Genomic DNA, 72,089 nt, shown 5'->3' with positions numbered 1-72,089 from the left:
GTCGTTCGCGCCATCGCAACCATTTTGTCGTCTCTTCACTTCGTCTTTCTGTTCTGCTCAGAAACGGCAGTGCGGAGAGAATTGTGTAGGGACTATTAGCTGATTTCTTATTGGGTAGGGGAATGTATTAATTTGTAGATCTCGGAGAAACTGCTCCTGATCTCCAGGTAGTAACTTGTGTAGGGGTACATATGTTCTGCAGGTTAGCTTGTAATGCTGGGTGACGTCTGGGCACGAGACTAGAGGGTACATGCGCTCGGGGTCGGATTCCTCCGCGTGAGCTCGGTGGGCCAGATGTCGAGCCTCGTGGTTCGCGACATCGCTGCCAGGAATGCCGTGATGAACTGCCGCTCAGATTACTATTACTAATCTCGTTGGCAGGTTCTGATTCATAATTTTGAGTGTATTGACATGAATTCTGCCGCTAGTGAAGCTGCGACACGCCTGCTGAGAGGCAGGCAGCGGACAAAAAGAAAAGAATAGCGCCCGAACCACAGGCCGCATGTGCAACGAGGTTGGCAGAAGCATAGGCGAGGAAAACGGTCAGAGACAAACATATATGGATATCCCCCCACAGAAAGTGCGTGAGATACCCCACCAATGCTAACGTCTTATAGGAGCGTTTGGATGAAATTCCGGGGCTGGCAGGAGGAACGAGAAGCGAGGCTAGTTAGTCAGGGGTATAGGGTGTTGGGGTGGTGGGAGTATCTGGACGGTGCTTCTAGAACTGCTGATATTCCGAAGTAGATATGCGGGCTAACTTTCGGCAATCTTCGGCGTGTGCTCCAGCTTGAGATAGGGTAGTGGACTCTGTTGTTATAGAGCGATAGGGAAGGATACTGTCCATTGCGCAGAAAGGCTCACATCCTAACGAAGAAATAACGGAGGAAATCCCATAGTGGATCGGCGTTGCGGTAATATAAGTACACCTCACAAGGGTTAGAACAGGGTCGCGATTGGTCTGGTCGGATGTGATGTGCATGGACAGCATGTCGCGGAGGGTGCGGCTAAATAACTCAGTCATCATTTTAGTCTGCGAGGGGTATGCAGTAGTGTTACCAACCGGTGGGGCGCAGTCGCGTGTGTGGTTTTAGAATTCCGTACTGCTTTCGCCACGGACGCTCTTTAGACAAAATATAATTTACAATGTATAAAATAAAATGCTCGAATTCTGCAATATCTAGCAATGTCTTAATTAACCAATACATCTATAAAGTATGACAACTTTCACTGCCTGAAGAAACCGAAAGCGCCTTCTCTTTCCCCCACCCCAGAATGTCGATTTCGTCTGAGTTGACTAGTCTGAGGCGGCGACACGGCAGCGATTGACATTCACTCAGCTCAACGGCCTTCGCCTCTCATTTTGGGTGCGGGGGTTGTTGAGTGTGGTGGACGAATTCCTTTGCTTTGGCGACAACTTTCACTTTTTCTAGCCAACCCACAATAGAAATGTTCAGAACCATCCGCATTTGCTGAGTGCCAAGGAAAGACTGAGGCAGACGAGCTAGGATCAGATGACGCGATGGCTATGTCGGGAGCCGACGCTTGTGCGGCGCTTTGGTCTACGCCAAGTCCTTTCCATTCCCTAAAGACGACAGGTAAGCTATATTCTCTTCTGCAAGCATTTGACGTTTATTATTCGAACATTTTCGCGTAGTCGCTTGGATCATAAACCAACTGGAGCAGCTTGGGGCCTCTCCTTTATGGAAGCTTAGTTTAACCTGCAGTGCGTTATTTGAGTGTATGTCAACTTTACATGGCCTTAACACTTCAAAAACAATTCCCCCGTCCCCCATCTACCTACGTCGAAGTGTTCTATATAAAAAATCAGGTTTGTTAATAAACGAGATGACGCTCGCGTGAATTCATCGCTGTGCTTCAATACACGCGATAACGCTGCATTGATTCACTATCGTCACGAATTAAAGCAAGCCCTACTATCACTGCATGATGCTTTTTTTTATTTTGACATGTTTGGTTCTTACGGCATAGCAAGAAAGGAGGCGCCTGAGAATTACCGAGAGGGCTGCTCAGCAGACAATGGAGCCATTTGTGAAACCAGAGATGTACAAGCTCTTGGGAAACATGGTGCTCCTTCAGAACGCGGCGTGTGCTGGCTGGTTAATCAGTCTTCAAATAGCTTTCAATAAAGGAACTAAGGTTTGTGCTTTGTTTCGAGTCACCGGCACGATGCATAAATAACATGCAGAAGTCAGTGCTCCATGTAGAAACAGCGGAGCAACTAGACTGAGCGGTTGCGCTGGTCTACGAGCGAGCAGCCGGCGAAGACAAGATAAGGCGATAGACGGAGAGCCGTCACGGAAATGAAGGACATATGCGGTAGGGGGAAACAAGAGCGGAATGGAACAAGATAGGAGCTCGACGACACTACCACGTTTATTGTGTTTGCGATACCCTTATAGGGCGCCGTCCTTAGGCGCCCATTCCTGCATTGAGTGCTGGGGTGCCTCGGGGTCGTACAATGGCGTAACCGGGCGAAGGAGTACAGCGAAAAATGAAAGAGGGAATGCGGAACATAGCAGTGGATGGAGGACGGCAAGAGCGAGGAGGAAAGCGGAGGATGAAGGCGCAGCGGAAGCACGAACAGGACAGCGGAAGAAGCCACCTTGAAGCCCCAGTAGATGACGCTCACGTCCGCGCATCCGCAGTAGCAACGGCACCGGCCGTGCGGGAGAGGAAAAAGCAACAGAACCAGAAAGCTCGCCTTTGCGCATACCGTTCCCCGCAAGTGTTGTGTTTGCCAGTAACGAGTACTGCTGCATAAGTTGCAGTTGCCGGGAAGCGACAACTGTGTGACCCGTCTACATATAACGCCGCGCGTCGCGGCTCAGCCAGTCGGTGCGGTCATCGGTGCGGTGGCTGAATATATCGCGTAATGCAAATACATATAGAGCTGCGCTCAAATTTCGCTTTAAGGGGTTTCGCAATCGTCGGTGAAATTTTTTTGGCTCTCCAAGCAGGGGAATAATTGGCGCAGACTGTAGACTTGACGCAGTTGTGACGCAATTTGACACAGGCATTCGGAGGTGTACAGTATTTCTGCCTCCTTGTGATAGGGTGAGTTGCGTGACGTTGATTCAGTAGTGCTTCCATAATGTCAGAAAGGGACGACCTCTGGCGCTCAGACGTTTTCAAGGGGCTTCATGGTGAAGCATGCGCAGACAGAACCGGGTGACATCACACGCAGACACCTTATGTAGAGGCGATGTTTCCGCATCGCACGTCTATCTCTAAATCACCCAGCAGTTGCCACTTGAACTACTTGGAAGCGGCCAATGACGAACAACTCCGACGCGGACAAATTCGTGTGCGGAACAAGGCAATGGTAACAGTGGAACAGCTCAGGGACGCGGAGGATTCTTGCGGCATTCGCAAGCGAGGCATCATTAGAGATATCGGTGGAGTAATCGGTACGTGTTGCACCAATAAGGGATGCATCAGTACAAGTATATTTCCAGTGCTGCGGGCTGTGCGCATTCCGAGTCATCGCGAAACGATGCACATATCTCTGAGAGTAGGTTTAAAGGGACCCACAGAGACGGTTACGAGAGGTGGTTACGGTGGCATAGGAACCCATCGCGAGCAGCGAAGTGGTGTGTTTGGCCGCTCAGTGGGCGGCTAGGAGAAGGTGTTGATGGCTATGACAGAAACGGCAGCATAGAAACAATTCATGAACCTATCTTCTGCTCCAAATGTATGTCCATGGCAGTTAGAGAGCAATCGCATAGTTCTACTCTCAGAGAGTTAGCCTGACCTAACACAAATGATTGCGACAGGGCATTCGCTTCCGACAATTTACGTCCAGATTGGCAGAACACGCAAATATTATCTGACCCAAGGAATCGAGATAGGGCATGCAGTTCAGAATGTTTACGGCGATAGCGGCCCAACACTCGTATATTGAACTCTTGGGCGTGGAGCGCCCGTCGAACGAGGCGACTTGAAGGATATTTCAATGATGATTGCTAGCAGAGAGCATCGTATTCAATTATGAAATCGAATGGGCGGCCGTATAAGTAAGGACGGAATTTAGTTATGGTCGAAATGAAATCCAGGCATTATTTTTCTGTGATGGAATAATTGACTTGCGCTTTTGTGAGTGCGTGGCTCGCGAAGGCAACGACGTATTCATCGAAGCCCGTCTTTCATTGAGCTGGAACACCATCAATGCCGACAGCGGTCACATCCCGGTGCATTAATGTTTTTTTTATTGATATGATATAAGGAGATGTTGGCGCGCAATTTAAGGCGCCGGCTACTCCTTATCTCTTGGGTGGTTCCGTCACACATAATTCAGGGTTCACGGTTACATATCACATAATCTTTTCCCACAAGCACCAGGACTTATAAAGCAACGTTTCCACAGGAAGACTATGGCAAATGTCTCCACACCTATGTAGTCGAAAGTCTCAAAAGTACAAACGATACTGTCGCCTAATAACACATTTTCTAGTCAGCGGGTCAGCGGGTACACACAATATACATGGCAAATGTCTCCACACTTATGTAGTCGAAAGTCTCAAAAGTACAAACGATACTGTCGCCTAATAACACATTGTCTAGTCAGCAGGTGGTATATACATCGTGTAAATATATTAGCACATACAGTCACAACAGAGCAGTCAACATAACATAATTCCCAAACAGATGGATATATAGAGTGACATTGAAATGAACAGAACAATGAAAGCACTAATAACGTCCAACGATACCGCTGTCTTCAAAAAAAGTCTTTAGTGCTTTTAAAGCGCTCTTCTGCAAGGCCGTTGTTGGCCAAGGGCCCAAAAGTTTCCCTAAACTGAAAGGTCTGCGGTCTAATTTACTTAGCGCTGATTTAAGTCGGCATCTTGGTGTGTCGTGATGTGGGCAATCTAGAAGGAGGTGATATATATCTTTATCTACAAATCCACACTCGCATTCGGGGGTTTCCGCTCGGCCAATTCTGTGTAAGAAATGCTTTGTGTAGGCAGTGCCTAGCCTTAATCGATGAATAAGCGTTTCCATAGTTCTATCTAATGACAATGAAAATTTGAATTCAATACATGGATCAATATGATATAAGTCAGAGCTCTTAGAATCCTGGCCAAACCAAGTGTTTCTAGACATGTTGAAAGACGTTGTCCTTATGATGCAGCGTAATTCATTCTTTGATATTGGGAGCGGAGCATCATCTTTCAAGTGCGCTTGTCGTGCTGCTTCATGGGCTGCTGTGTTACTAGGAATGTTGCAATGCCCTGGTATCCACTGGAATGCTATTGCATGTTTCGCTTCGCTTGCCTTTGTGACGTTTTTAAGTGTTTCATGTATTATACTGTCACTGAATGTTTTCCCCTTTGTGCTGCAGAGTGATGCTAGAGCCGCCTGTGTATCGCTGAAAATTACCCATTTTTGTGCTTCTGTTACTGACAATATAAATTTTACCGCACATAGGATTGCGAACAGTTCAGCCGTTGTGGACGAAGTCGCACGAGATAACTTCAATGATTCTTGTTTGTTGAGGTGCGGTATAATGAATGATGAAGTTAAAGAGGTTGCTGTACTGGAGCCGTCTGTATAGACGTGTGTGTACCCTGAATACCGCATATAAATCTGGTATAGTGCTAGTTGTTGAGCAGCTTGAATGAACATGTCTCTTTTGCTGAATATCCCTTCTACTGACAATTCGATTTTTGGAACTGTAAGCAGCCATGGAGGATATTCGATGTCTGAGTTCCAAAATTCATTTCCTAGCAATATGTGAAGATTTTTTTGAATTTCTATATAAACATAACTTCTATCTCTTTTCTTTATGTCTAGAGCCAATGGGTGGTTTTTATGCTGGGTTTGAAGACGGAAATAATGCCGGCATGTTTCTGCAGTTCGCATAACTGGAAATGGTGATTGGCGAGCCTCAGCTATTACAAGAGAACTCGAAGTCGCTCGTGGAACTCCTAGACATAGGCGTAGTCCTCTAGCTAAAAGTCTTTGAAGTCTCTCTTCTGACGTGTGGGAAAGTCCGTGTAAAATGGGCGCGGAATATGAAATTTTTTGTCGTATTAATGCATTGTAAACAGTCAGCATTGACGATACTGATCCGCCCCATGTTGTGCCTGCAAGTCTGCGAAGTACAGGCACTATGGCATTGACATCGTTTTCGAGTTTTTTTAAGTGGGGTGCCCAGGATATCTGCCTATCAAGTATTATGCCAAGGAATCGATGCTGTGTGACAATCATGAGATGGTGTCCTTCCAGATTAAGAGTGAAATTTCTTAACTGCCTCCGAGTGAAGGGCAATACAGCAGTCCTTGCGTGTGATAGTACCATTCCTCTTTCTCTCAAAAATTGGTTGATGCCAATTTTTGAGATGCCCTCTTGCAATGCCATCTGGCGTAGTTGAGCATTAGACCCAGATGTCCAAATACACACACCATCTGCATACAGTGAAAACTTTAACTGTGATGGCAGTCTTCGCGTTAAATCAGCCATGACGCAGTTAAAAAGGAAGGGGCTGAGTACGCTTCCCTGTGGTACTCCCTGTTTGACAATATGTTCATCAGTCTTTCCTTCACCCGTCTGAACAAAATTTTTGCGACCTGATAAAAATGCAGAAATCCATCGCAAGGACCTGCCAGACAGACCAAGTTCCAACATGCTTAGCAAAACATGAACGTGACTAACGGTATCAAATGCCCTCTTGATGTCTAAGAATACTGCTATAGTCATGTTTCCACGTGCACGCTCATGCTCCACACAGGTTACTATATCTATTATTGCATCCATTGTGCATCTATGTTTTCTAAAACCTACTAAGTAGTTGGACAACGCCTTCGTTTCATTACACCACCACTGAAGTCGCGCGTCAATCATTTTTTTCCATTACTTTGCATAAACAACTTGTCAAACTAACGGCGCGGAAGGATTCAAGGCACAAGGGCGTCTTACCAGGTTTTAAAATTGGTATGATTCGAGCGACTTTCCAAGAGTCAGGTACAGTTTCCTCTATCCATAAGTTATTATAGATGTCTAAGAGCGCATTTGTACCTGTCGGTCCGAGGTTTCTTAGCATATTGTACGTAATGTCGTCCGGCCCAGCAGCGGATTTTTGGCGACATGATGCAATTGCACATTGGAGCTCGTTTAATGTGAAAGTGTGATCTAATTGAGGATGTTGGGCCCAGTAGCAAGCAGTAATTTTTAGCTTAGCCAACTCTATTGAAATATCAAATTCTGCACATTGTGATGAAAAAGCAGATCTGGAAATAAGCTCACAAAATTCATCTGCAACTATTATTTCACACGTGTCCCGGGCTACAGCGAGAGAGAGAGAGAGAGAATAAACATTTTTATTAGGTAAATGCAGCTAGGGAGAGGCGTCCTCATTCCAGAATGCCTTGAGCTCGGGCCGCGTCCTGGGCCCTCGCAATCAGCCGTTGCTGATCCTCGAGGTAGGAGCTGGCCAAGGCTCTCTCCCAAAGCTCGTTAGTGAGGTAAGGATTCGGATGATTTAATGGTGCCGCTCTGCAACCCCCTACTATGTGCCTGAGGGACCCGGGCTCTGCGCAGAAGCGGCATTGCGGAGAGAATTTTGTAGGGTCTATGAGGTGATTTCTGGTTGGGTGGGGGAATGTATTAACCTGTAGAGCTCGGAGGAATCGCTCCTGCTCTCTAGGTAGTGACTTGTGTGGGGGTGCATATGTTCTGCGGGTTAGCTTGTAGTGTTGTGTGATGTCTTGGTAAGAGACTAGAGGGTGCATGCGCTCGGGTTCAGATTCCTCGGCGTCGGCTCGGTGGGTCAGTTCTCGAGCCACGTGGTTGGCGACCTCGTTGCCAGGAATGCCATGATGAGCTGGCGCCCAGATGATCGTGACTGATCTCGTTGGCGGCTGTTGATTGATGATCCGGAGTGTAGTGGCATGAATTCTGCCGCTAGCAAAGTTGCGGCACGCCTGTTGGGAGTCGGTCACTATGACTTCAACCTCTGTTTGGGAGAGAGCGAAGGCTATGGCCGCTTCCTCGGCTTGGAGGGGATTGTTTCGTGTGAGCGAAATGCTGCTCCGATGTTCTGTGTTGACGACTACGGTGGCTGTTGTGGCTGCGCGTCTGGAGTAAGAAGCCGCGTCAGTGTAGGCTGTAGAGGGTAGAGTTCCGTATCGCTTGTGTATGGCCAGGGCGCGGGCCTCCCTTCGCTCTGCGTGGTGCACTGGGTGCATATTGCGAGGTAGAGGACGTACGGTGATGTTTCTCCGGATGGCATGGGGTAAGCTCACAGTCTGAGGCGGCGGATGGCTCAGAGGGGCAGAGAGCCCCAGACGTAAGAGAATGGACCTCCCTGCTTCCGTAATCGCCAGCCTTGTTCGCTGACTGGATAAATGTGCCTCGATCAGCTCCTCGGCTGTATTGTGCACACCTAGTCGTAGTAGGCGTTCTGTGGACGTACTGATTGGCAGACCCATCGCCTGCTTATATGCCTTTCTGATCATTGTGTTGATTTTCTTGAGTTCCGTCTCGTTGAGTAGTGCGTACGGAATAGCTTAAGTTATTCGAGACACGACGAAGGCTTGGACAAGCCGAAGCGTGTCCGCCTCCCCCATGCCTCTTGTCTTGGTTGTTATTCGCCGGATCATGTGCGTAACTTGGGCTGTTGTATTCTTAAGCTTTTGAATTAATATTGTATTGGTGCGATCCGACTGGAAAACCATTCCCAATATCTTTACGCTCCGAGACGGAACGATGGTGTGTCCCTCCAGCTGTATGTTGATAGTGGGCGAGTCACATCTGTGCTTCTTTCGCGGTGAGACCAGGAGTAGCTCCGACTTTTGGGGGGCGCAGCTGAGCCCGCATGACTTAGCATAGTCGCTCACCACGTCTGCAGCTTCCTGCAAGCGGTTCTCCATTTCCCCGATGGACCCTGTGGACGACCAGATGGTAATGTCGTCAGCATATAGGCCATGCCGGATCCCTGGGATGTTATCGAGGAGCGGCGGTAGGCCTATTAGGGCGATATTGAAAAGGAGAGGGGATAACACTGCGCCCTGTGGTGTGCCGCGCCCGCCCAGTAGGAAGGGGTTTGTGGCTTTGTCCCCGACCTTTAGGATGGCTTTTCTATCTGAGAGGAAATCTGTGATATAGGAGTACGTCCTGGCCCCACAGCCCAGCGCGTTTAGCCTCTGTAAGATTGCTGTGTGCTTGACGTTATCGAACGCCCCTTTAAGATTTAAGGCGAGGATAGCCGTGGGGGAGTTGCGTGTCGCTGGTACAATCACCTCCTCTTTCAGCTGAAGTAGGATGTCTTGAGTTGAGAGGTGTGGACGGAATCCTATCATCGTTGTTGGAAGTTTCCCCGAGTCCTCCAGGAATGGTTGTAACCGATTGAGAACGATGTGCTCTAGGAGCTTTCCTACACACGAAGTGAGGGAGATCGGTCGTAGGTTCTCAATGGCTGGTGGCTTGCCTGGCTTCGGTATCAGACCAACCTCGGCTATTTTCCAGTCCTCGGGAAGGTTTCCTTTCCTCCATACTTCATTAAGATGAGCGGTAAGGTCTAGTAGCGAGGGGCTGTCAAGATTTACGAGTGCCTTATTGGTAATTTGGTCCATTCCCGGGGCTGTGTGGCGTCTCAAGCCCATTATCGCCGCTGTTACCTCATGTAGATGAATGTCCTCATCTAGGAGCTCGTTAGGGGTGCCGGTGTAGGGTGGCAGAGGCTCCGATGGCTGTGTGGGGAAGTACTGGGCTTTGAGAGCCAAAAGGAGGTCCGCCTCATTTCCAGGAAATTGGTGAATTACTCGGGCCATATTGTGGTGGAATTCAGTTTTGCTGCTGGCCGGGTTGATTAAATACCTCAATAACTTCCACGTCTTGGAAGTACTCAGTCTTCCTCTCAAGCTGTCGCAGAGGGATAGCCAATTCTCTCGGCATAGCATGGTAGCGTATTCCGCAGCCTCTTGTGTGAGTAGTGCTATTCGCCTCTTGAGCTTGCGATTTAATCTTTGCCTTTTCCAACGCTTCAGCAGGCTACGCCGGGCTTCCCACATGTGGAGCAAGCGGGCGTCGATGCTTGGAGTGGTGGTGGATGTTTCAAGCATTTTGGTGTGCGCCTTCACATCCTTCTGAAGCTGAGTGATCCAGTCCTTAATTGACTGAAGCTGTTGGCTCTGTTCGTTCGCAGCTCTTTCTTCTCTTATCTCCCGCAGCTTGGTCCAATCCGTGAGGCGAGCCGTGCCTATCCTGGCTTTGTATTCGAGCCCATGGAGAGTGGTGGCTAGCAGCGCGTGGTCGCTGCCTAGGTACTCCTCCAGATTGGTCCAGCAAGCTTGGGGGATATTTCTGGTGAGGGTTAAGTCGGCATTCGTGTCTCTTTGAACACTTGTGCCGAGCCTCGTGCTATTCTTTGGATCGGTGACGAGTGTGAGATCCATGTCCTCAATAACTTTGTGAAGCATGTTTCCCCTGGGGTTGGTGTACGTATAACCCCAGAGGGGGTGGGCTGAATTGAAGTCGCCCACAATTAGAAGCGGATGGTTGCGTGCTGCGTGCGTGGCTTGCTCTAAAACCAGTTTGAGGACCGATGGCGCGCTTTTCGGCCGACAGTAGACGTTTAGAACAAACATGGGACTCTTCTTCTTTGTTGCCTGTGGGATAATTTCGAGCAGAATGGCAAGCGGGTCGGATTGCTGGAGATGGTGTTGAACGGCCACTAGCTTCTTACTGACCAGGGTGTGAAGGCTGCTGCCTGTATCGGTGCCATAAGTGACGTATCCGGGTAGGCGGACGTGTGTGTTCGTTTCTTGCAGTGCGATCATTTCGGGTGGTCTTGTTGATGTAGCGATGTATTGTATGAGTGATCCATACTTGTTCTTGTAGCCCCGGCAATTCCACTGCCACACCGTGGTTTCGCCTGAGGAGCCCCCGCGCTTACTACATATATGTTGAGGCAGAGCCATCTTGGTTGTCAAGGGGTGGTGATGCGTGCGCAAGATGGTGTTCTGGGGAGCCCAGAGAATCTGGCAATTCTGGTAGGGTCTGATGAGCTGTTTTCTTGGGGCGCCGGCTCTGACGAGCTTCCAGTGCTAGTATGCGTTCCTCTAGCCTCATGATGCGTTCCGCCAACTGAGTGTTAGAGTGTTGTTGTTGAGTTGCGTATTGTTGTTGTTGTGCCGCTGACTGTTGTATAGCTGTGAGTTGTTGCTGCATGGTAGCTTGTAGGGATGTCTGAAGGCTCTGAATAGCTTTTGCTACTACCTCTTCTACCTTCTGGAGAGTGGCATATTGGACGGGTATGACTCCCTGCGGTGCAGTGGGCTGCGCGGTTGCTCGTTGCGGTGTCGGGTTTGAAGTGACTTTGTGAGCTGGCTGTTCTTCCCGTTTCCGCTTCTCCGGGGGTTGGGTTGAAGTGATTTGTGTAGGGGTAGTGCTATTTCTTCCAAGCAATTCATCTTTAAGTGCTACGAACTCTGCGTGTACGTTAGTGATTTCTGATTTGAGTTTTGCGTTTTCTTCAGTGAGACGCCTACTCTGGGCATGTGCCTGTGCCAGCTCTGTGTCAACAGGGGGGGGGGGGGACGAGCTTTGGGAGAAACAACCTGTGCCCAGCTCACCTGCTGCGTGACCTGCGCTGCTGCCTTGCTTCCACTCCTGCCGCTTGCGGAACGACCATGGCTCGAGGTCCTGCCATGGGATGGCGTCCGTCGTCGCGATGAGGTCCTACGCCTGGAACCGGAACGCGGCCTGGAACTGCTCCTCCCCTGGACAGCTCCGCGTCGTTTCGGGGACCGCGACTTGCGGGATGCTGAGTGCTCGCCACGCGGCCTCGGAGACGAGGAGCCTGCTCTCGGGGTCTGCTGCGGTTTCCGGCGGTTGACGGGCGGCAGGAACCTGTTGGGGCAGGCTTTCGCTGCTGTCGGGTGATCCCCGCCGCACAGAGAGCACCGAGGGTGGCACTCGTGCTGCTCCGTTGCTAGCGAAGTGCCGCACTCTCTGCACTTGGGTGTGGCGGGGGGCCGCGGGCAGACGTCCTCTCTGTGGCCTGTCTCGTTGCAGGTTCGGCAATGTGGCACGGTTCTCTTGTAGAGGTAGCACCGCAGAAGAAGGCCGGAAAATTCGATGTAATATGGCACTGTTTTTCTCAAGAATGTGATCACCATGGTGGTTGTGTTTCCCAGTCTTCTACATGTTAGCGCCTCGTATCTGGGAGATTCAATGCGTTTAAGTAACATTTCGGGCGTGGTGTCGTGGTCGATGTTGTATATTACCCCTTTGCAAGAGTTATCGGGGGAAATTCCGTATGATGCAATATCATATGTTGTTGCATCAATTGTAATTTTTTGCATCTTGCTTAGTGCCGAGGCCGTAGCTTCTGAGACAGTGCTCAGAACAAGGATGTTTTGGTCTTCGTCGATGCGTATTTTGAATCCGGTGGAGCCGATTTGTAGCTTTGCCGCATTTGTGATGGCGTCCACTAACTTCCCTGGGCTCACCTTGTTGAGCTGCAGGCCGTTCCGTGGACGAACCGCCAACTTGTAATCATCGGCAGGAAGGGGGGGTTGTCGGGGCTTGCGCATCGCCAGTCGGCTCTGGCGGAGAACGGGCTTCGGTGGCGTTCGGGAAAGTTGGGGCGTGGTCGAACGTGTCTGCAGCCGACGGCGACGGGCACGACTGGTAACATTGATCCAAGGCTCATTGTCTTCTTCGTTCTCCTCAGCGGCCGGAAGAAGTCCTTGGGATTCGCGAATTTCCATGTCCTCGTCCTCCGGGGCCCCGGTAGACGATTGGTGGGCTTTGTCGGCGTCGGCATTGAGCAGCGCGTTCGCCATCTGCAGCGGTGCGGCGGCCGAAGCCTTTGCTAGGCCTCGCCACTAGCGAAGTAGGTTTAGCGGGGCGGCCACGCTTCGAAACTTGATGTGGCCGTAAAAGGCAAAATATAGCACTTACACCCTCAAGTTTGGTGTTGACGTGCTCTGGCTGACTTCAGGCACACGATGATTACGTAGAATCTGGATGCGGAGGTGATTTCGCCGAAAATGTAGCTTCTGTGCGGAGCAGCGAGTGCTACAGCGAGAGCACGAAATGGGAAGCTCTGTGTTACAGGTCCGCTTAAAGAACGAATTACTAGAAAAATTCGTGGGACAGCCGTGTGAGGAGACAGCGTGCCGCAGAAATCGCGCCAGCGCCGTTTGCCTAAGCTTTCCATTCGTCTGCGCATTACATTGTGTATTTTCTGAGCGTTTCTGTATACTTCTAAACTTCCGCTCCGTCGGTAAGCTCTTTCGGATCGGCGTCGGATGGCTCTTAGGTGTGCATATTCTCCGTCAACTGCAGCATAATCTTTCGGTATTGGGACCTTCTTTGTGCATATGTTCATATTATCCTGCAAAAATTCTGTAAATTTTTCCACTGTTGCATGTTGGTTAATTTGATCCGTTAGGCGGTACCGAAAAGCTTGCCAGTTGGTTAGTCTGCTGTAACGCCTGATATCATAGTGCATGCTAGGGTGGTTAACAAGGATGGGAAAATGATCACTTCCGCGCGTTTCCATATCTGTTGTCCATCCCACACCATTCCCTAGATCATGTGAACACAGGGTGACATCTATGCAGTTTGAGTAATTATATCCACGAAGGAATGTTGGCGACCCATCGTTTAAAACAGTCAAGTTGCATTTATCTATGGCGCACTTAATAACATTACCCCGTGCATCACAATGATCACTGCCCCAGATGATGTTGTGTGCGTTGAAGTCGCCACATATAAATACATTAGAATGAGCTATTTTGAAGATATCCACTAGCGCATCTACTGAAATCCGGTTTGAAGGTTGTAGATATAGATTAATCACTGTTATACAGAACTTGCCAAAGGATACTTTACATGCGATGAATTCCGGGAAGTCTGAATCACTGGACTGAATTTGATAAGATGGTAGGTCCTTTCTGACGCACAGGAGCACTCTGCTAACAGCACCTTGATGAGAAGTCTTATATATCACATAATTCGAGAGGCGAAAGTCGTCAGTGATTCCCGCCTCTTGAATGCAAAGTATTGGGAAGTTGTATTGCACAAGCAGTTTACGAAAGTCAGCGCACTTTCTTCGAAGACTGTTGGCATTCCACTGAAATATGGAGACATTTTTGTAGCGGTTATTCATGTAGTGCCTGCCGCAGTTTCGGCCCGGATTGTTGACACAACAGTGCTTCTAGAGGCAACAAGGCTTTTACTTCTGGTAGGTTGTTTGCTTCCGGCAAAGCAGATAGGATTGCCTTAAGAGCTGCGAAAAGCATTGGCAAAATCAGTTGTGTCACCGATGCTGTGGTATGTTCGCTATTAGCTGGTGTTACTTCTGCAGTAGATGCGTAAGGTCGCTGAGAGAAATGTGTGCGAGTACAGGAGATTTCTTGTGTATTACTTTCTGCCTGTTGTCCCCTGGGTTTCCGTAGCACTGATGCATAAGACTGGGCGCTTGACTGTGATCCTCTTGATTGGTCTCTTGATTGCACTGTTGGTTGTTCTCTAGAGGAGGGATATCTTGTTGGTGCTCTTGGCTGTGGTGGTTCCGGTGCCCGCTGAGGTGGGTGATCTGGCACTGGATGAACAATCTCGAGGTTTGGTGCGGGTTCATTGCGTCGCGGTTGTCTTCCATGAATGAGTTCATGTCGACGCATTTGTGTCGCTGCTTTTTTCTGTGGGCAGCCTGAGAAGGAAGCGGCATGGTTCCCCGCACAGTTTGCACATTTAGGTTGAAAAAGTGACTTGCACTCCTTGTGGTCATGGTCTTCTGAGCAGATTTTGCATCGACGTGTGCTACGGCAGGTTTTCGCCATGTGCCCAAATCTCTGGCAATTATAGCAGCGAAGTGCGGGTCCTAGGTATTCCTCGACAGGGTAACTGGTGAAACCCAAGTAAATTCTTCCAGGAATAGGGCGGTCGTCTCTGAAAGTCAGGATTACCGTGTGAAGTGGATATGACTTCACTGCTCCATCTTCTTGGCGGGAATACCTTATCTGTCTGCGTGCCGATATAACTCCTCCGTCTTTCAAGAAGTCTAGGAGTTGGTCGTCTGTGTACTGCAGAGGCACATGCTTTACTTTCCCAACGTTTCGCCTGTACGACTCTGGGATGAATGGCTTGACTTCCAGGCCGCCTACACTTAAGAGCATCAAAAGGCGTTTCGCCGATTAAGGAAGCAACGCTGACACTGAAACTTCCATCTCTGGTCGTCCTGAAAGACTGCACTTTTTCTTTGGCAGCGGAAACTATTTCGGCCGACACTCGGTTTGGATTTACTTGCCAAAAAGTAGTACCTTCACTTGTTGGGCGAAAGACAACCGGAATGCCTTCGACTCGCTTTTTCTTATACGTGACCACAGTAAATGGTGCATCTTCACCCATCTCTTCTTCATCACTTAGCTCATAAGTCGATGTTCTATCATCGTACTTGCCGTCTTCTAAGCGAGGTTTCTTGGTCTCGGCTTCACCATCAGCCATCATTCCTGAATTCGCTGAAGTTGATTCTGAGTTGGGGAGAACCAAACGTGCTGGCTTTATGAAGCTTTGTGACCCTTGCAAGGCTCCAGGCTTTTCATTACGGCCCGTAGCGTCATTCATATGGCTTGTTACGTTTGGGCGAGCATAAGGCTCGTGACGATGTTCTCGGCTTCCGACCACCGTAGCGGCAGGGTAATAGTCAGGTCTTCAAAAAAGAAATGTCGTACCTGTAAGGTGCCTGGCTCGTTGAATCTTCACCCGATGTCTTGTTAATCAATCGTCGTCAAAGGTAACCGTAACTATCCAAAAAAACCAGGAAACTCAGAGCACCACATAAAAACAGCGACCGAACAGATTAATGTTGGTGCGCTTAGTTCGAAATGCGGGAAGTTTGGGGATGATGTTAGAAGACGACACTGTATCATGAATACAGCATCGCAAGCTCAAAACGAGGCCGAAAGGTCATGGTTACGAGCGATAAACTGCGCCAAACGCGCTGTCGTAATGGTGGCGAAGTTGCTGAAAAAAACGGCGAAGGTATGAGCACACCCCGATGAAGCTGCGCCGTTCCTTTATTCTCTTTGTTGGTGGGAACTCGGCGTTGGTTTGAAGTTCGGTTGGACCTGGGAGCACGCCGTCTTTCGGAACAATGTGGCGAGGCAAGTCAGAATGCGTTGGAGTCAGATAGGGTGAGGCGGAAAGCCCGGCAAAAAAAGAACACAACGTCATCAGGATAACGAAGGCATGTCTACCAATTGAGATAACAGAGGATGTCATCCATCAGTCTATTAAATGGGGCAGGTGCACTACACAGGACAAAGGGCATCACGGCCAACTTAGATGAACCGTCAGACGTGACGATTTTAGCTTTCGAGCGATCTTGCTCAGGCAGAGGGGTTCGCCAATGACCGGTTCATAAATCTAAGAATGAAGCAAGTTCAGTGCCTTGGAGACAGTGCACTTCGTCATCGATGTCGGGAGAGGCCAAACTACCTTCGCAGTTCTCTTATTAAGTCAGTGATAGTCCATAGCAAAACGAATTAGTCCCATATTTCCTTTTCGCCAACTCTACTGAAGTGATTTGAGGGGGTAGAGCGCTGAACTGCCGATGCAAAGGACACCAACCGAAAGAACACAAATAGACAGGAAATACGCTCACTTGTTCGTCTTTATGAAAGCTCGAAGAATCCCTTTAACGTCTCCTGCAAATGCGCGTGGACCAGATCGCTTCTCAAAAAAAGGTGCAAATCCAATAAAAAAAGGGGTCGACGATAAAAAAAATAGTATGCCTACAAGTGGACAAAAAATACCTGATCGAAACGACTGCAGATGCCTCATTTAAAATAGAATTATTCAAGTCTCGTTTAAAACATGTCGCGAGAACTGAACTGTAAAAAGCAAAACTTTCTGAAACACATTGAGAGGTGGGGAGGTTGAGGTGAACTGAGGTGAACTGAGGTGAAGAGGGGTGAGTTAGAAGGGTCTATGGGTTTTTCGCGGCAAGAACCAATAAGCCTCTATGTCATTTCTGCTCCAGTGCTAGCGACATCGGCACCTTGCAGCATAATGTCAGCTGTTTCTTGCAACGGCACCAAAAGGTTCTTTCTCCAACTGATCCACTCGTGTTGCTCAACTCAGACGTCCTTCTGTAGACTACGATGACTGGCCTTCCCCAGGGCGAACGATGTGGTCTCGGTAGACATTGAAGGACTATTCTATTCTATGCCGCATGGTGATTCTTAACTCTTTGCAGCTGTAGGAGAGGTAATTGATTGCTACGGATTCGTTCCCTTCCAGAAAAAATGCCTAGTACAGGCAGAGAAAACGTGAGGAAGGCGGGAGATGGAAATTCAAGACGGTGAGCAAAACCAGCACAAGCTAAAAGTGGGAGCCAATGTTTTGACAAGTGGACTTGTCTTTTTCAAGGCAGGTAATTCTTTGGAGGTGCTTAATTGCTATTTGAGTTCAACTCTACTTAAACATACGGACCAGGCCAGCTTCAGAAAAAGGCAATCTGCATACGTTTCTGTGTGGCATCTGCACCATGTGACCAAATTTGACCCAAAACTCTGGCTAGGTATCAGCCAGCTAGCCACCCTGAGGGCTTTTAGATACATTTACGATTTTCTGGTTGTGTTGGGTGTAGCAATGGACTCAGTCACGCCCTCCGCAGCGGACAGTGTGTTGCAGTGTTTCAAGGAGGGTTCCCAGTCCTTGGCATTCAGCATGGTATTACCTGTTAACGGCCGCCTCGGGTTCCTCAATTTAGCTATGTATTTTAACCAAGACCAATAGGTATGTTCGGAGTATATGCCATTGTCTCACAGCCATTTTATTAATTGACTAATCCCACACCAGACTTCTGAAACAAGGTACTGCTTCCCTGTTTTTAAATGCTCATATCTTCAAGTCGTGTGCACACAGGATGTCCACTAGCTTCGACCATCAGATAACAAGCGTGATTAGCTGAGAATATGCTCACAGCTTGACAGTTGCTCTGAGAGCTTTGCCCCTCAACAAAGCAGACGGCACTGCTAGTCGACTGCGGCCACAAAGAGCCAAGAGATGCGTTACCATGCCGTACCTGCGTGTGTCTCATAACCTCAGGAAGGTTGAAGGATAAACACGATGTGCATCGCGTGTTCACGACCCCCTACAAGCTTTCTCGGCTGCGCACACTTGCCGCTGGGCAATCCAAGATGCCGGCCTGCACAATGAGGCAGGCAAACCCCTTTGCCGTGCGCCACCGAAGTGGTGTACAGGGTCCCGCTCAGCTGCGGGAAAGCATACACAGTGCAAACCGGGCCTGGTTTCAACGCCAGAATGAGAGAGAATTTCACGTCCCTGAAGGCACAGAGTAATGGGACACCCGTTCTAGTGCTCTGCAGGGAGTGCAGCTGCTGTGTCCTCTTCGACGATGCCATGGCTATCAGCTGAGTAAGGGGCAGGCTGGAGAAGGAGATAGTTCAGGCTGGACGGATAAGCTTTAAGCAACGCTTGAATAAATCTGTTTTAAACAAGACACCTTTAGGCACATGCATATGTCTTTTGTCTTCTTGTCGGCACAGTATCTTTTTTATGTTCAACTCCCTTCTATTCTTAATTAATTGGCACGTTTTGGTCACAGGAGAAGGAATCCCCAAACAGACACGGTAGACAGTTAAGGCACTCTTTAAGCTTCAATAAATTCAGTCGTGCATGAGTGCCTTTCTTGTCAGTGTATGTGTTCTTTCCGTCGGAGTTCTTTTGCTAGGTAGGTCAGCACCTTCCACCTTCAAATGTACCAATTTCTCCTGTGGTTCGCGCTTCCACTGGAGGGACCCACGGACTGCGCGAATGCGTCGTCGGAATGCGTTGGCGTTGCAGCATGTCTACTACGTGCTCGTCGATGACGTAGTGCTTCATCGCTATCACAAGGTATTAACGCTGCTGCAGTGGGGCATTACTGCGGATGTCAATCTGGCGAACGGCTGCGGAGGTACGCCGTAAACATTGTTGCAGGTCGAAAGAAGTACGAAATTAGAAAAAAAAATTGCTGAGGAGGTTGATGACCTGCGTGCGCTGACTCGGATTGAGGTTGGTATTATTAGAACCCGCCCTGGTTGCTTAGGGCCAGACAATGAAATCTTCCTTACCTCAGTAAGGAAGCCTTCATTGCAGTGAGGCAACCTTATGTCACTCTGAAAGGTTCCTTACTGAGGCGCCCTCGGTGAAGGCTTCCTTGGTGCTTCCTTGGTACTTCCTCAGCATAAGAAGCCAAACAATGAAACCTTCCTTACCTCACTAAGGAAGCCTTCATTGGGCTGAGGCTACCTTATGTCACTCTGAAAGCTTCCTTACTGAGGGGCCCTCGGTGAATGCTTCCTTGGTGCTTCCTCAGCATAAGGTAGCTCCAAAACTACCTTCATGCGTCCTTACGCCGCTCCTGGCCCTGAACGAGCGCTTCACCTCACTGCTTAACCACGTGACATTCGCTTGCGCATGCGCACTGTCGCCCACCTGCGGAGAAGCGCGAGCACGGTACGTCTTGCCAGGCATGTTCGTTTCAGTCACGCGTGCGGCATGCAAGCATTGCTAGGCGTTGCTAGGCGTTGCAAGACGCCGGCGTGCCAGCGTTGCTGGAGCACATCAAGTTTTGCACTGTAATGTGCAACTTTTTTTTAACTTTAGTAAACGAAACTAGAAGAAAGCGTCCACGCTTCTCTATATTAGCTATTCAATTTAAAGATTGTGTGACGATACAACATTTTTTAATAGAATAATGGTGTTCGCGGAAAGATTTGAAGAGATAATCTCGAACCCAGGCACGCGGCAACCGCTCCTTAGGTGAGGACGGGTGAAGGGAGCTTTCAGAGTACGCTTGCTTCCTCCATCGGTCCTTCGCTGTAAGGAGGCCTCACGTAAGGTTAGGAAGCGCTCGAAGGAAAGGAACTAGGGGTGTGCGAATATTCGGAATTTCGAATACGAAACGAATATTTTCCATATTCGAAGCGTATTCGATTCGAGAAATGCATGTTCGGAAATTCACGAATATCCGAGGACGGCCGAATAACGGTGGAAACGGCGAATATTCGGATAGACTGCGAATAATTGAGCAATTAACCAATTGTATGCTTGCTCCGCATTCTCCTAAGAACATGTTTATTAACTGAGAACTTCGCATGATCCGCTCATTATCTGTATGCTCTGTTTCAGTCTATCTGCTTCAGGCATTTGAGACATGATCAGTTTCGGTTTCTTTTTCACCAAGCTTTATAATTCCAATTATTTTTGGAATGCCCCATTGCCTTGAAGGTTGCAAAGGCAACTCAGGGTTTGCTAACATTGATTCAAAATGTATCAAGGCTCTTTGTGCGGAGTGGAAATTTGATGAAGTGGCCAGCCTAGGCATGTTTCTTGATCCGCGCTTTATGGCCACAGTTCATCAGGCATCTGGTCAGATGATCTGGCTGAAAAACCTTGTGACAAGGGAGCTCCAGGAAGCCGTCGTGGAACACCGTGTGGACACTGCCGTGCCAGCGTCGACTTCGTGTCCACTGGTGGCATCGAGTGTATGGAATGCTTTTGACGATCTAGTGATGAACAAAGAGAAGACACATTTGGCATCTGCCCCTGAGGGGGAAGTTACAGACTACGCGCAAAAGCCTCTTCTGGAAAGGGGCATGAATCCTTGTGAGTGGTGGCAGTCCATTGGCCGCTTCAGGTACCCGCTTTTAAGTGCACTCACCCGGAAGTACTTGGCGATCCCTGCCACTTCAGTTCCTAGTGAAAGAGTCTTTTCTACCGGTAGAAATGTGACAGTGCATAGAGAGCGTTTACTTTCTGGCCATATTGAGCAGTTAATTTTCCTTCACGACAATCTGTAACAAGCGTTTTACCTGAGTGAGGGCATTACCTGAGTCCATTATCTATAATTGAGTACCTCTTTAATTTGAAGCAACCTTGTAAAATGCAATGTTATTTTTAAAAGGGTAATAAAGCTATTGTTACCTCTCTTGCAATTTTTTAATACTACACATGTACTCGATATTCGATTCGATATTCGAAGAGAGTTCTTCGCCTTATTCGTATTCGATTCGTAATCGAAAATTTCAATATTCGCACACACCTAAAAGGAACATTTTATTGTTTGGGCCAAGCTACCTTCATGCGTCCTTACGCTGCTCCTGGCCCTGAACGAGCGCTTCGCCTCACTGCTTAACCACGTGACGTTTGCTTGCGCGTGCGTGCTGTCGCCCACCTTCGGAGAAGCGCGAGCACGGTACGTTTTGCCAGGCACGTTCGTTTCAGTCACGCGTGCGGCATGGAAGCGTTGCTAGGCGTTGCACGACGCCGGCGTGCCAGCGTTGCTGGAGCACATCAAGTTTTGCACCGTAATGCGCTACTTCTTTAGGTTTAATAAACAAAACTAGAAAAAAGCGTCCACGCTTCTCTATATTAGCTCATCAACTTAAAGATTGTGTAATGATACAACCTTTTTTATTGAATAGTGGTGTTCTGGTGTTCGCCTAAAGCTTTTAAGAGATAATCTCGAACCCAGGCATGGCGGAAACCGCTCCTTACGTGAGGACGAGTGAAGGGAGCTTTCAGAGTACGCTTGCTTCCTCCATCGGTCCTTCGCTGTAAGGAGGCCTCACGTAAGGTTAGGAAGCGCGCGAAGGAAAGGAACGTTTCATTGTTTGGGCCTTAGTGGCTGTAGTGTTGGGCTGCTAAGCACGAGGTTGCGGGTTCGAATTCCGGCCATGGCGGCCGCATGTTGAGGGGCGCGAATAGCGAAAACACCCATGTAATGAGCTTTTAGGGCCACGCTAAACAAACCCAGGTAGTACATAGTTCCAGAGTCCCCGACTACGCCGTGCCTCATGATGAGATTGTGGTTTTAGCACGGAAAACTCAAAGTGTTTTTTTTTTTCATTATTAAACCGAGCAAACGTTTTGTCACATGACGGCTGAGACGCAGGAGTAGGAACAGACATGGCGTCAACCTGAAGAGGAGCCGGGTCATCGGACACATCGTAGAGAAGGTTCCAGCCAAATTCGTTAGCAGAACCAAGGTAGTCCCAATGGTGTAAGCTTGATGAACACGAAACCGGATTAAAAACTCAATGTGCACTGAAACTCTGACGAATGGGAAGAGGGGAAAAGAGAAGCAGCTCAAGCTCTGCACAGGAAGAGTCGATAACTACGTGATGAGATTAGAAGTCCCAGCATAGGATGATGGCAACGCGAGCAGCGGTGCAGAAGAACGAATTCAGTGTGGTGCAAAGTGTCTAATATAGCGAAACGGACGTTGTGTCTTCCCAAGGGCTCTATTGGCGCAGCGCTTGCTCGACTTAGCGAAATGGCACAACAAGACTTCACCGCTTTTCGCACTGTACGGCGAAGCTGGTGAGCAATCCCTGACACCGAAATTACCGTGACTGCAAGCTCGATACATTTGGCGTAAGCTTTAATGACGTTCGGAGGAACGGAGCGACGCCTTAACCTCTTCAGACCCCACGTCCCTGTACGGGGACATTGGTTGTCAGATTGTGACTTAAGACTGAGCTTTTATAGAACAGAGAACTGGTGTCCCTGTCGGAGGACAAGCATTGTAGCGCCATCTGTGAAGAGCGGGGAGAGTTTGTTTGCTTCGTCGAGAAGACAGCATGGCTGCAATCTGCACGAGCACGTTCCACTCACGACGGCTACTTTAGAACATTTTGATCATTGATAACACACCTTATGGAAGCCTTACGCTATGTGTTTAGAATTGTTATGGTTGAGACAACATTTTAAGTGGTGTTCCTTGCGAAAATACATTGTTTTCTGTCCAGCGCTTCGCACTTAATGAAATGTCCCTGTACAGGGACGCTGGGTCTCTGTGCTGACAGTTCTTGATTGGTTTCGTGTACTAAGATCTTTTCAGTACACGTCAGGAAGCTAAAATATAAGTCAGTATTCTTGTTCATCAAAAATTACAATGACAAAATGGGAGGAGTCGACCTAGCTGATAGAATGCTAGCTCTGTACGCGCAGAGAAGCCGAACGAATCGGTGGACGCTTCGTACCATTTTGCACATGTCAGACCTTGCTTGCGTCAACGGGTGGCTTCAGTACAGAGCGGACAAAAACGCAATGGGGCTGCCGAGGAAGAATATCTTGGGCTACCTTGATTTTAAGATGTATGTTGCGGAGGCGCTGATTTGTGGAAACATGGAACAAGTACATTCGGATGAAGACGAAATGGACATCCAACCCAGAAAGCGACCAAATGCTCTTCCCTCGCAAACATTCCGACAACAAGGGGCTCTTCACCTACCACTCAAAGATGATCTCGCAGGCGGACAAAGATGCCGCAACGCAGGCTGCGGGATGAAAACACGCCACCGATGCGCCCAGTGCAACGTCTACCTCTGCATTGAAGTTGGGAGAAATTGCTTCTACGATTTTCACGCCTGACTTCACAGTTGCATTTTACTGCTCATTTCTAAATATCAATAAAGTTTTGCAGTTTCTTCCTCCTCTGAGTGGTGTCCCAATGCACAGCCAATATATATATAGAGACCCAGATGTCCCTGTAGGGGGACATGCATTATCACACAGCTCGAGATCGCTATGACCGAAATCGCTGTTAATTTGTGTTCTGGGGGTTACAGCTGGAAACATCATATATGAAATAAAAACTTTCTAACTGAACTTTCTTCTCGGGTCTGAGGAGGTTAAGCAGTTGGATGAGATCGCAGTTCTGTCCTCCAGAAATTGGCCTCTAATTTACTTCCTGTATGGCTCGAGGGTTAGGATAATGGGCGACAGTGCACGTCGGCGGGGAGCTGGAGACTGACGAGTGTTGAAGGTTCAGCGAACACGAGATACGGATCAAAGCACGGAACTGGTGGAGCAAAGTGCCAAATCAATTTATTCAATTCAGTGGTGTTTTACAATAAATGTACACGCAGAAGACGGTCCCGTACTAAGAAACCGACATCGGACCTCGTGTGCATGCTAAAAATATTAGCAGCAATGACAGTGCATGAATTATATGGAATGTTGTAAAATATCACGATAAAATATATGCACACTCAACTTATGGATGTGAACAACATAGTAAAAGTGAGAAAATTACAATTGTACAATTTTCATGAACCGAAAAGCACAACTTGACAAGAAAAACAGCAAACAAAGCCACAGTTTCGCCCGAAAGGCGAAGATTCGATTGCAATAGCAAATTAGTGGACATCTATATGAAGTAAGGACAGTGATTTTATCTGTCGTAAAAACTTGGAAACATTCGCTTACTAATCGAATTAACAAGCATGGTGTCAACGGCCAGAAGAAAGCCTGAACAAATGACACTGGATGAGCGCGGACTCTCGCCGTCAAAACGGCGGTGTGAGCAAGTGCGGCAGCAGAGGCGAGTGCAGTGACCTTCGTGCGACCTATCGCTTCAGGGCGAGGGCGGTGAGAACACAGCGCGCACAAAGCTATGATTTGTCTGCAGATGCATTTCAGAATACGGCACGCGTGAGCGCGCGCGGCCGTGCTAGGTACGTACTTGTAGGCGGAGTCAAAGCGGCCCCCGCTCCCTCCCACGCTGTCTCCCAGTTTTCTTGCATATATGGCGTACGAGATCGGGCCGTGATCATCAGTTCCCTTGCGGCCGGTTGAAAAACGCAGAGTTGGTGTCGGAGCACAACGCTCGGCGCCCTGCGTCCTTCCCTGCCATTACCCGAGGGCCCGCACGACGGTCGACCGCTCGTTTGCTCTCCGCTTTTTTCCTTGGCGCGCCTTTCGTGCTTTCACTCGAACATACAGCATACCACGCATGACGACGGTGACGACGGCGGCGCGTGACGACGCGTGACGACATCACGGCGACAGCGACAGCGACAGCAAAAATGCGCCTGCAGTGTCCATGCAATTGCTACAGCAATAAAACGAAATGAAAGTAACTATGTAAGTAGCCCGGGATAGCTAATATAAAGCACTGTATTTCAGTTTGATATTTGCGAGCTTCTGTAATTTAAGCCTAGAAGATAAACATCACACATAGATAAGGTGGAAAAATGTGATTACTGTTAACCGTTGTTCGTCGAGACGGTAGGTAAAATAAAATTCACGTTTTCTGCAAATCTTATGTTGTTAGCATTAAGAGATGCAACTGGCCTAACAGTTACTGCATTATTGTAGCATCAAGTACTGTAAATAGAAAATGCTAAAGGCATATTTAAGATTTCCTATCAAGTTATTAACAAAAGAAAAGGATGTGTTCTGCGTTCTACGGAGGGGCATTTGGGACACGACTGGTCGGAGTGGTAAAGCTTAATGTACGTGAATGTTGGGGTGATCAAAGGGTTGAGCTGGATAGCCATGAGTACTGGTGATATCGCAGATATCGCAACTTCATGCACGCATCGAAGAGGCCCTTGTCATGCTCGCAATCTGCGAAATACATGGAAGTTGTCACCCGCAATACAGAACGGCATTCCACCCGTGCCTCAATTGCAAGGAGAGGTGAAAACTTCCAATATGGCTCCACCAATAAAGATATAATAAGAATCATTTCATGCAAATATCGTACTTTGTTTAATGAAACGTCATCTGCAATTCCTGCTTCTTTGACTGCGTATGCCCAAAGATTTCAGAGTTTCAGTGTAATGCGTGACACTGTACTTCACACTGTACGTGACACTGTACCTGGTAAAGAAAGATGTGTGACACCTTTCAGTCAAGAAGCCGCATTGGAATCTCCGACATCCGAATGGCGCGACGATCGCCAAGGCAGTAAACATCAAAATGCCTTTAGAAGATATATTGCATTTGCTAAGCTGCAGTCAGTCAGTTCTTAAAACAAGAAGCTCTGGCTAAAAACTTTGTGCCCAGCTTTAGTTTCGAGGTATACAGAGTGAATGTTTGCAGCGGTAGGCATTGCTGTACAAGTGTTTCTTGTATTGTTCTTTTGGAGTTACCTAAAAATTACCTAGAAAAGCAATACATTTTGGTAAAAACATTGCGTACGTATTGCAGAAATGGTACAAGGTACATAGTTTCCAGAAAATAAGGTTATTTTTTTGAATATTCGCTGACTTCGATGTTAAATTTGCTGCATGCTCCCTCAAGCCATGAAACAAAGATGTTAAGCAAAGTATAACTAGTGATATGGGTGATTTATCAGGCAAATACTGGGGTCCATCATTGAAATGATGACAAGGCCGTTTAATATTGGCATTTTTTGCCATATAATGATTTTATTTTATAATAATTTCTGAAAGAACTGTCGCTAAAGCTGGTATGCCATGCCTTGGGTCCCCATCGCTAATTAGTGAGCAGCATCACCGAAAACGCGTCGCCATCCTGACTTCTTTACCGTCAATACCGTTAAAACTCTTCACAATTCTTAGCCACTAGTTTGAAATCCCCGATTTAAAATTGCGCGTATTCAAAAAGAATACGCGCACGTCCTGTCCCTTTCTGGCTGAGGGCGATCCATCGTCTCTTTTCATAACACAAGCCACTGTCAGGGAAAAATAAGTTCATCCAGGGAATCGTGCGTGTTTTTACTCGCATATGTCTGTGGCTGGAAATACATTATGCTCAAACTTCCCAGCTTCGGTTCTCTTTCCCCAGTTCCCAGTGTGGGATTCTGAAGGCTTTAGGTATTTCAATCAACGAAAAGGGTGAATTGAAGTGAAAAATTATTGGGCTGCATACCCGTGGACAATAAAGTATCAAAGAGAAGCGTGACCTGATATAGGAGTGATGTTGCTCTTTCTGCAGAAATGTCGAGGTGCTGTGACACGCACGGCAGCACCCCGAGGGCATACATACCACGCGTTGCAGAGCTAGTGTTCTTGAGGAGCGTGGCACCAGTTTACGCAAACCTAATTTCACTTTGCACAGCTTGTTTGCTTCAAAGTTGTCAAATGAACAATTTATCTGTGCTACTACAGGAGACAGACGAGCGAAACATGCCCAGCGGACACAAGATCAGTGAACTAGCAAGAACAAGAAAAATAAAATGCGGCGTTCCACGTGAAGCGAGAGAGACAGGAGAATTAATTACAAACGGTCAACTTCTCATTGAACAATGTAACAGGTCTGCACATTCTCGTGCAGAACCACTAGCAAGTTTTTGACCGACATCAAATTAACCGGCGAGAGTATAAATGATCGAGAGAAAAGCCTTGTGGACATATTGAGCTAACAGAATGAACAATTCTCTGATTGTGGTTTTGGCTGCTGTGGCCACCGTGCTGCTATCCAAATCAGATGCTGGCAAAGGACCCAATGTTCTGCAGCGCGACGTACCTGACGCTTTCAAGGTAAGGAACAATGGTTCATAGAAAATATGAGAACAATCTCCTGTAGGAGTTATTTAATTTATGCATAAGCTCTTGATACTAATCACCTGCTGTTTTGCCGATGCATGATGCTGCATTTAGTGTAATAACGTGAAAAACCGCGAAACAATTATCAAACAGAGAAGCGCGGTTGCAACACCGAAATGTGAGCATGAGACGAGGACGAAGATGCTAGTAGTAGCAATGTTCACTCATGGTAAACATATATTCCAGATGATATGTACGTGGGATCAAAGAACGAGGTAGACTTTCTAAGTGAACCAAATATCTGGAAGATCGATCTATTATGCACATTTTCTCTTGTGTGATTCCTATTGTTGCGCTTCTTCTTTATCTTTAAATTTGATGATGATGCGTTCGAATGACGTCGCTGCTTCTTGGCAGATGATCACTGGCCGATGCGCGCTGTACTACGAGGCGTAATTGAACAGTCTCACTTCTTGTAGACCTAGCGCATTTATATGGTCTATGTCCTTCCTTCCGCTCGATATGAAGCACTATCAACGAAGATCAACCGTACTGCGGTGGCGGCTGCGTATAGCGGGGCCACGCGGGCCTTATCTTGAACGCGATCTGCGATAGGGACACATTGCGCCGAGTGCTGATAGCTTGTTGCACTCATTGTTTTCGCCGCTTTGTTCGCCTTGAAGCGAGAGGCACCACGAAGGTCACTTCTCTTGAGGCCGTGAGCCCTATCTTGAAAGTTATCCTCTTGCTCAACGGACGGACGGATTTCCTCATTGTGTAGGCATAGGAATCGTTACGCATGTCGAAAGTGCGATTTGTACTTCTGAACAGGAGGTATAGGAATGCTTACAGTTTTTGACAGCACTGGCATATTATAATTTAACCGGAAATTTTGTTATCACCCTGTGCTGTCGGAGTACCTAAGTCTAAGAGTTACTCAACACAGAAATATGATCAACGCTGTTGATTAGCTGAATTGACTTCATTTCTATTTCTTGCAAATAAGTACATCCCCATTCATGATGTTAGTAGAGAAGCCGGAAAAAAACGTCTGTTGAGACGGTCGAATATTTTCACTTGTTAAAAGCTGTGAGAAGTTCATAAGCCGCCTAACTGAGCGCCTGCTCTTGCGTGCTGATCTTCAGGGAAATACTCTCAGTAGAGACAGAATAAATTGTCTTGTTGCTTTTATAAATAAATTTCGCCAGGCATTTCGCTAGAGACCTGCCGTAATGACTAAGCGATTATAGTGCTGTGCTGCTAAGCACGTGGTTGCGAGATCAAATTCCAGCCGCATTTCAATGGGACCGAAGTATAAGAACGTCCGCGTCCTGTGCATTGGGGGCACGTCAAATTTCCTGAGGTGGTCAAAATTAATCCTTGGCCCCCCACGGCGACGGTCCTCGCAATGAGATCGTATCTTTCACATGCAACACCCCAGAAATAATTTGTTTAATAGTATAGCTTCGAGGGGCACCGAATAGAATCAGTGTTTCGTGTTGTGAAAGCGCATATCAACGCTATAAGGCTGTTTCACATGGCGCAATTTTCAGTCAGCGACACGGCGAATTCCGTCGCTCGTCAACCACCGCGACGTCGTCGGCTCTCCGCGACTGGATTCCAACAAATTGGTCACGCCATCGCTCAGTCGCAACGATCCCCGCGAGGTGGGAGTGGCAGTGTTTGTGACGAAACACAGCGCCATCAAAATAGGCGCTTTCCTGTTTTACTGCGCGTTGGTAGCTCTGTGTAGCAACGTGGCGAGCCAGATTTCGCTATGCTTAGGGCATACCCACCAGCGTTTTCGTCTTAGGAGCTTCATAAACATTTTTATTTTCTTCCGCTTCTACAATTCATTTAAAAGGAGAAGCTGCACGCTATTCAGGTCGGGAGAAGGACGCCGCTTCAACATAAGGCACGTAACCACTTGATCGCCACTGTCGTCAACCTCTTCGTCGCTACATATTGCGCCAGCTGCTTATACATGCACACATAGTAGCTTGTTCTGCAAACACAAATACTCTTCCAGGAAAAATAGTTGTGGCTCCCATAGTAACAACGAAACTAGAGTGTACTAAACGGAACCACTCCACCAAGGCCACAGAATCCTAACGCTCATACTTGCGGTGTTATGCAGAACCTCACTCATCGTATCCGCAAGCTGTCGTAAAGTCTCAACGCTGTTAAACGTGAAAAAACGGCGCACGTATTCTATTACCGAATAAAGATAGGAAAATTGGAATATTGGAACAGTTTTGGTGTTGTTCTTATTTAACGATGCAGGCATGGATACTTCGTGAGCAGGAGGCAACCTCGCGCATCGCTGCGACGGAAATCGCGCTGCCGCAAACGCGTGTATATGCTATCAGTAAAAATCGATCTGCGACGTGTGCGGCAGAACGATTTCTTTTTTCGCCCCAATCGCGCCATGTGAAACATCCTATATAAGCAGATGCGGCTTTTGTTGCAGTTATGACGATCAGTGCTGGCTGCGCAGCGACAGGCACACCACACAACAACACATAACAAATAAGCTCTGACATGACGGGAACATGGACTTGGAAGTTCAGCGTGCTTATGCCCAACGTATCCAAACGTGAGCCATTGGAAAATCAAGGAGAAGCGTCAGACTACTTCCATAAAAACTGCCGGATCCGTCTAACGTACACTCGCCCAGAAAAAAATTGGAATACGCTTGAGTTTCGCCTTCAAGAGTGGAACACGATAGCGTTATCGCTTAGAACGACAGAAAGCAGAGCTTGTTGGTAAGGATTCATTATGCAAACTAGAAGTGAGGCGTGCAGACAGAACAAAAGAGTAGAGAAGTGGACAACACGAACGCCGACTATCAACTGAAGGGAGCACTGAGGCGAAAAAAGAAAGAAGACACAAAACTCATCTGCGCATGCTCAGGAATGGTAACACCACGTGTAAATCGGGTGCATATGCCGGTCTACGCTAGAGATAACTGTTAAGGCACTTAATCTCTTCCTTATGTAAAGTAATCGAAGGCTGACTCACGCATGCACTTCCCCCATTATAGATATGCCATGCCTCTACCATAAGACGCGTATCTTCATTCTTATGCCTGTACAATATCGCGCATTCATCTAACTCTGGCGTGCAGTTACAATCTCGGCAATGTAGCGAAAGATTCGAAGGCGATCCACCGGTTAACGACCTTTTATGTTCCATTAGCCTCTGATTGATACACCGTCCCGTTTGCCCTACGTAGAACTGGCCACAGCTGAGGGGAATTTTAGAAACCACACTCATACGACAGTCAGTAAAACTGTTGTTCTCATTGTGCTTCACTGGACAAATATCTGTTCGTTTTTTGCCTTTTACCCGCTCCTTTCTATTCTGTACGGCAGCGCATATCTTACCTAGCTTATTGGAAGCAGTGAAAGCAACATTAACATCATGTCTACTAGCAACTTTTTTAAGCCTGTGCGACACTGAATGAATTGTCGCACCCCGTTCTCACCACCCACTTAAAACAATCTACGCGAGCCAAATGTCGTGATCGGAACGGACAGCCGGGCCACGACGCGCCACGAAGGCGGACGTGATCATGGGGCTGACGCCTCGATGGGCTCGTCCTCTATCTCTCTTGGGAGCAGCACCCAGACGCATGACTCCTCACCAGGATTACGGCACACATCGCATGGGACGCTTTCCCACAAGACGCGCTACGGTGCAGCGATCACGTCAGAGGCGTCCCGCATCGGACGCTGCATCAGGCATCGCGCTCCGAGCGGAAAGAGGAGCCGCATCGCTAAACACGAGGGTTCGAGTGAAACCACGCTAGAAGTTGGAAGGGGAGAGAGCGAGAAAACTTATTAGACGCAAGGGTATTGGGACGTCCTAGCGGTTCCTTGCACGGCTCCAATGCGCTCAAAAGATACGAAGGGGAGACGCGGGCTAGTGGCGTGAGGTGCCCCTCTTGCGATTGGCGCTGTGGCGGCTTCGATGTGCACAACTTCGTTTACACAACGCAAATCAAGAGCTCATTTTCGTCTTGCTTGTCTGCTTCTATAGAGCGCGTTTTCTGTGACGCTATTCCGCGCGAGAACGCCCCGTTAGTGAAAAGGAAGAAACAACGAAGATTGGCCACGAAAAAGTGCAGCGCGGAAAAAAGAAAGATTACTTGTCGCGTTGGCTACCGTGTCCTATGCGTCAGCGCTCGTGAATCGACAAAACGCGGCCGTAGCGCCGCAGGCAAGCTGATGCTTGACATAGTTTTGCCCGTCGAAGCCGCCACAGCGCCAATCGCAAGAAGGGCACCTCGCGGCTACATACGGTTGTCGCCGGAGCGCAAGAAGGAAGTGCGGAAACATGCACACTTGCAGTCTTGGAGGGACGCGCAGGCGTCGGTGTTGACCCCAGTGGTGCGCCGATAGACGGGGAGGAGGGCCGTTTTTTTTTTATTCAGATACCCTAAAGGCCCTTATGAGCATTACATAGGGGGGGGGGGGTTAACAGCAGGATATTTTAAACACAATTAGGGGGGGGGCAGGCAATGTAGAACACCGTGGTAAAGATCACCGAATACAACAAGAAAATATAAAAAGAAAAAAAGGAAAGAGCGCCACGCGCTTGCGCGCCCCCAAATATATTGTGGGTGAGTGTACCTTTAAAGAGAGTTGCAGGGAGATGCCAACTTTTAAAATTTATTATTCTACCAGTAAAGTTTCGTTCGTTCTCCGTCCTCGCTTCACCGTTGGAACTTGAAGCTTCTCGGATGATGATCGGCAGTTGTTGATCAAATGCAGGCAGGAAACGATGAGATCAGATGTACAAGAAGTATTTATACGTAAACGTTTCTATATACATGGCAGGTAAAACAAACACACTACAAATTTGAACAATTGAGAAACAAAGTCTCACTCTTCGACTGTCTCAATGACTGTTAGAGCCCAGACTCGTTTTAACGTACATCGTACGGAGGCTCACTGATCTATCAGCAATCCTGATTTCAGCCAAGTCTGAGGGACAGCATGTCGTCCCGACTTTTATAGCAAAAATATACAAAGAAAAAAAAAGGCGGTAGGGCCGTTGGCCCGTCCCGCAGGTTCAGTTGCCAATCAGAGTCAATTGTTTGTTAAGCCACAACCCACAGGGATGGGCTTACTCTCAAAAATAAACATATTGGAAAACAAAGCTCTTTTCCTTCTTCGCCAAAACTCCGTTGCCCTCTCATTTCTCTGTAGTTAGTGACGGGCTCAGCAAAACACGCCAGGCCCGAACAAGTTATCGTCAGACCGTTTCAAATCCCAACGGCGTCTAGGCCGCAAATGTCTCGGAAGCAGGGGCATCGACACCACGAAGTGCCGCTGTAGTCAAAGTTTGGCCGTGTGGGAGACGGATGGCCCTCCTTGTCCTTCAAACTTATTGTCTACAAGACAAAGTCCTCCGAGTGCGTGTTTCCAAGACGCCGTCGTCCGAATGCACTCTTTACGTGTGCACCGCATTCCTACAGCGTGCACGGTAAGCCGGCCTTCGACCCCACACAGGCAGTCGCACCCAACAAGGCTGGCGATTGCGTTCCGGACGCGTAGAAGATTAGGTCCAGGCTCACTGCATGCGGCACGGGGTCAGAGTTGCTAAGTCCTTCTTAACCTCGGCGGCGCCTCCAATTTGTCAGGCACTCGGGCGCCAGACCCACAATACCTTGTACAGCGGTCCGTTTCAAGGCTGGTCTGTGTGACCGTCGGCGGACTGCCAACACCGTGCGCACTATACCGACTTCCCGGAATCGGCACTCGCCCGCCTGGCGCCTGCCGCGACGCGTCACCCAACCCCGCGCGTTGCCTGTGACCCCACATAACACAGCAACTGTCGCCCCGCTGACATGGGGGGGAAGTGAACCCCCTCTCTATACACAAAGCACGAGGCCGATTCTTGACACTTAAGAACACGAACAATCAGAGCGACCTTACACGTCCCTCCTAAAGAGTATACTGGGCTCACAATGTTCCCAGCTATACTACAAAAGCCAAAGGGCACTGTATCGTAAGATTTAGGCTCTGAAGGTTCCGTCGTCACAGAAAATTGACATACGCTGCCCAACACGGGTGCTGCGGAGTCCGTAAGGAACAGGAAAATGAACTGAAAGGACCACGGAAAAAAACAATTTTCTCACAGCGATAAAAGAAAAGGGCGAAAGCTCAACACATTCATGACAGTGAGCATGCAAAAGAAACACTCATGTATGTACAGGAACACTCCAACGCACTGCACGGCACAACAGCAGCAAAGTAACTAATGCAGGTTATATACATAGTGTGTCCACAGTCCTATAACCCTCACACTCATGGACGACAACAGCCACAGAAAGTTCCACCAAGGCTGAACTGTCCCACGCACACATCCTTCGGGTGAACTGGAACATTCACGCCTGTCCCAGCTGGCATGGCTGTTTCTGTCTATCCTTTCTTTTCTGCTCTTTACTCGATTGGCTCCCATGAACCATTCGAGAGCCTTGACAATGCATCAGCATTGGCGTTACATGTTCGTTTCCGGTGACGCACCGTTACATTGTAGCGCTGTAGTGAAAGCGCCCATCTTGCTAACTTGGCCCCCTGCGGGGTGCTGGTTGTCAAATATGACTAGGTTATGATCAGAGACAACATTCACCACTGCTCCGAAAAGCCAGTAGTCAAATTTCTTGAGTGCCCAAATAATAGCAAAGGCTTCTCTCTCTATAGTCGACCAGCGCGCCTGTGTCGGGTTAAAGCGATGGCTAGCAAAAGCGATCGGCTTTTCTTTTCCGTCCGCTGACATTTGAGCTAAACAGGCACCGGCCGCCGTCGCCGACGCATCAGTGAATAGCCAGTACGGCTGATGAGGCTCAGGCGTGTTCATGGCGACAGCCTGACAGAGAGCTAATTTCAGGCTTTCGAACGCGCACTGCGCTTCTTCCGACCATGGAATTGAATTAGGAACCCCTCGCCTTGTCAAAGCTGTAAGCGGGCTCCCCACGTCGGCGTAGTTCTCTCTCAGAGTTGAGGGCACCGCAATTTCACCCGTCCAAGTTTGCTGCAATATTGATAGGGACCCATTTGAGTTTCTACCGTACAATAGCCTGAACGGCGCCACCCCGGTGGTATCATGCGGCATTTCGTGATACGCCCACAGAACAAATGGGATCAGCTTGTCCCACTTTCTTTGGTCCCATTCCATTACATGATACAACATATTTTTGAGGACTCTGTTCCATCTCTCAACCACTCCGTTGCCCTCAGGGTGTTCGGCAGTGGAGAACCTGGGTGAACAGCCCAGTTTTTCTAACATTAACTGTGTCAGTTGAGATTTAAAGTTAGTACCTTGCTCTGAACAGATCGTTCCCGGCACTCCAGTACGACTGAAAATTTCCAGTAAAGCCTCGCATGTGGCCCTCGCTGTCAGGGATCGGAGCGGCACTGCCTCCTTGCGTCTTTCTTCTGGTAGGACCAGTTGTCTCACTTTGACTCCCGCTAAGGAATCCCAATGGTACAAAAGTCCGTCTGACACGAACATGCCAGCTTTGCCGTTTCTCGCATCATTCCAGGCCTTTTTCAGGCTTTCATCGGCAAGCTGAGCAGCTCGAAATCCCTCCCGCTGACTGGGCACCCCATTTACATCTTGTATCAAACTATTCCCTTGCAATTTAGGGATTTCATCTGTCGTTTCTTCGCAACTTAGACCGCAGTCTGGGTCAGTGTTATCGACCATTTCAACTGATCGGACCCCAACAGAAATGGCTACCCGCGGAATATTTTCTCCTCCAAACTCCTCTTTTTCCTGCGCCTGTAGTAGTTCCCAATCGTCCTTTGACAGCAGGCAGTCAACCCCGTTTGCAAGTTCGTCTGTAACCGCGCACACCAGATCGATCCTCTGCGGTTGTATCACAGCCCCAGGGCGATGTTTGCCTACGGGCAGCGTAGCTAGGTCAGCTCGAATGGTCTTTCCGAATGCCGACTCGAGCCTTACTGTTTCCGATGGCTACTGTTAAACGACGGGCAACATGCTTTTACGGACGACCGTTATCTCACTACCTGTGTCCAATACAGCTTCCGTTGCTATATCCCCGCACATGATAGGGATTAGGTCCAGCTTCGACCTCCCTGAGCTAGCATTTTGAGCTACGACATGTACTCTAGCGCTTAGCACCCTTTCATGCTCTGGTGGTAGTTCTTCACTTACAACAGCAACCTTCTGTACCCTTTGTTTTTGCAGAGTCGGTGCCTTCCCCTGCTGTTCTTTATTTGAAGATATTGGGCAGTCTCTGGCTAGGTGGCCCTGTACATGACACACGTGGCATTTTAAATTTGTCCTCTGCGGGCTAGCTAGTTTTGAGTGCTGCAGCAGTGAGGCTGTTGCGGCTGGCTTAGTTGCTCATCCTTTCCCTTTAGCTTGCTCGAAAGTCTCGAGCACTTTCGCCACCTGCACTGGCTTAAACCAATCTTCGCCCTCCCTCAAAAGAACATGTTCAAGGGCTTCTGAGCTTAGACTGGCTTTCATACGGTCAGCGACCATAAGCTCCGTCATAGCTTCTTTGGTGTTTGCATTTCGAGATTGAAGGTAATAGGCCAAATAAGTTCTCGCGCGGGACGCGAACTGAGCCCAAGTTTCCTCCTTTCATTTAGATGCCTTTTCAAACCTCTCCAAGTATTTAGCTGGCGTGAGCTTAAGTTCATCTAATACTGCCTTCTTTACAGTCTCATAATCTGTACATCCCTCGTCATTAAGGCCACGCAACAGATAACGAACCCGCTCGGCCAGCGCCGGCACGATCAAATGTACACGGCTGTGTTCCGGTACTTGAAAAGATGAAAACAACTTTTCAACCTCCTCAAACCATATTGGAACGTCAGCGTCACACGGCAACCGGTATGCCTTAAGCACTTTAGCACATTGCGCTATTCCATCCGTAATGTCACGGTGGCGATCGCTTCCTTCCGACACTGAAGGCGGCCTGCCCGACTGCTCAAGCTCTACTCTCCGTGGAGCAATGCGCTCGCACTCTAGCTGTAGGTGCACCTTTTTCAGCTCCAGCTCCAGGCGTCTCACCGCCATGGCCTCTGGATCTGTCGTGCTCGGAGCCTGCGAAGCGCCTTGCGTCTCAGTATCCATTTCAGTATCCGACGTCTCAGACTCGGTCTCTCCGATGCGTTGTAGTTCCTGCCGTCTCTGACCCTCTCTTTGTTCAGATGCCGTATCAATGTTTACGTTAGCCTCACTCGTATTTGCTGTTCTGCGCGTGAACACCATTAACCTAACTGAACAACAGCCATGCCACCCTAGACAAAACGCAAGGAATCCCGCTCACCCTTTGCTGCTGGGGGCGCCGCCTGACGTCCTTGTCCAGATGAATTGCACCCCTTGCGGAATTCACTGGTGGCCCTCTGATTCCTTGCGCCTGGCTCGCTGCTCATTGCTCGTTGTGGGGCTTGCCGATCCTGTCGTGCTGCGCCAGTAAAGTTTCGTTCGTTCTCCGTCCTCGCTTCACCGTTGGAACTTGAAGCTTCTCGGATGATGATCGGCAGTTGTTGATCAAACGCAGGCAGGAAACGACGAGATCAGATGTACAAGAAGTATTTATACGTAAACGTTTCTATATACATGGCAGGTAAAACAAATACATTACAAATTTGAACAATTGAGAAACAAAGTCTCACTCTTCGACTGTCTCAATGACTGTTAGAGCCCAGACTCGTTTTAACGTACATCGTACGGAGGCTCACTGATCTATCAGCAATCCTCATTTCAGCCAAGTCTGAGGGACAGCATGTCGTCCCGATTTTTATAGCAAAAATATACAAAGAAAAAAAAGGCGGTAGGGCCGTTGGCCCGTCCCACAGGTTCAGTTGCCAATCAGAGTCAACCGTTTGTTAAGCCACAATCCACAGGGATGGGCTTACTCTCAAAAATAAACATATTGGAAAACAAAGCTCTTTTCCTTCTTCGCCAAAACTCCGTTGCCCTCTCATTTCTCCGTAGTTAGTGACGGGCTCAGCAAAACACGCCAAGCCCGAACAAGTTATCGCCAGACCGTTTCAAATCCCAACGGCGTCTAGGCCGCAAATGTCTCGGAAGCAGGGGCATCGACACCACGAAGTGCCGCTGTACTCAAAGTTTGGCCGTGTGGGAGACGGATGGCCCTCCTTGTCCTTCAAACTTATTGTCTACAAGACAAAGTTCTCCGAGTGCGTGTTTCCAAGACGCCGTCGTCCGAATGCACTCTTTACGTGTGCACCGCATTCCTACAGCGTGCACGGTAAGCTGGCCTTCGACACCATACAGGCAGTCGCACCCAACAACAAGGCTGGCGATTGCGTTCGGGACGCGTAGAAGATTAGGTCCATGCTCACTGCATGCGGCACGGGGTCAGAGTTGCTAAGTCCTGCTTAACCTCGGCGGCGCCTCCAATTAGCCAGGCACTCGGGCGCCAGACCCACAATACCTTGTACAGCGGTCCGTTTCAAGGCTGGTCTGTGTGACCGTCGGCGGACTGCCAACACCGTGCGCACAATACCGACTTCCCGGAATCGGCACTCGCCCGCCTGGCGCCTGCCGCGACGCGTCACCCAACCCCGCGCGTTGCCTGTGACCCCACATAACACAGCAACTGTCGCCCCGCTGACATGAGGGGAAGTGAACCCCCTCTCTATACACAAAGCACGAGGCCGATTCTTGACACTTAAGAACACGAACAATCAGAGCGACCTTACACTACCTTTTATTCCCTTCACCCCTTTCCCGAGCCCACGGTAGCCTGCCGGTACTTGCACTGGCTAACCTCCCTGTCTTTCCTCCCCTTTTGTTTCTTTCTCTCTCTCTGCAGGGAGATGTCGGCCGTACTTTTAGTCACAGCAAATATTATAACATGTGTTTGTTACATGCGGTTTATTAAGTTATTCTGATGCTTACTGAATTGAAAAATGTTTCACTAAAACGGAAAAACGATATATTTTATATTTACTTTAATACTTCTGACGTCCTTGCGATTTATGTTTTTTTCTCTTTGTCGGCGCGTGCTGTCAAGAAGGACAGGCAGGCGTTTTCGCAAAAGACGAGCTTCCCACTGGAAGAATGTTTGGGCTAGTGTGGTAGTGGCCGTTGAAAATATACATGCATGAGGATATGATTTGCTGACCTCCTCAAGACCAGTCCATCACTTGGCTTATGAGCTCAACTTGGCAATGTCTACTTCTGTAAATTAATTATTGAGAATATTAGAGAGTGTTCGATTGCTTATAGGGGTACACACAATCACTGTTACCATCTGGGAGATATAAATCTACCATTTCATAAGTTAAACTTAAAAAAAGATACGTTCGTACACAAACAATCTCAGGTTCGTTGTTACGTTCGTACACAATCTCAGGTTCGTTGTTGGCATTAATGCGATTAGCATTTAGGCAACTATGCGACCCACCTATTGACACCTGCTGAGCGACCCATCTATAGACATCTGCTAAACGCCTTACAAATGAGCCGTGTACTGCGGGCCGTCTATTCTAGCTCACTGCCCCGTGGACGAGCCGCGCCATCCAACGGCGTCACCGCAAAGCCGACGCGTGTCTGAGTATACATCACGAGAACATTCTATGAATACATGGGATGTCCCAGCAAATTTGGGCCAAGGTATAAAAGCGCGACGATTTAGACGGACTTGACCAAATGGATGGTGCACATGAAACAAAACCTTCTTTTTAATATTTAGCTTAGCAGCGTAATTAACATTATTAACCTACTGTACAAATATTAACCTTCAGACAAAGCTTTTAACGGAAAAGTTCCAGAGCCTTCTAGCAAATCTCAAATATGGCATCTGCTATATTTCTACTTGTTACGCAACCATCGTTCCTGCAATTTGATAGAATGCTCTGAAAGCACAAAAAAATGAAACAAAGAAATTCGCTTGGCAAAATCGAAGCAAGCACCAAAAATAACGACGGAAATGCTGCTTAATATGGATGAACGCGGTGACATCTTAACAGCGCCAAATGTATTGCTGTACCACTCAACGTTGTACAAACATGACAGGCAATTGAGCTCAGTCGTTTCTGTCATGAGTCGGTGGAGGCGATAATCATGTATTATCGACGCCTCTCGGTATATATGGAGACGTGTGGTTTTCTGCGCATATGAATAAAAAAATCAATTTCACGCTTACGGCTATTTTCTAAATACTCAAGTTTCACATGAAGGTTGCATTTTATTGTGGAGATTGTAGGATATAGAAATTGCTACTGCAACCAGCTCGTTCTTGGGGAAAATATCTTGTATTTTTAGTTTTGCCCAGTTCTTATGCGATTAAGTGATGTTCAAAACATGGCTGCTGTGTCGCCACTTCGTCGCTTCCGTCATTTGATGTACTTCGAAGAATGCAACTGGATATAAGTATACTATACACTATATATGCTGGATATACTAAATACTGCATACACTATGCTATACTATATACTAGTATATACTATATACTGGATATAAGTATAAGTAACTGGTATCAACGTACTAGCCGCTGGAATCTACAATATAGGCGACATTGGGAGGGGGGGGGTGAAATTAGAGCATATTTGCATCTTTTTTGAGAAACTGACCCGCCGTGGTTGCTCAGTGGCTATGGTGTTGGGCTGCTGAGCACGAGGTCGCGGGATCGAATCCCGGCCACGGCGGCTGCATTTCGATGGGGGCGAAATGCGAAAACACCCGTGTGCTTAGATTTAGGTGCACGTTAAAGAACCCCAGGTGGTCAAAATTTCCGGAGTCCTCCACTACGGCGTGCCTCATAATCAGAAAGTGGTTTTGGCACGTAAAACCCCAGATATTATTATTTGAGAAACTGAGCAAATAATCAAGCGAAGTTGTCGTACCGAACAATCCGGACCATAAAATGTAATCTTGCTGCGAGATTCGAGTGAGAGTGGGGGGCGTATTCTCGGATGATCACTTTCCACTATATCACATTCAGTGCGCACTTATTGGGTGATTGAGCAAAACCAGATAAGGTGATTCGCTTGTTCAGCACTCCGTTACGCGAATGTTAGTATCGCCGAAAGTAAAAGTGCAAGATTACGTCACCAGAGTAGACGTAAGTGCTTTATCTCCTCTCTATATGTTATTTGGCGACATACGACGAAAAACGCGCACAACTGCACGTTTAAGCGCAGATGTATAGACACCAGGTGCAGTCTGGTGTCGTGGGCACAACTTGCAAAGAATTCTTAGGTTGTTAACTGCGAAGATTTTTTTCAAGCACATGAAAAGTTCTGAAGGAAATGAGGGCGAATCTGAGAGCGAGGCAATTCCTGAAGGTAGATATCTCAGTTATCTTTGTTTCTTTATTTTATGAGTGAGCTCTTCACTGCACAGTCCTTCACAGGGAATAGGTATCAATGTACTTGCAGATGTCCCGGTGTAACTAACCTGACGTATATACTCTACGAAGCTGTCACCCTTAATATTAGAACTTGAGCGTAGAGTATACATTGTCACATTTTTAGATCTTCTGAGGAAGGCGTCCCTTCATAAATGCACAGCCTACCACCAAAATTTTCGTTAGGCAATATACCTAAAATGTCGTTTCTTTCCTCCTAGGTATTCGCGGCGTTCCCTTACGCTGTCGCCATTTCCGACGCTGACAATGACACCATCTTTGAATGCCTGACGACGAAGCGCAAGGACTTTGACCCCGAGGCGAAGACAGTAACCTATGTGTGGTCAATAAGTAATGGTCCTGGCAAGAGGTAAATCTTCCGTAACTCTGGTTTTCAAAAAAAATAAACCAAAGCAAACACCATAGCGATATTCAAGGCTACAAAAGCGTCATAGTTGGGCACAATAATGCCTGTGAAAAATAGGTGCTACATTTCAACAATATCCTGGTCTAACCAGGATATCCTGACAATTTGAGGGCTCCGCAGTGTCCGAACAAAATGCTCTGCTTCCTATATTTATGAATAATTAGCAGCTATCACATGTAAACAAGAACAACAAAGCGACTTCTCGACTCAGTTTCGCCATCTGGGGTAAGTGAAGCTCTTAAATGAAGCTAAAATTGCAGATCCCACGCTTTTTTGTTCCGTGCAGCGGGAAGAGATCTCACGCGAAGCATTTTGTGGAAATCTAGCTAGCCTTTTTATGGTTTGCACGAGGTGACACATATGCGCGGAAGGTGCGCAATTATGTGTGCGACGCGACCTTGTGTGTGACGATTCCTGCATGACGACGCCAGCAGCACGGTTGCATTGTCGGTGGCATGATGACGACAATGACAATGACTGAACCTCCTTTTAAGCAGCACTAACCTCTTCCTTTGGAGATGTGCTTAAATGCTGGCGCAAATTGGGAATGCATGACGAGGCACGCTCGCCAATCTTTTCCAGGAAGTAACTCGAATGAGGATCGCCTGTAGCACAGTTTACTCACGCCTTCTATGACTGCCTCTGTGACCTCATGGGTGAACCGTCTGGCTATGGCGATGGCGGCTCCGGTTAAAATTCCAACACCAGCCACCTTTCATCTTCATTGAAAAGATTGCGGCTGATGAGGCAGGACAGAAACATTACTGCCACAAAATACCTGTTAGTATAGACATACAACGGTGCACAGTAATGCAAGCGGGGTTAAAACAAACATTTGTTTCTCAAAACCTTGCGTTTCATCTATCGTAGCTTGTACATTGTTGCCTACGTATTGTTGATCTGTATCGTCTCTAGAAGCAATAGTTATTACCTCGCACCGAAGGATACCAAAGGCAAAGGATAGTGTACCGCAGAGTCACACTGGAAGGAAGCGCTAACACTCGAAAACTAACTAGAAATCGAAATTATTTTGCCACGTTTTCTATTTTTGCCAACCATTCCATTACGCACGCTAACGTTCAGCTCCAGAGGAGTCTTAAGGCCCTCCTACGCCAACATTGCGAAATAATTATTTCAAGATATTGCATTGAAGAAGTATTCTTGTTTATTTCTTTTTGCTGGCATTATATTCCAGCGTGACAGTAAAGAAAGCAACAATTTTACGCGCATCGACAGAAATGCAGTGGTATGCGACGCAGTTCCGCAGGAAAAAATTGCGGTGATACGAATTGGCGCTGCTTCCACACACATTCACTTTTATATCCCAACGAATGGAAGTAAAAAAAATATAAACGAAGTAATAACGCTTAGAATTGGCATAAAGTTGATTGAAAACGCGATGTTATTAGAAAGCTTTTCCCGAGAGGCTTCTTTCTAAGCATATGAAATCCGAGAAATGGTTTTCCCTGCTATCAGTGCCCCACATTTTATGAACATTACTGCATTTTAGTGAAAAATATCAAGGATGCCTAGGGGAAAGGAGCAGTGTTGAAATTAACGCTATCAATATTTTACAAAAATGCTTGAATATGGCGAAAAAAGTCTCTGGAATCATATTTACAACATTCCAACACAACATGACATATTATATCACAATTACGTGACCTCTATTATTGCGATATGTGCTCTCAACACGAAGTACTCCATTAGTAATCGCGTATCTAAAATTTTAAGCTTATAAGTGTAAGTCCATTATCGTAAAACAAGAATTGGAGCCTATTTTAGTGCTTTCTGCTGTCCCAAGAAATTGTCTAGTTCAATGAATTGTAAGAAACCTCATTAAAATCAGATGAGCGGTTGGCCAATAAGACAATTTCTGTGTTTTACATGTATTTAAATGGACAAATTAGAACTGACTAGGAGGTTGAGCTTAAGCTAATTTTTAGATAATATTTAATGATTGACGAAATACTTATCAGTTGACGTCAGAGGGAAAATATAGTAAAAGGACAGGTGGTCGCCAGAGTCTGAATATAGGGCGCTGCCTGGCACATAAAAAGCATTGACAGAAGTGCAGTTCCAGAACACCAATTTACGGTAGAAATGAAAACAATATTGGAGAACTAACGCATATTTTAGAATACGTGTGAAAGCAATATTTAGTTAAGTGAGTAATTGCAACACACTTAATTGCGAATCATAAATTCTGTTTATTTTGATTCTATGCAAATGCAGTCTTTTGTGTCGTTAACTTTGTTTTACACTGCGCAAGTTACAACTAAGACTTCTTGCACCCTCTTATTTTATGGACTCCAGTGTTGACAACCTTCGCCCCTATGCAAACACTAAATGAGGTCGAGAGACAGTCTGGCACGCGAGAGCAGTCATGTCACAAGGATGAAGGCGGTCCCTAATACATTTTTGGGGGTTTTACGTGCCAAAACCGCGACCTGAGTATGAGGCACGCCGTAGTGGGGCACTCCGGAAATTTGGACCACCTGAAGTCCTTTAACGTGCATCCAAATAGAAGTACACGGGTGTTTTCGCACTTTGATCCCATCGAAGCATGGCCGCCGCGGCCGGGATTCCGTGCCGCCACTTCGCACTTGGCAGCCCAACACCATAGCCACTAAGCAGGTGGCCTATAATAATTGTCGATGCTATTACACATTGTTAAATGCCCCTCTCATACAGATACCGATGAGTTCACAACATAGGTGCGTGCTTTATGACGTGAGGCATTCTATGTATCCGGTGAGTGAATGATGGAACCGGATGCAGTAGCAGCAAAGCCAATGATGGGAAAGGGGGAAGGAAAAATTGTGGTGGCTATCTATCATTGTGACATCGTGTATTAAGTTGTCCCAGCTATCTACACGATCATCACTTCACGCTGAAGGGTGTCGAACAGGAATCTGATAAGGTATGTCAACCGATGAGTGCTGTCGTGCCCATGCTTAACTCATCTTTAGAACCCTTCTCTTTTGGCGCATTGTTAAAGAAATATACCTACGCATATAAAGAAAGCAAAGCACGATTGATGGTAGCACGCTCACCACAATGTATTGGTAGTTATTGGCATTTGAAACGCTGACACTTAGAGTTTACTGTCATGCTCATGCGTATGACCTTTATTGAAAGATGAACTGTATTAGGCGTTGCACAAAATGGGTGCTCATTGCGGAATGTTGCCTTTCAGGAAGCATGTTGGTTTCCACCACACCGCCGGGGCGACGCCGGATGCCACAAACTTTACAGTTGGTAAAGGTACATACATTAAATATTCTCACTTCATGATCATACTTGTCAAACTCAACCCTTGCTTGGCTGTGTCGTAAGGAGGCCACAGTGCCTGAATTTCTCATTCAACGCTAAATGAAAAAAAGCTGTGAGCCCTTCTGGAAATTTTTCTTTCGTACCATAACATAAAGATGTGCACTGCCATCGCCGAAGGAAATTCGCCGCATATAACAGCGAAATCTGTTGATTGATCCTGTGTAAAAATAAAAGCGTAACAATTACACCTTGAATACTATTGAAAATCTTCAGTCGGCACATTCTGTTCAACGTTTCCATCTACATTATAGCTCCCGTACTTACCGTGTCCGCCGATGTATATGCGCAACACTGTCGGTATGCTCTAGACTGCCGTGCTGCACTTGTGTCTGACGTCTGATGGCATGAGACCTTTCAAGTGCAGCTAGTCCCTTGTGGTTGTTCTACGTCAGCTGAAGACGACTGCATTTGTTCCTGGCACGTACACCACGAAAGTTATCCACGCTGAATCCAGTGACCCAAAGTTTGGTGCCAATTAGCTGTAGTGGCACTGCCTTTGAAACGGGGCGACAACACCGCGCCTACTTGAGCTAATGATACCATACAGGAGTAATTGCAGTCAAGCATTGTGCAAATCTCTAGTTGACGTTTTTTTTTCTCTTCATGAAAACGTCTGCCTTCATATTGCAAACTTATCTACGACTCTGAAGACTACGGTATGTGTTTATGTTGTTGAATGCTTCTTTGTACAAAGCCTGTCTCTTAATAATTCCATGGTTTTCGGGGAAAACTAAGCCGATATAGATGGGCAACACCGACCTACATGATAAAATTCTTTTGCATTTATCTTGCACCTTCTTTTGAATAAACATCAAGCACTTTCCTCCTCGCTCTCATTCTGATTATTAACCTTGCTGTCGCAAATAAGCATATCCTTTTGTTTTATTATTTCGACTTCTATGACCCTACTCCGAGCGCGCTGTTATTCTCCTACCGATGGGGATTAGGACACTGTTAGTTATACGCCCATAGGAGAGTATATCAGTTGTTGCTCTTCCAATAACAGATACCTTTATCGAAACGTTGCCTCCATAGTCGAACATTCCCGTATTCGATCATTGCAGACCACTTGCTACTTCTGTGCATAGACGTGTATTGTAAACTTTTACCAATTAGCAATTTCCTTGTGCTTAAATTTTCGCATATATTTGCTTTGAATTCCTGCCTTTTTGCAGATTCCAACAAGGTGGAAGTGGCGTACGTAATTTGGAGCGACTACAAAGACTGCGCCATTACGGAAGTTCCGCACTTCGGAGACCGTAAGGATTAAGTCAAAGGAAACTCAATTGATCGCTCTATCAAATTATTTCTTGCCTTTGAAGCTAAGCTTACGTGACTGACGAACTATTAACAGTCAGGACAAGTACAAAAATTGAACAGTTCCTCATATGGGGCTCACGCCCCTAAAATTAAGGGCCGAATGTTTCTGCTTTCAGATAAGGCAAGCAACGATCCCTTCTCCAGTACAGCGAAACCTAAATATTGGAGGAATTAGCTACATTTTGGACTTGCGAAAGCGGTCATCTTGGTGTTTTCAATGAGAAATAAATTCTTGGCTGATCAGTAAATCTGAGCTAGCGGCCCCATGGTGTGCTAACAAAAAAGTAAAAAAAAGTCAATGAAGCTTTCAAAGAAAAAAGTAACGCCAAAGTGACTAGAAGCATGTATTGTCTGTGAATGGACGTTCTGTACAGTATAATGAAGGAACGAAATTTGACAACGTCATCTAGGTTGATAAAATTTCCTCCATCTGGAATTTTATAAGCACTGGAATGTTTATTTCCATCGGAATTAAGCATTTCATGTGGTATTTTTTTACCTGAAACAGGCAGTATGTTGAAGCCTCGAAGCGGGCGAAAGGTGCTACTGGCAAGCTAAAAACGTTTTACACTTCTCTTAGCAAGAAAGCAGGCCGAAAGTCCTCAGTTCTGGCACTGTTAGTTAATCTACTCTGCCAAATAGCTGGGACTGTATGCATATATTATAACCCTAGGTTAGTGGAGCCCTTTTTTCTAAATCAACAATTGGCTATTCTTCCTAATACCTAGTGGCATTGTGCCACCAAAAACTGTAACATAAAGAAAAACGAAGAATTACTAACCAATGTGCTTTAAACAAAAAAAAAACCTAAGGTCGCACGCAAGGGATTGTTGCACAACCAACAGAAAGGCTTTCATATCCTCTCAAAAGATGAAACGCCAACAGAGACAGCCCACTAATGAAGGGTGTGCTGTCTCTGTTGGCGCGTCATTTTTGAACCCTATGGACCAACTAGCCTCACAACGTGTTCTATCTGGATATTGTAAATGACAGCGTGACACTACCTTGTATGGTCATAACTTAGCAATCGTGCTTAGAAACATTGATAGATAGACAGAATGCGCTTTCGTTTGCAGCAATTTATGTACCAATCAGGATGCCCATGGACGTCGCAGATAGTGTGCAGAAAGATACTTTACTTTTCGGAATTCATTGAGAACTCCATTTGTTCTTTTGGTGGCGATTGTGACCAAGCCGCTCCCCTTGCAAGGATCGGAGAAACTTACTTATAAAAGATCAAGAGGGAAGTGAGCAGTAGAGCTCAGTTCATCTGATACACTGTACTGAAAGGATGCTTGGACTGATCCAGGAAGCAAACTGGGATATTTGTAATAAAGCAGGATATTTACATACATGCGAGAACAAAAGTTATTCATATAAACTTGTGCGTCTTTTTAACTTGAAGCTCTTTGAAGGTCCGTTGTGGGTCATCAGATTTGGTATCACCTCTATCAAGTCTCTTGTATGATGCCAGGGTTACAAGAGACTCAGTGTGCAACTCAGAGAAACTGTGAGACTCAGAGTGTGCAATGGAAGTCGGTGGTAACTCCGTTAGGCAGGATACCAGCAAACTATCGCAGGAGACGAAAGATCTGATCAAGAAACGCCAATGTATGAAAGCATCGAACCCTACAGCTAGAATAGAACTGGCAGAACTTTCGAAGTTAATCAACAAGCGTAAGACAGCTGACATAAGGATGTATTGTATGGATAGAATTGAACATGCTCTCAGGAACGGTGGAAGCCTAAAAACAGTGAAGAAGAAACTAGGAATTGGCAAGAATCAGATGTATGCGTTAAGAGACAAAGCCGGCAATATCATTACTAATATGGATGAGATAGTTCAAGTGGCTGAGGAGTTCTATAGAGATTTATACAGTACCAGTGGCAACCACGACGATAATGGAAGAGAAAATAGTCTAGACGAATTCGAAATCCCAAAGGTAACGCCTGAAGAAGTAAAGAAAGCCTTAGGAGATATGCAAAGGGGGAAGGTAGCTGGGGAGGATCAGGTAACAGCAGATTTGTTGAAGGATGGTGGACAGATTGTTCTAGAGAAACTGGCCACCCTGTATCCGCAATGCCTCATGACCTCGAGTGTACCGGAATCTTTGAAGAACGCTAACATAATCCTAATCCATAAGAAAGGGGACCCCAAAGACTTGAAAAATTATAGGCCGATCAGCTTACTGTCCGTTGCGTACAAACTATTTACTAAGGTAATCGCAAATAGAATCAGGAGCACCTTAGACTTCTGTCAAGCAAAGGACCAGGCAGGATTCCGTAAAGGCTACTCAACAATAGATCATATTCACACTATCAATCAGGTGATAGAGAAATGTGCGGAATATAACCAACCCTTATATATAGCTTTCATTGATTACGAAAAAGCGTTTGATTCTGTCGAAACCTCAGCAGTCATGGAGGCATTACGGAATCAGGGTGTAGACGAACCGTATGTAAAAATACTGAAAGATATCTATAGCGGCTCCACAGCCACCGTAGTCCTCCATTAAGCAAGCAACAAAATCCCAATAAAGAAAGGCGTCAGGCAGGGAGATACGATATCTCCAATGCTATTCACAGCGTGTTTACAGGAGGTATTCAGAGACCTGGATTGGGAAGAATTGGGATAAAAGTTAATGGAGAATACCTTAGTAACTTGCGATTCGCTGATGATATTGCCTTGCTTAGTAACTCAGGGGACCAATCGCAATGCCTGCTCACTGACCTGGAGAGGCAAAGCAGAAGAGTCGGTCTAAAAATTAATCTGCAGAAAACTAAAGTAATGCTTAGCAGTCTCGGAAGAGAACAGCAATTTACAATAGGCAGGGAGGCACTGGAAGTCGTAAGGGAATACATCTACTTAGGGCAGGTAGTGACTGCGGATCCGGATCATGAGACGGAAATAATCAGAAGAATAAGAATGGGCTGGGGTGCATTTGGCAGGCATTCTCAGATCATGAACAGCACGTTGCCATTATCCCTCAAGAGAAAGGTATATAATGGCTGTGTCTTACCAGTACTCACGTACGGGGCAGAAACCTGGAGGCTTACGAAAAGGGTTCTACTCAAATTGAGGACGACGCAACGAGCTATGGAAAGAATGATAGGTGTAACGTTAAGGGATAAGAAAAGAGCAGATTGGGTGAGGGAACAAACGCGAGTTAATGACATCTTAGTTGAAATCAAGAAAACGATATGGGCATGGGCAGGACATGTAATGAGGAGGGAGATAACCGATGGTCATTAAGGGTTACGGACTGGATCCCAAGGGAAGGGAAGTGTAGCAGGGGGCGGCAGAAAGTTAGGTGGGCGGATGAGATTAAGAAGTTTGCAGGCACGGCTTGGCCACAATTAGTACATGACCGGGGTTGTTGGAAAAGTATGGGAGAGGCCTTTGCCCTGCAGTGGGCGTAACCAGGCTGATGATGATGATGATGATGATGATGATTGATCGAGTCTCTAAATCATTTCCAATTATTAACCACCGCTGTTCCAACAACTGGAAATGAGTGTCAAGCTTTTAGACGTCTCAGCTTGTGTTTTTCTCTCTATATCCTGCCGTTGTTTAGTGGCCACTGCGTTGCGCGGCTAAGCTCTAAATTGCAGCTTTGGTCGCGGCGGCTACACTTGGAGGCCAAAACACTCGTGTACTGACATTTAGGAGCATGTTAATGAAGCACAGGTGGTTAAAATTTATAAGGGGTCCCCCACTGCAGCGTCCTTCATAATCACATAATTTGAGCAAGTAGAATCCCAGTGCCTTAATTTTTTTTAAACGCGTGGAAAGTTTTCGGTTATGAATATAGCTTCCAACTTGCTGTTGCAACAGGCAATTTTCTAGTGCATTATCACCTATCCATATCTCTTGGAAAAAACGGCGCTTGCAAATTTATATCGGAAAATATTGCTCGAACGGTCTCTCCCTCGTTGCATTGTTGTCTCAGGATTGAGAGGGATGTACATAGAGTATCTAGTACGGATACTTGGACTGGAATTCTGAATGCGGTAATTACTTCTTGTAATTTAATGTAGGACGGGTATTTGCAAGAATAAGGACCCAGAAGCCACGCCTGTCAAGTGTTACAAACTACTGCGAGTTACTGACAATTAGGAAGTGAACAACAGATTCGGTGTTAAGAGTCTTCAATATTTCTTAGCAACGTTAGTCGACTAATACATACGGGTTCATTGAGTCAGCAAATTTAAAGCCCGTGAGCGTGTTTATGCACTGGCATATAACCAAAGAAAAAGGTTAGGTTATAACGTAAGACAGTCACGTTTCTAATTGCTAGCTTTGCTGAATGAACAGCCGAAGAATTGACTTCATAATGGTTGTCTCATTAAAGATATCACATAAATATTAGCTTCCAATAATCAATTTTTATGTCACAATCACTTCGAAATAACGAATAGATTGTTCTGACGCACGGTGTGCTAACGCTGCTGGGCCATTCTACAGAGGATGCTAAATACACAGGCTGAAATCATGCTTGCAAGAAATCTACTTCAATTTCTGAAAAAGTTCGGGCACTTTTTTAAGGGGTCGGATGGAAGACAACACTGCAATGTGTCGTCTCCCTTCCCTCATGCCAGGAAGACTGAATCCCCGTGAGAGTAAGTTCGAAAGCTCATCTGAGAACTGTCGCAGAAAGGTACCCCACCTTTGTTTTTCGCCCTGGTGCTGACACTAATTATTGTGCCTGTCAATCAATCAACTTGATACCAGGCTAGCGATGACGAGTGGGCGAAGTGTGGTTGGCATCGTGTGCATGGTTCACAATATTTACGCTCATAAAATTGAGGTCAGCCTTTTTATTTAAAGTACCTGTAGCGTGCTTTCGTAGTATTTCACAGAGAGAAAGAAACAGCATGTATACAGGGTTCAATTACTGTGATCGGAGCCCCTATTCTAGGGACCGGACCCCGTCACGTCTTGGGCTCGCCGGATGAGCTCCAGCTGGGCCCGAGGTTCGCCGTGGCACAATACGGCCTCCCACTGCACATTTTGGTGTGGGCATCTTTGGAGTATCGACGCCATTAGGTGGGTGTTGGCACTCCACCGTGACGTGAAAAAGTTGTTGGTGAGGTGCTGCAGCCTGGACATAAACTGGTTTAGGAGGTAGGGGAAAAGGGTCAGTAGGTTCGGAAAGGAATTTGTTTTCGGGCGTCTCAGACGAACAGCTTTTTCAAGGATAAATGATCTGGGGGGGGGGGGGGGGGGTATGGCTTGTATATAAAATGGCAAAATCTTTCCTAGTCCAGAGTGTCTGTAATCTTGTGTGGGATGTTTCATGATTTAGGGTATGGGTTGGCCGTCTCACTGGGAGGGTCCTCCCGGCAGGTACGTACTCGGACAGCGCATGAGCGCCATCATTGCCCGGCGGTGAGGCGTGGCCAGGTATCCAGATCAGCCTGACCCTCTGGAGTGCGGTTCCGATGGAGGTTCGCGCTAAGATTCGGTGTGTGGCGGGGTACACAGCGTTCCCCGTAGGTACGCCCTAAAGGTGTCCTGCGAATCCCTAATTATGAGGTGTGCGTGGGAACTATTGTTGTTTAAGATGGGCAAGATGGCGGTTGCTGTAGCTACCTCTTCATCCTCAATGGGGCTGGCGTTAAGGACGGTGATTGATGATTTGATGTGGTGTTTATCACCTATAACTACAACCACCCACCTTCTCTGCTCTGAGGCAGTGTCCTTGTGGTCGACAGCACCGGAAGTTTGGGACTCAATGAGCTGGTGAAGGTATTTGACGCGGGCCTATCGTCTCCCTTCGTGGTATTAGGCGTGCGCGTTTCGCGGGACCGGAAGGTAGTTCGTGTGCAGTTCGGTGGGGATGGTAATGCTGGGAGCACCCTAGCCGTCCTAGGAAATACCTGTCCGGTTACTTCTGTCTGAGTCGTTGCAACTGAGTAGGACGTTGCACCTCGAGTAGCTCACTCAGAGTGCTATGCACTCCCAGTGCCAGGAGCTGCTCAGTTGAGGTGTAGATAGGGATTCCCAGGGCTAGTTTTGTTGCCTTTTGCATGATGACGTTGATTTTAATCTCGTGTGATTGAATGAGCATGCGACACATGCCTCAGTGATTCTAAGCAGATCGCGTTCCATGAGGCCGGATCGGCGATTAGCAACGCGTCGTATCATGACCATTATTTCATCTGCGTGTTGTTCTAGGATGGAAACCATGTGAATCGCCCTGGCATCCGCTTGTACATAGACTCCAAGCATTCGGGCTGTTCGCACTGTAGGTATTCGGGTGCCCTTAAGCGTGACATTTATGTCAGCTGGTTGTGTTAGGGATCTGAGTCTCAGAATCTGGGTGATTACTCAGAGCTCACATATTTTGGGGGAGTAATCAAGGCTGCCACCTCACACGTACTACCTGTGATCAGATTACACAAGCTTCGGTGATGACAGCAGATAGAATCATCGATAACATTCGAGAAACTTCTGATAGATGAAGGTGCATCCCGCGCTGAGCGATAACATTTGTTAGACGGTGAAAAGCGGTGAAACAATAGAACAATGAACAGGTACACGTGTCAGTACACTAATCGTCAGACATTTTTTGTTTTTTCTCTTGCTCTGCAGAATGCACACTATGGGTGTCGAAAGAAGTGGAGGACCTAGTACCTCAGTACTGTCTCGAGCAGTTTCACGACGTGTGTGGTGTCGTGGTACCCCTTCATGACAGCGACCTCTGCGAGGATGACGACAATGACGAGGAGGACCAAGATGACTAGGCGCCGAAAGCACACACTGCATAACCCGCTGTTAATAGCCAGACGGTGGTCAGGATTGTGCGGTGAACACGGCCAAGATTTTTACCAAATAAAGTTTTGCTTGGAAGTATTGATGCCATATTATTACGCCCAAGTGTATATTCTTTTTTCTTTCATGTAGTGCCAGTCGAGGCTTATAGTGCAAAACTCAAGGCAAGTTATCCGAACGATTCTCGACACAGGCAAAAGCTAGCTGAGGTGTATTGTGCAGATGCTGTAGGCAAGCGAAGAGAACTCGCTGAAGACCAAATTCACAGCGAAGGAGCGTGAAGCGTGATTTTGGTATTGTTAACGGAAAAATGGAGGTCATAATGAAAAGAAATGAGCAAATTAGTTGGCCGGGAGAGTTTGTCTCTAGCCATTGTAATAGGAAATTCTATGCCTGTATTTAGGACTTTGTTGTTTGAAACACAGTAATGCAGACGGATTATATACAGAGAACGACGGTTGCAATTGCAGAAATTCCTTTCACATTGAGTCAGTGTTGGTGCAGAAGTATTTCTATAAGAAAAGTTGATATGCCAGGAAGATTTTTTCGGCAAGTGGAGTTGATTACTGTATCAGACCTTGCACCAGTATTTCATGTACTTGTCAAGAAGAAAGTAAGACTTCACTATTGAAGCTTTCAAGTAAATGCTACTGAAAACCATATTTTGCCAACTATAAGGGTTGATGAAATTAAAACGGAACAGTGCTGCGAAAATGGCAGGAACCATGTTTATTTAAACATAATCTCAGTGGGCACTATGGGCACACCAAGAAAAGAAACTATCGGCAACTTTTCATAACAATACTAAATTTCACACACGATGTTCTACAGTTTAGGCCCAAACAATGAAACGTTCCTTTCCTTCGAGCGCTTCCTAACCTTACGTGAGGCCTCCTTACAGCGAAGGACCGATGGAGGAAGCAAGCATACTCTGAAAGCTCCCTTCACCCGTCCTCACGTAAGGAGCGGTTGCCGCCATGCCTGGGTTCGAGATTATCTCTTAAAAGCTTTAGGCGAACACCAGAACACCACTATTCAATAAAAAAGGTTGTATCGTCACACAATCTTTAAGTTGATGAGCTAATATAGAAAAGCGTGGACGCTTTTTTCTAGTTTTGTTTATTAAACCTAAAGAAGTAGCGTATTACGGTGCAAAACTTGATGTGATCCAGCAACGCTGGTACGCCGGCGTCGTGCAACGCCTAGCAACGCTTCCATGCCGCACGCGTGACTGAAACGAACGTGCCTGGCAAAACGTACCGTGCTCGCGCTTCTCCGAAGGTGGGCGACAGCACGCACGCGCAAGCAAACGTCACGTGGTTAAGCAGTGAGGCGAAGCGCTCGTTCAGGGCCAGGAGCGGCGTAAGGACGCATGAAGGTAGCTTGGTCCAAACAATAAAACGTTCCTTTTAGGTGTGTGCGAATATTGAAATTTTCGATTACGAATCGAATACGAATAAGGCGAAGAACTCTCTTCGAATATCGAATCGAATATCGAATACATGTGTAGTATTAAAAAATTGCAAGAGAGGTAACAATAGCTTTATTACCCTTTTAAAAATAAGATTGCATTCTACAAGGTTGCTTCAAATTAAAGAGGTACTCAATTATAGATAATGGACTCAGGTAATGCCCTCAGTCAGGTAAAACGCTTGTTACAGATTGTAGTGAAGGAAAATTAACTGCTCAATATGGCCAGAAAGTAAACGCTCTCTATGCACTGTCACATTTCTACCGGTAGAAAAGACTCTTTCACTAGGAACTGAAGTGGCAGGGATCGCCAAGTACTTCCGGGCGAGTGCACTTAAAAGCGGGTACCTGAAGCGGCCAATGGACTGCCACCACTCACAAGGATTCATGCCCCTTTCCAGAAGAGGCTTTTGCGCGTAGTCTGTAACTTCCCCCTCAGGGGCAGATGCCAAATGTGTCTTCTCTTTGTTCATCACTAGATCGTCAAAAGCATTCCATACACTCGATGCTACCAGTGGACACGAAGTCGACGATGGCACGGCGGTGTCCCCACGGTGTTCCACGACGGCTTCCTGGAGCTCCCTTGTCACAAGGTTTTTCAGCCAGATCATCTGAACAGATGCCTGATGAACTGTGGCCATAAAGCGCGGATCAAGAAACATGCCTAGGCTGGCCACTTCATCAAATTTCCACTCCGCACCAAGAGCCTTGATACATTTTGAATCAATGTTAGCAAACCCTGAGTTGCCTTTGCAACCTTCAAGGCAATAGGGCATTCCAAAAATAATTGGAATTATAAAGCTTGGTGAAAAAGAAACCGAAACTGATCATGTCTCAAATGCCTGAAGCAGATAGACTGAAACAGAGCATACAGATAATGGCAACTCAGGGTTGCAAAGGCAACCCTGAGTTGCCTTTGCAACCTTCAAGGCAATGGGGCATTCCAAAATAATTGGAATTATAAAGCTTGGTGAAAAAGAAACCGAAACTGATCATGTCTCAAATGCCTGAAGCAGATAGACTGAAACAGAACATACAGATAATGAGCGGATCATGCGAAGTTCTCAGTTAATAAACATGTTATTAGGAGAATGCGGAGCAAGCATACAATTGGTTAATTGCTCAATTATTCGCAGTCTATCCGAATATTCGCCGTTTCCACCGTTATTCGGCCGTCCTCGGATATTCGTGAATTTCCGAACATGCATTTCTCGAATGGAATACGCTTCGAATATGGAAAATATTCGATTCGTATTCGAAATTCCGAATATTCGCACACCCCTAGTTCCTTTCCTTCGAGCGCTTCCTAACCTTACGTGAGGCCTCCTTACAGCGAAGGACCGATGGAGGAAGCAAGCATACTCTGAAAGCTCCCTTCACCCGTCCTCACCTAAGGAGCGATTGCCGCGTGCCTGGGTTCGAGATTATCTCTTCAAATCTTTCCGCGAACACCATTATTTTATTAAAAATGTTGTATCGTCGCACAATCTTTAAATTGAATAGCTAATATAGAGAAGCGTGGACGCTTTCTTCTAGTTTCGTTTACTAAAGTTAAAAAAAAGTTGCGCATTACAGTGCAAAACTTGATGTGCTCCAGCAACGCTGGCACGCCGGCGTCTTGCAACGCCTAGCAACGCCTAGCAATGCTTGCATGCCGCACGCGTGACTGAAACGAACATGCCTGGCAAGACGTACCGTGCTCGCGCTTCTCCGCAGGTGGGCGACAGTGCGCATGCGCAAGCGAATGCCATGTGGTTAAGCAGTGAGGTGAAGCGCTCGTTCAGGGCCAGGAGCGGCGTAAGGACGCATGAAGGTAGCTTTGGAGCTACCTTATGCTGAGGAAGCACCAAGGAAGCCTTCACCGAGGGCCCCCCAGTAAGGAAGCTTTCAGAGTGACATAAGGTAGCCTCACCCCAATGAAGGCTTCCTTAGTGAGGTAAGGAAGGTTTCATTGTTTGGCTTCTTATGCTGAGGAAGTACCAAGGAAGCACCAAGGAAGCCTTCACCGAGGGCGCCTCAGTAAGGAACCTTTCAGAGTGACATAAGGTAGCCTCACTGCAATGAAGGCTTCCTTACTGAGGTAAGGAAGATTTCATTGTCTGGCCCTTAATGTCTAGAACTACAGGTGTTCCGTTCACATTTATATGCCTTTAGGTAAATCATTATAGATACTTATAAGTGTTTCATCAGAAAAATTGTAAAAATATTTCATTCTTACTTTTTATTTTTAGATTTGCATCACTCTCACATCAATTGTTTACCCAAACATAAAAACAGCACTTAGTATTGTAAAGAAGCAGAAATGCGTATTAAAAAAAATTTGCGCATCCAACGAATGCGTAGCAACTAACGTGGATGAAAGCTTTAGTGATTCGTTTTTTAAATGCTCTAAACATGCATGAAATTTGTAAAGTTTGTTTATTCTCATCAGGTACATCGTGTAATATCATGCCGTAGTGCTTTTTGCGCACCAAACAAGTGACAGCTTCAGTTTCACTCAGGGTTTATGTTGACACATTGTACCGTTCACAGGCTTTGCAAGCTAAGGATACAGGCTTATAACGACAACCAAAGGTTAACAAAAAACAGAAGCAAAACTTGACCGGAATACAATGCTAGGGTTATTTAATTTCTGAACCCAAATAGGTTACCGCAGAGTTAAGCTCCAACCGTTGAGTACTATATTAACCGTGACGGTATTCGCAAATATGTTTCTGAATCATATGATATTGAAATTAGTATCAGCAGTAGCAGAGAACAAACCTCGTACATATCGACTAGGAATGCGGGACATGAGTTGGCGACTACCTTGACGGCCCGCTTCGATCTGAAGGCCCACTTCTAACGCGCCGTCTTTACGCCCTGACGGTAAGAAATCAATAGTGAAATTAAGCGTCGCTTACTCTGATCACTCACTGACAGCAAAGTGTCAGGTATGTTTTGTGGTTATTATAGCGATAAACAGCTTGTCGTTACGCTGCTATGCCGAGGCGGCACGGGGTAGTAAAACTATACGCAGGAGAGCAGAAAGGGTTGGGCTGGTCAGGTGAAATGCGATCTGAAGTAGTTTGCGGGGAGACACGAGAACGTGGTAGCGCTCGTCCTTGTTTTATCTTGGCTTGTCCTCGTGTCTTCGCGCAATCTTTTAAGTACGAAGTAAAACTGGTTTCATTCCGTCAGTTTCATGACGTCAAAGCATTGACACCAGTTCACGATGCACAACGCTACAAAGCCCTAATTGTTTGCTCAATAATTCCAGTCGCAGCTTGTGGTTGCAACGCCAGAACATGCGTAGTATTCACCGCGGTATCGAGCTACAGGTGGCCATAATGTCAACGAGCTGGTGTGGATGGCTGGTGGGCGGCACACTTCGAAATGTACACGGCGGCGTTTCCCTAGGAAAGATTTTCTTAAATTTTATGGCGATGAAACCCCCTGGCTGCAGTGAACGGGTTATGCCTGGTGATCGTTTTTAAGTATTACGGAGCTTTCAAAATTCGCAGATTCCAGATATCGCAATTATAGTCCTTGAGTGGTATGATGCAGAGACGCGGACATAACTTGCACAAGAAATTAAAACACACATACAATTAATTGAAAAAACGCACTAATTATCCTCTGAATAAATTATTTTACGGCAGATGTTTCATTTTACGAATTAAAGCCGGTGACTTTGCAAGGCCTATCCACTTGGAATGAATTTCCAGAATGACACCAGTTTGGAAGGATGCGCCATCAAGGCCGCCGTAAGAATGCGTTATTATTCCACTTACTTTTTTTCAGGAAACGCTCTGTTATGCATTGAGGCAGAAAAGTAACCGTAACGCCCATGTGTATACTCCAACGCTTTCGAAAATAATATCTCGAAACTGGTGCCACCATGGAAATTCATTTCAAGTGAATATATCTTGCAAGCTCACCGGCTACAATTAGTAAATTCCTATATCTGCCGTAATATTATCAATTATGAAAACAATTTGTGCCTTTTATTAGTTGAATATTGACACGTGTACTTATCTTTATCGGGCGACCACGTTTCGCCGCTTGACAACTGTAATCGCACAGCGAGGGACGCGCCTGAATGTATCCGATGTTTCTGGAAAGTTATCGATGCTTCTACCCGGCTGTCTGTTGTCGCCGAACCTTGTGTTATCTGATTTCATCGCGTAACGCGAATGGTGTAGAACTTTGTGGAAGGCACACGGGTCCGAACGATTAATCTGGAGCATTCGACGACTGCTCTATAAAAGCCGACGCGCTTGACCCGCTGATCAGATTTTCGACGATCGCCGACTGTGTTCGCCGCTATCGTTGTGCTCTAAGTGTAGCCTGTTTTGTGGGCACAGGTTCGCCCAATAAAAGCTAGTTTTCACTTTCACAGTACTGCTACTGTGTTCTCTCTTCACCGTCACTACCACGTGACATCTGGTGGAGGTGCTAGTGCGTTCATGTACCGAACGCCCCCGCAAAGCCGCGATCCAAGCCCGAAGCCCGAGGACCAAACTAACATCGCCGAAGACCAGCGTGCTAGCCGCAGACTGCAAGGACTGCCCCCAGAGCACGGACTTCTACCTGAGTCGACAAAGAAGATCGTGGTCAAAACAGCTCCAATGGCTGCCCCAGCGTCCCCCGTTATCCTACAACAACCTCGGGACCCTCCGACCTTCCATGGAGCAGCGACTGAAGACCCAGAATCCTGGCTGGAGACCTACGAACGAATCGCGACTTTTAACAACTGGGACTCCGACGACAAGCTGCGGCATGTGTACTTTGCCTTAGAAGATGCCGCCAGAACGTGGTTTGAGAACCGGGAGTCGACCTTGACGACATGGGACCTCTTCCGTACCGGCTTCCTGCGCACCTTTACGAGCGTCGTGCGCAAGGAAAGGGCCGAAGCCATGCTCGACGCCCGAGTGCAGCTACCTAACGAGAATGTTGCCATCTTCACGGAAGAAATGAAACGTCTGTTCCGCCATGCCGACCCGGATATGCCCGAGGAGAAGAAAGTCCGCCTTCTCATGCGTTGTGTAAAGGAAGAACTTTTAGGCGCAATGATACGAAGCCCACCGAAGACCGTAGAAGAGTTCCTTCGCGAGGCCGCCAGCATCGAGAAGACACTCGAAATGCGGAACCGGCAATTCAACCGCCGTACAAGCTCTACCCACTACGGAGGAATTCAATCACTGGCCGCCGACGACTTACGCGAGACTATCCGAGCTGTCGTGCGGGAGGAGCTACAAAAGCTGTTCCCATCATCACAGCCTCAAGTGGCTTCGATTGCCGACGCCGTGCGTGAGGAACTCCAACAACAACTTGGAGTAGCCCCTGAATCGCCGCAGCGTGAGCCGCAAGCGATGACCTACGCCGCCGTCGCACGCCGTCAAGGACCCCCTCCGCGACCGCGCCAGGCCCCTGTCACGCCACAGTTTCGTCGTCCGCCGCCGCCGCCGCCAGCACGACCACCCGTCGCCCAGCGCACCTACGCGAGGAAGACGGACATCTGGCGTGCTCCTGACCACCGCCCGCTCTGCTACCACTGCGGAGAAGCGGGTCACGTCTACCGACGATGTCCGTACCGGGAGATGGGACTGCGAGGTTTCGCCGTCAACGCGCCGCGTCCACAGCTTGGCGAGCGCCCACGTGACATCGCCGATTACCTCGCCGCTACTCAGTGGAGCCCTCGACGGCCGTCCCGTTCGCCATCACCAGGCCGCTACCTGTCGCCGCAGCGCCGACCATACACTGGCCCAGCCCGGGGCCGGTCAGCGAGCCCATATCCGGAAAACTAAAAGTAGCAACCGATGGAGGTGCGGTTGCTGTTCGTCGAACTGACGAAGATCCTCCGCCGCCGACGAAGACGACGACGAAACGATCTCGACGACATAACAACGACACGCCGCCGTCCCGACGAAGTCAGGAAGGCAAGACTACACCGACGAACGACGACTCGACGACGCGACGTTCCAACTTCAGTTCAACACGACGCAGCCGTGATCCGACGCCACGACCTAACTGCAACGCCAGACAAAGAACCACCGACTTCGACGTGCTTCTCGACGGCCACGCAGTCACTGCCTTAGTCGACACAGGGGCTGATTACTCCGTCATGAGTGGACACATCGCCGCCCAGTTGAAGAAAGTTAAGACTACGTGGGAAGGCCCTCAAATTCGAACCGCTGGAGGACACCTCATCACGCCGTCTGGAGTCTGCACAGCAAGAATTACCATTCATGACCGGACTTACCCTGCCACCTTCGTTATCCTCCAACAGTGTTCTCGAGACGTCATTCTCGGTATGGACTTCCTGAACCAACACGGCGCAGTCATCGACCTGAAGTCGAAGTCAATAACGCTGTCGGAAGATAAAGCGATACCGCCAGAGAGCCCTCGTAGTCACCACGCCTTGAGTGTGCTCGAAGACCAAGTGAGCATCCCGCCCCGCTCCAGCATTGTTATTTCGGTCGGCACCGAAATACCCGCTGACGTAGAAGGTGTCATCGAAGGCGACCAACGTCTCCTGCTAGACCGTGAAATTTGCATCGCAAGAGGGATCGCTCGACTGCATGGAGGGAAAACTGATGTGTTGCTGACAAACTTCAGCCCGGAGTTCAAGCACATCAACAAGGGCACGACGATCGCGTACATCGAGGAAATTCTGGAAACCGTTAATGCGTTTGTCCTCTCGGATTCCGCCGCATCTACCCCGACGACCATGGTTCCCGAACCAGACTACGACATTAATCCAAGTCTCCCAGTTATTAAGCAACAGCAGCTCAGAAGTCTGCTTCGACGATACAAAGACTGCTTTTCGACGTCATCGAGGATTCGACAAACCCCAGTCGCAAAGCATCGCATAATAACCGAAGAGTGCGCTCGACCACTCCGCCAGAGCCCTTACCGAGTTTCGACGCGAGAACGCGAAGCTATAAGACACCAAGTCGACGAAATGCTGCGCGACGACATCATCCAGCCGTCGAAAAGCCCGTGGGCGTCTCCAGTTGTTTTAGTGAAGAAAAAGGACGGAACCCTACGTTTCTGCGTCGATTATCGTCGATTGAACAAAATCACGAAGAAAGACGTATACCCCCTCCCACGGATAGACGACGCATTGGATCGGCTCTGCAATGCTAAATACTTCTCATCGATGGACCTCAAGTCTGGCTACTGGCAAATAGAAGTCGACGAAAGGGATCGCGAAAAGACCGCCTTCATCACGCCAGACGGCCTCTACGAGTTCAAGGTTATGCCATTCGGGCTGTGTTCGGCGCCTGCAACGTTCCAGCGCGTCATGGACACAGTATTAGCAGGACTGAAGTGGCAGACCTGTCTCGTTTACTTGGATGACGTCGTCGTCTTCGCCGGAAATTTTGACGATCACCTTAGGCGGCTTGCCACAGTACTAGAGGCCATCAAGTCATCAGGGCTCACTCTGAAGCCAGAAAAATGCCGCTTCGCTTACGACGAGCTTCTGTTCCTAGGCCACGTCATCAGTAAATCCGGAGTACGCCCCGACCCGCAGAAAACAGCTGCCATCGCAAAGTTCCCGCAGCCCACCGACAAGAAGGCAGTGCGTAGATTCCATGGCATGTGTGCCTACTACAGGCGCTTTGTCAAGGACTTTTCACGCATCGCCGAGCCGTTGACACGTCTAACTAAATGTGATGTTGAGTTCAAGTGGGAAACGCCGCAGGCCGACGCATTTGAAGAACTCAAACGACGCATGCAGTCGCCGCCGGTACTTGCGCACTTCGACGAGTACGCCGATACAGAAATCCATACTGACGCCAGTAGCCTAGGCCTCGGTGCCGTTCTAGTGCAGAGGAAAAACGGAGTCGAACAGGTGATATCTTACGCTAGCCGGTCGCTGTCAAAAGCGGAAGGCAACTATTCTACGACCGAAAAGGAATGCCTCGCCATCGTTTGGGCTACAGCTTAATTTCGCCCTTATGTTTATGGCAGGCCATTCAAAGTCGCCAGTGACCATCACGCTTTGTGTTGGCTAGCGAGTATAAAGGATCCTTCAGGACGACTGGCGCGGTGGAGCCTCAGACTACAAGAATACGATATCACTGTAACCTACAAGTCCGGACGAAAACACTCCGATGCCGATTGCCTGTCGCGCGCCCCCATTGACCCGCCGCCGCAAGATGACGAAGATGACGATGCCTTCCTTGGCATGATAAGCGCGGAAGACTTCGCTGCACAGCAACGGGCCGACCCGGAGCTAAAAGGCCTGGTGGAATATTTGGAACGGCACACCGACGTTGTCCCCAGGGCATTTAAGCGTGGACTATCTTCCTTCACGCTTCAAAACAGTCTCCTCGTGAAGAAGAACTTTTCACCAGTCCGCGCCAACTACCTTCTTGTTGTCCCGTCAGGACTTCGTCCAGAAGTATTGCACGCCCTACATGACGATCCGACCGCTGGACACCTCGGTTTTTCCCGGACACTCTTGAGCATACAACAAAAGTATTATTGGCCGCGCCTGACCACCGACGTCGCCCATTATGTCAGAACATGCCGAGACTGTCAGCGACGTAAGACACCGCCGACAAGGCCAGCCGGATTACTACAGCCAATCGAGCCTCCTTGCCGACCATTCCAGCAGATCGGGATGGACTTGCTGGGACCCTTTCCGACGTCAACAACCGGAAATAAGTGGATCGTCGTGGCGACAGACTACCTCACCCGCTTCGCTGAAACTAAAGCACTGCCGAAAGGTAGCGCAGCCGAAGTGGCGAAATTTTTTGTCGAAAACATCCTGCTTCGACATGGCGCCACAGAAGTCCTCATCACCGACAGAGGAACGGCCTTTACAGCGGAGCTCACCCAAGCCATTCTGAAATACAGTCAGACAAGGCACAGGAGGACCACGGCCTACCACCCGCAGACGAATGGTCTTACGGAGCGGCTGAATAAGACCCTCGCCGACATGCTAGCGATGTACGTCGACGTCGAACACAAGACCTGGGATGCCGTCCTGCCGTACGTGACATTTGCTTACAACACGGCGGTGCAAGAAACAACACAGATCACGCCGTTTAAGCTGGTTTACGGCAGGAACCCGACGACGACGCTCGACGCCATGCTGCCCCACGTCACTGACGAAGAGAATGTTGACGTCGCTAGCTACCTCCAACGCGCCGAAGCCCGACAGCTCGCCCGCCTACGGATCAAGAACCAACAGAGGACCGACAGCCGACACTACAACCTCCGACGACGCTTTGTTGAGTACCAGCCCGGCGACCGTGTTTGGGTTTGGACACCGATACGCCGACGAGGACTCAGTGAGAAACTACTCCGACGCTATTTCGGACCCTACAAGGTCATCCGACGTATTGGCGCTCTGGACTATGAGGTCGTGCCAGACGGCATTTCGCATTCACAGCGGCGCCGCGCACGATCTGAAGTGGTCCACGTGGTGCGCCTTAAACCCTTTTACGGACGCTGACGAAATTCTTTATTTTTTGTTGTTGTTTTCTTTGCTACGGGTGTTTTTATTTCGCTTGTATGTAGCATCGGGTCGATGCTTTTTAAGAGGGGGGTATTGACACGTGTACTTATCTTTATCGGGCGACCACGTTTCGCCGCTTGACAACTGTAATCGCACAGCGAGGGACGCGCCTGAATGTATCCGATGTTTCTGGAAAGTTATCGATGCTTCTACCCGGCTGTCTGTTGTCGCCGAACCTTGTGTTATCTGATTTCATCGCGTAACGCGAATGGTGTAGAACTTTGTGGAAGGCACACGGGTCCGAACGATTAATCTGGAACATTCGAAGACTGCTCTATAAAAGCCGACGCGCTTGACCCGCTGATCAGATTTTCGACGATCGCCGACTGTGTTCGCCGCTATCGTTGTGCTCTAAGTGTAGCCTGTTTTGTGGGCACAGGTTCGCCCAATAAAAGCTAGTTTTCACTTTCACAGTAGTGCTACTGTGTTCTCTCTTCACCGTCACTACCACGTGACAATATGTCTTGATTTATCCTGCCAGTAATGTCCGCCTCTCTGAATAATACAGCTCAGGGACTAGAGTTACGTCATATGTAACAGGCGAACTTCAAAAGTTCACGAAAACTTAAAATTTATCAACTAGTATATTACCCTCTTAAGCCCATTCGTGCATGAAATGCGCAGAAATCTTTTTTTATTGAACGAAGCGCAATCTCCCATTCAATGGAAGTCATGCGCTGAGGCAAGCAATTTGCGTTTGATTATTTTCTTGGCCTTAGCGCCTGCTCTACTAAATTTGTTGTGCAATTTAGTCATTGCCTCATTACCTACGAATTTTTATCTCGCTTTTTAAAACAGCGAGCACAGTTTTGTTGCGAAGTTAATTAGTAAGGTAGTGTGCATACTACATCAACAATTTTTAGTCATACATCTCCGCTCTTTCTTTTTCGCTTTCAAACACAAACGGTTAATGACTTAAACAAAACAAGTTAGGCTACTGCGATTTACTGCACTGTTCAAGATGAGCAATAAAACGCAATAAGTAGCAATAAAACGCGTCATCTAGGCACAAAGCTGTTTTTTCATGGTTATGCGGCAACTTGCAATTATTTCAGAATCTAAGCTCTGTAATTTATTCTTCAGCTAATAATGGTCGCTGTCTTCAGTGCAGCTAACAACTCTACACTGTATAACGAAAGGAAATTATAGTACTGCCTTTCAAGTCTCTGTTATGATTTCTACCGTCTTGAGACTGCTGTCACACATGGCATATGCATGCTAATAGCTAATTTTATTTTTCCACTCAGAAGCCAACAATTTGCTTTTGAAGCAAAAGAAAGTCACTGTCGTGGCAACCGAACCACAGAATAAAAGAACGCTACAGGACGCCGCGTAACCGCTAACCACAGTTGTGCAATTATCGCAATTATGATGATACAGTTATCGTAATAGAAAATGTATTACGCAATGATGAACGTTTGCTAAGGATTTTTTTATTTTACTAAGTGATATGGATGCCACCTCGTCCATGCTGCAGGAAAAACGGATTCCGGAGTGATGAACAAATCGGGAGCAGCCCCTAAATGTGGCCTTCCCGTATCACTGCAATACCTCATTACTGTTCAAAAAAAAGAAGGAAGGGAAAATTCTTTTTGTAGTTTAGCAGAAACTACAGAGCGAGGTGCAAAATTCTACCCAATTTTGCTGCGTCAGCTCGTTCGCGTAATTTTTGGCCTCGTCTGTTGTTTTCTCGGTTCGTAGACGTAGTTTCCGGTTTAACCGCTGTCGCTTCCACCATTTGAGAAGGCCCTCACGGGCTTCCCACAGGTGTAAAAACCGGCGGTCGACTGCGGGCGTCTCGACCGTGCGCTGGATGATTTTAGTGGTTTAGATGTGGGTGTCCCGGAGCTGCTGCATCCATTCCGCTATGTCCATTATACCGTTTTTGTGCGGGGGGTACTGCCTGGATGCCTCCCAGTCCGTAAGCCTAATTTTGCCAATTGTTCTCTTGAGCTTCGGCGTGGATACCGAGATGCTGAGGATGTAGTGATCGCTGGCCAATGTTTCGCCCAGGTGCGCCCATGAGTATTCCCTTACGTTTTTGACAAATTACAGGTCCGGAAACGTGTCTCGACTTACACTGTTGCTTACTTGGGTTGGTTGGAGGAGGTTGGTTATCAATTCGAGGCCCATTCGGTCAACCGCATCGAGGAGCGACCTCCCCTTTTGCGTGTCTTGTTGGTAGCCCCAAGTCGTGTGTCTAGCGTTCATATCTTCATGTCACGTCAGTTTGTGTACCCTGCCTTACACCCTTCTTCATAAATTATTTGCTGATTTTCCTTTGATGAAATACGACAGATATGAAATGTCGACAGATATTTTCTAAGATATTTATTAATGTTTTAGGTGCTCCTTGACTATCCAATGCCGCTATGACTACAGGTGAAATCAATAAACCGAACGCTTTTCTGTCCCCTATGGAGGCCCTGTATGAAGATTGGGTAGGGTAACTCGCAGATGAAATAAATGTATTTATTTTGAACTTGGCCTTTCTAATATCCCATTCTCACAAGCAGGTGTAACTACAGTTATGCTTAGCTGTGGTTTACTGCGCTTAACGAGAACGTGGTTTGCCATTGCTATGCGGGCTCAGTTAAGCAAACCAACGCGATCAAGTGGTCATCGTGCCAGCTAAACGTTTCCCGCAGGGTCCTGGTTTATACCAAAAATTAATTACCACTGTATTGTTATATAATGCAATGAAATTTACGTTCACTGTTTTAATACTGAAAAATTTTAATAATTCAGTAATATTCTGAAACTTGGTGATTTTCAGAACAAGGTTTCTCTACACTGTTTGCCTTAGCCAGTAGGAAAGCCAAAATTATACACTCTGTTTGTAGACTCTAGACTGTGGTGCGGCGTTGTTACGGCGTGTTACCTTGTTTCTTCTGCTTCACGTCACCCAAAAGCGTTGTGCCTTAGGTTCTGCTCTGAATTCTTCGTATATTTTGTTTCTTTTCTTTTGCTTTGCACAAGTAGCTTGTGTCTGCGTGCGCGCGCGTGTGTGTGTGTGTGTGTGTGTGTGTGTGTGTGTGTGTTTGTGTGTGTGTGTGTTTGTGTGTGTGTGTGCGTTTGTGCGTGTGATAGCGTCGAACAGTGTGTGTGATTTCGGAGATTACTCGTGCGGCGTCGTGCGATGAGTCTGGTTGAGGCATCGCCCAACATTGACATTGATGACGCCGATCGTGAAATATGGGTAGCATTTGCTACTTTTCAAGCATCAGTTCAGCAGCGCTGTATGCAGCAACTGTGCCTCATTGCAGAACTTGAAGAACTGGATGCTGACCGTAACCGTGGTCGGCGCAGGAGCCCGGAGTCTTTATTGGTAGCTGCAGCATTCCCGGCGAATGTTCGGCTTCGACACATACGCGGGAAGTTTCGTGGTCCGAGGCATCGCTACCGCACCTTCCTCACAGCAGATTCAGAGTGAACTTTCCAATCAGCCGCACCAACTCTGACTACATTGTCGGTGTCTGTGAGATGGGTGGACACATTAAAGGGGCACTAAAGGTGGAAAATGATTTCTTCTTCCGCAGTAAATTACCTTTCTACAACGCCAGAAAACACCACTCTTACAACGATAAGACGTTTGATAAGCCAGAAAAAGCGCAAGAAGGAAATACGGGTGGCGACGCCTACTTGAGTGTCCGCACCTGATGGCTGCGACATCTTGGATTTTGAGGCGTCTTCTAGCGCCTACTAATTATATATAGCGGTAGAGATTGACTACATTGTGTTCTACAGGAATCAAATATTAAACATGGAACTTTTCGGGAACCTTTACTGAGCCAACGCCGCCCAAATGCGAAAACATAATTTGAGCATCCCTGGTGTAACGTTGACGTACCGGCGCTGGGGTATAGGCGCGAAAGTCAAATACTGATACCTGGACCTTCATTTTCTCATCTAATAACCAAACTATTTTTTTGAAATGACTGCCTGCAGGGTTCTTAAGCAGTGCTTCGTTAGTGTAAACTGATTTATTGTTTCGCTTTAGTGTCCCTTTAACATGCGAAAGGCTATCTCGCTAGATAAACGTGTAACGATACGCTCTACCGTCTCGCTACCTCTGCTGAAGATTGAAGTTTGGCTAATATATTTGGCCTTGGCCGTTCGATCGTAAGCGTTGCCATTCGCCAGTTCTGCACAATTATTGTACGCAAACTGGAGCCGCGTTACGTAAGGGTTCTCAAAGCACACAAAATTGCTGAACACTTGCGCCGGTTCGCGGTTGCTTTTGTGTTCCCTCAGAGCATGGACATACTGGCATGATGCCACATTGAAGTGTGTCCCCCAAACGAGCATGCCTCTGATTACATTAAATACTAAGGGGGTACAGGTTGATAATTTGATATTGTTGGGTAATGTTGACCACCCCTACAAGTTATCTACACGGATGTACGATATCCTGGAGGGAGCGAGGATGTAAGCATACAGAAAGAAATATAACAAGACAGGACACTCCCCGAAAACTTTCAACAGGAAATACGTCACGCTAGTATTAACACCGACCGCTTGCTGCTGCGAGCATTGAAAAAAAAAAAGAGAATGTGAAATGAGATAAACAGAAATTGTTACACTTTTCAAGTTCTTTTTTTGGCAAAAGTAAAAATATCTGCGTGTAAAGCAAATTAACCTTTGCGGCTGACTTCCGTTGCCTAGCGATGGGCGATTCGGGGAATGACGAGCCAAGCGCATGCGTAATTTGTCAGACAGACCGCCGAAGCGAGAGACCGGCCGCGTATCTGAACACTGGCCTGTTTGGATTTAGGCTGGATTGGTGGGCTCCTGGCAAATTCTTGCGTTGCTTCTGAACTTCGACATGGCACCACGGCCCTTACGGCAAGGGGAGAAATTTCGTTCGACAGTCTGCGACGCATTTCAAGAAACTAGGCTTACGGCACGGCACCTATGTCGCACTTGTGACGCATTTACAGACTTGTGACGCATTTAACCAAAAACAGCGCGGCCATCATGGCGCAGTTCATTTGAATTCATGAATTGCACTGGGAGATGTTTGCGACGCTTTTTACGACATCCAACATTACTTTAACGTATTTCGGTAGTTTTTGGACACGCTAGTCGCACAGTGCGCTGTGACGCAGTTTGGCGTTTACTGAATCTTACTGCGACAAGTTTCGGCGCTGTCGCTGACCCCCAACAATACTGTGATTAATTTCGTTGCTTTTTGGGTACTTTTCAGGCGCAGAGGGCGTGCCTGGCACTGTGACGCATTTAGCGAAAAGCAGCTCGGCCGTGGTGCGGTTGTGCGCTTTAATGCACTGAGAAGTTCCTGGCGCTTTCACTGTGCCCAATATTTTTGAAAAAATTTTTCGGTTCTTCTTTTTTTTTTATTCATGAGGTACGCTCACCGTGCCTCTCGTGATGCAGCGAAAAGCAGCTCGGCCATGGTGACAAAGATAGTTTGGCGAGTACTGAATCTTACTGCGAGAAGGTGCGGCAATTTTTTTGGCACTGAAACAATTTAAGCCCTCTTTGGTACTCACGCTTGTCGAAAACGCGACGAGCAATTGCCAAGAGTAACACGGGAGTGTGTTGCTTGCGCCAGTAGAACGCGCAATAGATAACACCAGGGAGCTCAACGCCAGGTACATGTAGCTCAAGAATTCTGTCTTCTGAACGACTGAAGATTGTCTTTGCACCCACGCATTTGTCTTGAGTGCGAGTAGAAGGAATTCTGCGAGCGTACAGCATGGTCTCGCTGAGTGCCTCTGTTGTGGCCACCTCTGTGTTAGTAGCATACTATCGCGTCGTTTGTAGCCAAGTTCTGGAAACATGCAGTAACCCGTGTATTCGTGCTATTAAAGTGCACGAAATGAGGCCCGGGAAGAGGGGAATGCTTGGAACAGAATGTTTTCGTGGTACGTACGGTACTGTTACGCCATGAATGTAAAAGCAAACTGCTTTTATTTGTAATGCCACGCATTCATCACTTTCGCACCCTTCGCCTCTACACGCATTATTCTTACACGGCAATATCAACATGACACGTCCTTGCAATTAAATTTTTTCAGCTGACGTCGTCTGGTAAAGCTTCCTGCGGGAACTGCTGCTGCTTACCTGGTGTCACAACGTTGGGTGAATGCACAAAAAGCCCGCAACGAGTATTTATATAGAATAAAATAAACATCTCCTCATTTCATAAGGTGTCTTGCGTCTCTATGAAATTGCACGTGGCACATAATCGATAGAGGCTTGTGGAGATCGTTCGCAAGTAATTTTACCTAATAATAAAGCTTTTTCGCACGAGGACTCGGCTGGAGCTGTAGAAGCAAAAAAAAAGAAAGAAAGAACAGCGCAGCTGGCGTGACGCGTACCAGCTAGTATTGAAAACGTGCGTGCACAAAACCGAAACCGGAAGTCTAGTTCAGGTATTAATGCCCGCGGCTTCGTGCGCTGCAGTCAACTCATCCACTGTGCTCTATGGGAGTGCCCGCTCTTGTATTTCCTTCTCTGTAATGTAAGCGTCTGTCGCCGGTCACACCTTCCAGAAATTTTTGCTGGCATCCTCTTCCTGAGCACAACAAGAATGTTCACCCGAAAGTGTTCAGGCGCCCATGCCCTTGTCAGATGGAAAGAGGACTTCCCATCCGGACGTGCCGCGTCCCAGAGGCTTATATGTACTCATCAACCGAACACCTTCCGATACAGTGACCCCGACACTCCTTGTCGCAGTAAGTCTGTTGTCAGCGTCGCATGGCTTGTGAACGAAAAGAAGATCGAACCACCCCTCCCGAGACCCTCCATGTGACACAAGAAATCTACTGAACCTATTGAATTTCTCAAGCTAAAACACGGGAAAAACACATAAACTGTGACTGACACACAACCTGCTGAAAGTATAGCTCTCGGATTGTAATTTGACTATATGAGCAACATAATTCTGTTAGGCGAAAACTCAAACAAGCCCCTTTTCCGGCGTTTCTACCATTCACAAACCAGCCGCGGCGTCCGGCATTTGCACACGACGGCGCACGGGTGTCTCGGGGGCGACGAAGCGGCACGCCCGGTTCCATGCATTACCTCCAGCTGGCGCTTGCCTCCATTGTATCACGGCCCACGCAAGAGGACACGTTTCTAGAACAACGTCCAGACACCTACCTGCCCAATTTGTTGGCAGTATGGAAGTTGAGCTGAACTTTCAGTGTAAAAATTTCCGGCTTTTCCGGCTTCATCACCCGTCCTAAATGTCCCTGCAAAGGATTACTAAAGTATGAGGCGACAACCTGAACGACTGACATCACGAGCAAAATGGCGCAGCTTTAACTAAACGATATAAGCAAGTGTCCTTGTCCAATTGCACTGGCGATATATCAAGGACTTGGCGGCTGTGCATCACGTGTTTTACGATGTAAAAAAAAAAAAAACATTTGTGGCTTCCATAACGTCATATCATATTGACCGCAAATAAAGATGGGGACAGAGGGAGAGAACACATAAACAGCACGGGCGGTATGCTGTACCGGTACCGGAACCGCCCGTGCTGTTTATGTGTTCTCTCCCTCTGTCCCCCTCTTTATTTGCGGTCAATGTGATATGAAGTAAACACCAACAAGGCCAATGTGAAGTTCTTCTGTTCCATAACGTCATTGCAGTTGGCAATGGCTCCGTCGCTAATTTTAACATTGTATTCCACCAACGGCCGCATTCGAGATTCTGGTTATGGGGTATGTTTGCGACTTATCATCGCCTGATGTTCGCAACTGTTTGGTTTAAGCGTAACCCCAATTTTTGTTCACAACAGCCTAACACATTGCAGTGAGGTCCCAATACTTCATTTGACAATGACATATATTATCATGTCTAATATTCTTTCTTTCACGGATCATCATGGTAACATTACAATGTTGTCATAGTAATAAGTTTATTGAGTACACAAAAGTACCATATTTGCTGTTTCAGTCTTTAAGTAGGACAAAGTCTCAGCACCTGCTGGCGCAATGTGTCAGCAGCATGGCATTTCAGATCACCTTTAAATATAACATTTGCGGGTTGTTGACCCTTCAGGATGGGAAATAAGTGTCCCCGTTAGGAATTATTCCACTACGAGACCACGTCTTAGTCTACAAATGATGCCGCAAGCGGAATGGCGCAGTGGCTCCTACGAGATTTGAGCGAAGGGTTCTTTTTCTCTCAACCTGCAGTCTTGATACACCGCGGGCTGAGCGGTTGCGAGTAGTGTGATGCACTATGCCAAAACGTATGGCACTGTCGTTATGCCGTCGTTGTTGGCAATGACTCCTTGAATACTTGCGAAATTGCGTACTACCAAATGCTGCATCCTCGATGGTACGCCACGTTTGAGGTTCATCATCATTGTTATCGTGTAGGTTTGTTTTGCGCCGTCGATGCCATGTTTGTGAGCATGACGACGAATAAGTGCGCGTCAACACACCACCATTTTTTCAAGAACATATTCTCTGCGATGCACATCATGCCGTTTTCGCCCGCTGCAATATCATTACATTACTAAGCTCAGTGGTGACCTTGCCCGCCTCCCAAATGCATGTCGCGGTAGAGACATGTCTTGAAAACAAAGTTCGTAACACTTTCTTTTTCTCCGGCCAATC

General features: G+C 47.4%; 1 long non-coding RNA gene across 1 annotated transcript; it reads left to right on the top strand.

Annotated features, from left to right (window-relative positions):
- The first annotated feature begins 27,169 nt into the window (after positions 1-27,169).
- Positions 27,170-52,472, top strand: LOC135913243 (uncharacterized). Its single transcript, XR_010567922.1, has 5 exons — positions 27,170-27,281; positions 40,875-41,023; positions 44,280-44,347; positions 45,592-45,675; positions 52,332-52,472. It is a non-coding gene; the product is annotated as an uncharacterized lncRNA (long non-coding RNA).
- Positions 52,473-72,089: the final 19,617 nt, after the last annotated feature.

Source organism: Dermacentor albipictus, chromosome 5 (genome assembly GCF_038994185.2).
Source record: "Dermacentor albipictus isolate Rhodes 1998 colony chromosome 5, USDA_Dalb.pri_finalv2, whole genome shotgun sequence".
NCBI classification, from domain to species: domain Eukaryota; kingdom Metazoa; phylum Arthropoda; class Arachnida; order Ixodida; family Ixodidae; genus Dermacentor; species Dermacentor albipictus.
The sequence above is the reverse complement of the archived record's forward strand: the minus strand, read 5'-3'. Positions and strand labels throughout refer to the sequence as shown.